We start from the raw sequence: 72,089 nt of genomic DNA, 5'->3' as shown, positions 1-72,089 counted from the left end.
GACAAGTGTTGGCAAAAGTGAGCCATCTCAGACATTTTTGTCATTTTTTGTCTTGCTCTCATGGCTCAAAACTGTAAAATTAAAGCCTGGAGAAAAACAGCATACCATATTTTAGAGGTTACAGCCAGGTAAGGCAGATAAATGGTAGTTGTGCAGGAAATGCAATTAAATAACTTCCACTCGTAAATAACACAGCATGCAGGGTTTGATTTAGTGGTGAATTTAGGGTGGTGTGATTAAAAAATTCTTCATGGGACAAAAGGCAGGTCCGTATTTGTTCTCTTTGTGTTATATAAAAGATGTAACCTAAATGGTTTTGTCTGAAAATAGCTTTGTGTTGAACATACCACAGAAATCTTTTGATTTGCCTCTCACAATTATTACTGACTACTTTCAATCTTTCGGGTTGGCTATTAGTTTCCTAATTAAATGGGCATGTTGTATTAGAAATGGACTTGTATATGAAATCTATACTCTTGACCCAAATTAAAAAGATGACAGGCACTATGGCCCTCTAGCAGCAGGGTTCCCCACCACTGCTTTAGAACATCACAACAAAAAATAATAATAAAACATGAATTTATTGTTAGATGCTACTTTCTACTATTTATAAATCTAAACATGATAGGGTACAACTTCATAAATTGATTTAATTTGGTCTAGCCCCTAGTGTAGTAAAAAAAAAAAAACAAGATGTTGAACAATAAGTAGACCTACAGTTCGTCTTCACCGTAAGAATGTGTAGATTGTTTCTGAGGAGAGTTTAAATATACATTGACCACATACGGACAATATAAGCAACCAACTGCATATTGATTCAGAAACCTCGTCAAGATCTTGTTGCATTCTGAGATGCCTTGCCGGAAGACATGCCTATTAATGTCATCTGCATTGCTCTGCCTTCCTGAGGGTCAAAAGTGTGAACTATCAATTCTGATTTCCATTTTTCACCTCATGAAGTGTGAATACGTGATCAGGAGAGATTGTTCATGTCAGTGTGTTGACAGGTTGGACAGCTTTACTTTTCCTGTTCGCTTATAGACTGACCCCTCAGATTTAGATGAGCTTGAGACACCCAAACTCCACACACCACAGTTTCCTACTATAGGAGCTTGCTTCCCTTACAATTCCCCAAGATTTTTTATGTTCTAATACCAAAAAACACATTTAAATGTTCAGCATATAACTATGGTTCTTGGTTGTTATAGCTTAATATAGATGATCAAATGGATCTGACACATTCATTTGTGTGCAAATTAATAACTCCAATAATAAAGTATAAAATTATGGTTTTATAGGTGATCTGACAAAAATGACTAAAGCACTATAACTGAGGATCTTTTTTCAATGATGAATCTACCAGAAACTGAATGATATGAGTTATATAGGAATGTGTACAATTTTAAATTAAATTAATCATATTTCAGTGATATTGCTAAGTTACAATGGATACGATACATCAGTTATTTTCAAACATATTTGGTATAAATGACACATTTTGCATACAATCATTGTTTTATTAATTTCCAGGATTACTCCCAACCTGGGTTAGAGCTGAAATAAGCGCAGTGATCACATGATTGCTCCAAGTCTATTCTGACATTTTCACTGATGCAGCCGTTAAAAATAGAGAGGATAGTTTTAGTTTTTACCACAAACAAATCTCTCACCTTCAAAGTTGAGATAACTGTTGTGACAGGGTATTAGAACGGAGGAAACCCATTCGTGCTGTACTGCGAAGGAATGTGCTTTTATCATCATCTGTCTTCGTTGTTTGAACTGCAGTTTAACATTTTAATGATAAATGGTGTTTATCCGAATCTCTGGCCCAAGGTAGCGGTAACGGATTATCAATTAATTACAGCCAACGTGCAAGCCCACGATCTGTGTGGGAAGGAGAGGAGGGTGAGCCATTAATATCAAAGCACAGGGCCTTTTCTGAATGACAATGCCAAGCCTAGCATGAGCAAAAACTGGGCAGGTTGATTGCCTTAAAAGAGCCATTCTCTCGCCGAACTCCTGGTGATAATGCAAAGAATTCTCCCTGCCCCGGCTCTTGTCTGAACTAGCCTTTGGCTTTGTGTTTACACGCTCACCAACTCCTACATTCAGAGCCACTCTTTCTACTCACTCCTTTCATTCTTACGGCACTAAACAGCAGGACTTCCTCGTGGCTCAGGGAAGTGGGTGTACCTGTAGGAGTACTGAAAGGGCTTTGCATTAAAATAGATTTCAAGAGCTACAGCACCTATTGCACTACTAGCTTTTATGTGCAAGTTGTAAGGCTTTACTTTTTTTTTTCCATGAGGGCATTGCTTCTATTTCACCTGGCTTTTGGCAAGCTTTGTTGATTTGGCTTTGCTCAAGATGTCCAAGGAAAACAACACACAAAGTACATAACATTAGAGCACAGAGTAGTTAAGACTTTACTAGTCCATATCTGAAGACACCAAATGTTAAGATTTTCCTTTTAATGAAAGAATCGTTCGGCTGATTGGTTTTATAATGCTGGTGGTGGCACGTTGTGTGTACAAGGACGTTGTGTTGAGCCGCACACTGTGATACAATTATACTTTTCAGTTCCTTTCCATGACTCCACAGTACTGCACACATAACACATTTCATAGACTACATACAGTAGCATACTGGCACAGTTTGTTTTCTTGCCTTATCATGAAAATGATAAAGATAACACACACTCTACTGTTTTGTTGTTGTTTTAGTGTTTCAATTAACAATTATTTAAACATATTTTAAAAAAGGTTGAATAGATTTCCTGCACATGTACTCTCTGGAATATGCAGTACCATGCTGACAACACAAACCTATGTAATTACCTTTTATGTTGAAATGTAAACACTCTGATAAAACCCTCTCTGCATACCTCTCCTTTTGTTCAGGGGCCATAAATTGTAAACAGCAGCAACAGACGACAATATCCCCCCAAAACAGTGATGTGGGCGTTTCGATATGAAGACAAGGGAGGTACATTGGTCTTCACATTTTTTATTAACTATCACCTCAAAGAATCCACATTATCTTATCAGAAGCCAAACCACATCCTTAGCCGTACAGAACAGGTATTCTGAGAGGTCGAGATTAATCTTAAAACACAGCTGCTGCAGGAATCTAAACATTGTACAACAATCGATTCCCAAAAGACGGGCATTCTGTCATCCCACAATTCTGTGCCATTTGCAATCCAGGTGAGAAGTCATAATTTACAACTGGCATCATAATAAGTCTAACAATCCTGCTTAAAACTTATTTTTAAACAATATATTCATACTATTAAATTGAAGGATATCAGTAATTTCTGCTTCTGGATATCAGGGAGAAAAAAATAACTATAATATTTCTTTGCTGTTCTCAAGGTAAAATATTATTAATTTAATTAATTGCCCTGATCAATATTTATATTTGCTACAAAGCTCACCATGATAAGCGGGTGAGGAACAAGGACTAGAGAATATTCATATTTACTCAGCAAGAGGAATTCACATTTTTTATTGTTGCAGTAATGATGAGTAACTTAAACTGTTTTGAAGAGAGACATTCATAAAATCATCATCATCATCATAATAGATAAACACAATAAACACTACACTGTTAACACTAAAACATACATTTTATAATCACAATTTAACAATTACCCTCAAAGCTACTTGCAAGTCAGTCAATTTCTCCTTTATTCATGTAAAACAAATAGATTACAATCAAATGGCATCAGCTGTAAGATCCGATTACTAGCGATGGAAGTTGACTTAAAACGATGTTCCACCTATTTTAATGCTAACACGTATCAATGGTGTTTTCAGAGGGCGTTTTCGGTGCAGACCTTTTGCCTTTTGTTTTAACATGCTTGGAAGGAGGGACAGTTTATGCTGTTCGATGAGCCCCACCACCGTGTAATTGTCATCTGTCAATGTCCCTTCATGCCCGTGTCCTACAGAGAATGACAGCCTCAAACATACTCAGCTGCACCATATGGCTTTTCGCAGCAAAATCTATAAACTCCAATCGCTTTTTTTCCCCCCAGTGTTGTCCCTCTTCGTGGGCACAGAGCTGATGCTTGTAAAGAATACCAAACAGCAGTTTATATCACCGCCAACAAAATCACTTCTGCTGCTGGGCCTGCACCTGGCTCAATTCACAACTGCCTCATACTAAACAGCATCAAGCTAAATGTTGGAAAGGAAGGCACAGAACCCTGCTTAGTTAGTGAGTTCTAACTATGCAATATTCACTTATTAATACCCACATTTTAGAATAGCATTTCTTACATCTTATTTATTACAAGCTTCTAAAGAAAGATGTCAATGCAACACAGTACTATGACATTATGTTGCTACTACTGACTTCAACTGACTTAATCACACTGACGCCAATGCATCTTCATTGTAAGAGAATAGGGCTGGATTGGAAAGCAATACAGATTGGGAGAGTAATACTTTTACATATATTTATTTCTGGTGATATCCTGCTGAGTCATGTTCAGTAGATTATATCATTACCATTGTTGTTGTTTTTGCTGCTTCACTTTCTTCTTCAGGATACATTTCAGGTAAACCGAAATTCCAAGAAGCAACGATTTCATATTAGTAAAAGGCAGCCTTGCGTTTGCCTCGGCAGTCATAAATTACTTTAACCCTGATTGGGCTCTGTTGAATCATTAACACTTAGAATACCATTAGTCCAAGAATGCTTCCTGACAAGGACAAAATGATTAGTAAGAAAATTGCCTTCAATCTTTGGGCTGCTTATCATTAATTATAACTCAAACCCCACATCATGTTGTATCAAACACAGATTTCTTTTTTTTTTTCTTTTCTCCATGGCCGGAATGCAAATTATATGTTTAAGAGCTGTGCAAAATGCATACAATTAGCTAGAAAATTACTTTCTTTTTTTTTTTATTTAAAGATTTTTTCGTTACGCCTCTTCCACATTACTTCTACCAGCGGGGTGACTTGAATGACATAGTCTCTGAACAAAAACTGTTGTTCTTTCTCCCTAATGAATCTTTTGTTTCGGCGGAGACAATCAGGAGATGTGGCTGCTCTCTGCTCCGAGCAGCAAATGAGCACCAGCTGGGGCAGAGTTGGGAGCCTTTTTAAATTAGAGTGGCTTTAACCTTTTGTGCAGCGCCTTGCCCAAATCACACAGCCTTGGGGGGCATTCCTCAGAACGGCAGGTCCCTCCCAGGATGGGAAACATTAAATTATTGTCCCACCTCCTGACACTCTCTCAACCTACTCCCATTTATCATTGTAGGTCAGTGATGGCCAGACAAACATCATCTGGAATATGGCCGCCAAGCAAGTTTCTGTTTAATCATTTAGAGCATGCTCTCGCAGAGGCCTCTAAACTGTCAACACATTGGACAAGCCGGCTTGGAAACCTTGTCTCTCTGTCTACGCTGAAGGGAAAGAGACACAATAGGGGCAGCTTTAATATGATAATTTAACAGTGCTGCTAACAGAAAAGAGTACAGTTGTGGACAAAGGCTTCCAGTCCTTTCAATGCAAACTGCTTTCCGTCACGCTGACATCATAACCGCTTTGAAAAATATGCATATGTAGTCAATACGAAAACTCATCTCAACATAAGCAGTTTATACTGACTTTAGAAAATGAAAAAGAAGAAAAAAAAAACAGTTTAATAGTTCAGTTCTTTAAAACAAGAGTAAGAGTATTAGATAATTTCCATCCAAATGCACATTAATTTCCACATTTCCTGAGTGATTGTAATAACAGTGCAAAATGAAAGCATTTTGCCTGCAAACATAATAGGACGTGCCCAACGCAGGGATTGAAAGAACTTGCTATGAGCTACTTATTCACAGCTCCTCTGAATATTAGATTTGACATCGGTAAAACATTAAACGCAGAAGGAGTTCTTTTTGTTAAGTGACGGCCATTAGTTTTTGAATTGCACTTCGAGTTGCAGCATTGCTTAGAAAACGAGGAGCCATTGTTCCACCTATTAAGTGCTTAAAGCCTTAATTCATATTGAAGAGAACCCTGTATTCTTTTGATAGTTAGCCTTCATCTTAAGTGAAGAAAGTATGCATTACATTATTTTACACTCATTATAAAATGTTCTGAACATATGTCAACGGTTGTTATATTATTTTAAAAAAATTACGTCATTTTTCCTCGCGATTGCCTGACAAACACTGACATCAAAGAAGACTTCAACAGTTGAAATAAATTGACAATAAAAAAAGTGACTGTTGTACAACAAAGGGAGAATTCAACAGAATCCCTTTGTGCTGCCCTTTTATTACTCAGAAAAAATCCGTCCATGCTATTTGAAGCTGGTGAACTCTAACAAGTGCAGAGTTTCTCAGAGTCCTGTGAAAGTAACACTTATCGGACTGAACTTTAATATCAGCACGTTACTCTATCTGAATATCCATTTAGTGAGTAGAACGTTTGCCACTGCGATATTGATCTCATTGTGAGGCCCTGGTCTCAAACTATTAGAGAAATTACTTTTGATTTTGTGGAACCAGCAAAAAAACAAAAAGAATATGTGTCGACCAAACGTGGTAAACAAGTAGCAGCCTTTCACAGCAAACAGCTCGTGCAGAGGGGGCTGTTTGAAAGCAAATGCCAAGTGGCTGTATAAACACAGTTGTTCCTCAGGCCTGGCCAGGTGACAGTTTGACACTGAATTTCTCTTCCATCTCTTACTTATGCACCATGTGTACCAACAGTGAGGTGCTCCCTGCAGGATCCTGTTTACCCATCTACTAAGGGTTGATGGAGAGTGTGTGGCTATGACTTACTTCCAAATAAGGCTGAAGCCCTCAGAGCTTCTCCAAGAAACACAAAGCCTGGTGAGCTATACAGAGCCTGCGTTTTTAGTTTAGATTTGTTAAAGATATCTTCAAGCTCTTTAAATCTGAGCGCCACACACATCTGTTTTATTGGAGCTCTCTCCCATACCAATCAATAGTCAATTATCAATCCGGTATTTAATGAGTAAAGGCTTAGCGGTGCAGAGGGATAGTGATTTAGTTATTTATTACTGGCATTTAAAAGGGGGTAAAGCACCCATATTGCATATCTATCTGGACTTAGATAAATAATTGTCAGTATGTGGGTAAATTGAATTTCGCCCCGTTTCCAGCCCAGTGCTTTCTGTTCTCACACCTTGTAAGAGGAAGCGGTTTGGTAAATGCCACAACTTACCATTATTCTGCTGGAACATGTAGATTCCGATCCTTATCTCTCATCCGACATATCCGACTGAGGATTTTATAACCCCTGTTCAGTGGTAATAAAGTACCAGCTACACATGCACAATTAGAGCCAGGCTGACCTTTATCTGCTGCTTCGTAAGCTCTTTCGGACACCTGGCACAAATGGCAGCTCTTCAACACATCCTTCATTCCAGGCTGATATTAATATGATGGATACGCCTTCTATATGTGACTAATTAGCTGGACGGTTTTGTCTCTAGCGAGAGGGGGAAGAAAAGAAAAGAAAAGCAAAGACAACTCTGCCTACACTCTGTACTGAATTAATAACCTGGGTGTTATGTGCACTCACATTGCATTCCACTACCCAGTAATGGCATATTTAAGTCTTTTCAGTGTGTTCGCTGAAGACAGGGCCACAACGGGCTGAGAAAAGCATGATAATGTTGCAACTGTAGCCTTGCTGCCATTCCCTGTCTCATTCTTCAGTTTTTTTTCCCCCCAGTACAATTATACACCTCTACTTCTAAGGATGATAGATGAAGGTCATTTGGGAGCTGTAAACCACTGTGCATTGAATACTGAAGTGTGCTCTTAAACTGATTTACACCTTGTTCTCTTCTGTTCTACAGAGCGGGACAAAGATTGAAAAGCATTTTTTCTTTTTTATTTATACCCAGGTGAAGGGTATGTAATTATCACCTGAATGACAAGGCGGACCATGTTTAAAATGCTGTTCCAAGTTAGAAAAAGATACAAAAAGGACAAGGAAAAATACATCCCATCTGAGACTTCTCAGTGTTGTAGCATTGTGTGTAGTGATATCACAAGCTGCTTTAATTTAATCCATTGTTTATTGAACCTACAAAAAATTACTTACAAAGTAATGAAAATCAGTCCAATTAGTGACAGCTGGCAGCAATCTCTCAGTATTGTAAAACACTATATTGAAAAGGACAGAGTAGTGGAGTATTATGCCACGGCACTCAATAACCACTGCACAATCAAGCTGAACTCATCATTGGGTCATAAAGTTTTATGCCGTATAAGTGACGGCATCTTTAGTCATATAGAATACAAAGCTTTTACAATAATGTCATTGATGGTAAGTATCAGTAATATCAGTGCCGTGAGTGGGTTTAATTGCAGACTACATTAAAATAAAACAAGAATTACAATATCCGCTAATTGTATCTGCTCATTTGTGTTCATCATCTTTGATTACTGGGAGAGTGCCACGTTGCAACACAACATCCATATTGGAAATTGGAAATATTGCAATTGTAAAATGTTATAAAAGCATCATATTATGTGTTTACCCTCTGTGCTTGATATTATACAGGGCATTAGGCTGCAGCCAAGTCTCATTGTATCACTGTATCATTGTATTATGGTTCTTTTTATTAGCTATGTTTAATCGTGCTTTTCCTAGACTTCTATTTTAAAACTTTGTTTTGCATTCAACATTGTTTGCTGACTCACTCTGTGATATCTCACCATTGCACAATTTCAAATAAATATCTATTCATGTTAATAATAGAAATAACCTTGTGAAACTTAAAATGTTAGTTAAAGCGCTATTATATACTCAATGTCACTGAATTACACAAATTTCAAAATAATTATAGATTATTAATTATAGATTCGGGTGTTTTTAAAATACACAATTCCTGCCTTTTTGGACCAAATCCCATCCGTCAAAGATGATGATTAGGTACAGGGTCAAAAAGCACATAAATGAACATATCAGCTTAATTAAAAGCATTTCTGCTTTCCTAATTTGGCAGTTGTATTGACAAACCCATAACTGCTCCTTGCCTTCCATTTGAAATCAATTACAGGTTAACAGGTCCATGTATTATCTGGAAGGTTACTCATGCTTCATGTTAACTGCAGCCCTATCACACAATCTTATGATAATTACTTGTTATCTACTGATTGTAAGTGTCTCCTTGTGAGTCAACTGTTGCCATGATTTTAAAAAAAAAAGAAGCTGAAATGGTATTTAAGATGTGCCTACCAATGTAGCTCTATAAGGTGAATAGACCATGGGTTTATCTGCAGTCCTACATTGAGGAAAATAAATAAAATGCATATAGATTTAAAAAAAAGTATGTATGCCTTTTCATTGCCAGGACTTTTGAAGCTATTCAAAAAGGTTATTCATCTTAGTTTATCCTTAAAAATAAGCATTAAAAAGTATCCGGAGCGAACGAGAGCGGGTGGCACATGCACACTTGTGCTTTCAAGTTTCTTTTATTTTTTTCTTGCATGGCCTGTATAGCGCTGCGGGAAACCCTGTGTGTATATATATATATACATATATATATATAGCGAGTGTAACATTCAAGATCGTAATCCCATGAATCCATGATTGTAAAACAAACATTCAACTTTATAAGCAGTTGCATTTCCTGATTAAAGACCTCACAACTACTCATTTACTAACATCAACACAAATTATTCGATATCAACACAAGACCCACATTCTCCCTCCTCTTCCGAGGTGATTGGCTGCATCAAAACATTGACAGTTACTCCTCCCACATTCCAAACACTCGATACTCACGATACAAGTATTTTGTATTTCGCCCAAAATAATGTATTGAATATATTGAAAAAACTCTCTATATATCATCCAGCCCTACCATCAAGAACACAAACTACAACTCACCACAAAGATACGAAAGCAGAATGCATGGCTCAACATTAAACTATTTATTTGAAAGTGCAAATCTTTGTAAATAATGTAAGTTACATTTGTGTTGTGTATCTGTGCTTAACCACTTTCAATAGGTGACATTCATGCCAAGCACCTCCACGATTGCTTGCCATATATTGTCTGTCTATATTTATTTGCTCTGTTGTATAGTTCTTTGCAGATTATAAGCTTTTCCATCAGTCCATGTCTTCCTCTTATTGGTCAATGTCATTTGTAATGAATGCTTAAACATCAGCGGTGACATAGGGATGCACACACTTGTTTTTTTCTTTTTTTGCGCATGTAAAAATCTGATGCATCATCAGATCCAGTGTGCAAAGGCCTTTACTGTTATTCTGAATTATTAAACTACAACAGCGAATCTATATGAATGGCCAGGTTAAAATAATACATTTAACCCATGGCATCAACAAATTAGAAGTGTATCTTTGGATGACAGCTCTCAGTTCGTCAGATGCTATATATACCTACCTAATTGAAGACTGTCATATGTCCAATCAAAAGTTAATTTCAATCAAAACCACAAACTGGCTACGGGGCAAAGCTCTCATTCCACTTGGAATGAACACGTAAACACTGAAATTGTACTCTGAATTGCTTATTTCTCTGAAAACAAAACATATCTTTAATGTTACTTTAATACATGTGTTCCTTTCAGGCTTCAGTAATACCCACAGTCATTAAACCAAACTTTCTACAGCAGAGGGATACAAACTAATCAACCAATGCAAGAGCAAACAGCCATACTCTCCTGTTAATGTTTGTCGAGCCTCTAATTGAAAACACATACTGCGTCAGCTGAGTCTCTGAGGAAACTTGGCTAAATGCCACAGTAAATCAAGGAAACACAGAAGGTGCTATCTTGTTTGTTTGCATCTGCAGAAAACATCCAGAACTCCATTCTGAGTTGTTTGTGCATGAAAAGGCCCAAAACTTCAATGCTGTTTATGGTATTCAAAACTTAACGCGGAGATAAATGAGGAGAAGCATGCCGCAGCAGAACTGTAGATTTCAAACAACCGACCGTCTGTATGTGATTGAACACCACCCCTCCACCGCCTCCACCTCCACCTTCCGCTCCACAAAACCTTAATTTTACTTCTGATTAGCAAACCTTCAGACTTTAATGCCCTTTCTTTCTTTGAAGTGGTAAATTGTTACCAATGGTTATTGCCCTGATTGGATTCCAGATCTTAGTTGTACCATTATCAATAAAGGGTGTAAAGCATTACTCAGTGTAGGATTCAAATGGCCACTTGGCTTCCTACGTTGGTTATGTTTGTATCCTAAATTTGTATTTGTATTATTTATGTAAATTTCATAGCACTTGATTACTAAGGAGACATTTGTCAGGAAGCTATGAATACAGCCATGATTTTCCCCCTTGTTATCAATGTCATTAACATCTTTACACTTATCAGTACACTTATTCAGACGATGCTTAATCCAGTGTAATTTGGACTGACTAAATTACAACTCAAATTTGTCTACAGATTCAACTTTCATTTTGCACAAGCCATTAGGTAACAGATTGAGCTTTGCTTGTCTTTTTTGTAAATACAGTATTAGGAGATTAAACCAGTGTGAATTGGATTCAGTAGCTTATTTTAGTATCATTCACTTTATCATGGAAACACTGCAGAAATAATACAAAGAAAAATCTACTTATGTTGTTAAGCCAGTACAATACTTTTGCCTGGGCAAATCCTCCTGTAGTTGGATTAAATAAAGTATTACAATTCATCAAAAGTCTTTAATTGAAAGTTGTATGTTTATATACACACACACACACTTTAAATTGAAAGAGTCGCTGCTGTCTATGACCTAATATTTCCTTCTGGGACCGAAGTCAAGCCTCTTAACTCGAGTAATCCATCTTGCTTCCTCTCCGCAGTCATGCCTGCATTAGAAAAGCACAGGGCTACTTATTAACAGGGTTTCTAGCAGTACAGTCGGCGAGATGTCTTAATAAACGCTGCCTGTCAGCCCGGACATGTGGCAGCCACTAATTTGAGCCGAGGCTGTGAGGAGCCAGAAATTGCCCGTGTCCTGTGCTCTGTGCCCTCTCTTAGTGCTGTCAGAGTACAACAGAAATAAAACCTGACGCATCATTTCAAAGTGTAGCTAATGAGTCATTGGAGGAGTTTCCAGTAATGTACTGGTAACAAGCACAGGATGGGGTGGCCTATATTACCCAATCAGCAATGCAACTGGTGTGATCTGCAAGTTTCATTTTTTCTACATACCAAAGAATTGATTTCAAAAGCACTTAAAACACAGAAGCACGGCTCTGACGCAGTACTCGGCCTACGTCTGCCTCTGCCTCTATGTTCCAGACTATGAAAAATACAGATTATCCCGGATCCCTGTGGCTCAAATGATTGCTTATTCTCAGTCCTTCCACCCTTTGTAGCAAAGCGAAGAATTCTATTCCTTTTTTGGGTTCGGAAAAAACCTCAAAAGATTGGTTTACAGGAATTTGGATACTGCCTCATTGCATAGATCAAAGCAGAAACTATTTCATACACATCAGTGTTTCTCCCTCTCTCTCTTTGTGATTTAGTGAAACAGAACAGGAAAGGCATATTAAGTTTAGTTTCCACTCCAGTTCAACGTGCTAATCCCATCCCCAGATATACCTCTTCATCACATCAGAATTCAGGCCCGGGCTGTTCTTGATCACAGTGTAATTCTTAGTAATTTTAGAACTGAATGTAATTTAGTTTGACAGTAAAGGAGATGGAATTTATCATTTAATCTCATGATTCAGTGACCCAGGACTGGAGATAAATGACTCACTGTGAGAGTTGATGAAAATGCATTAGTTCATTTGTCAGAAAATGATCTACAACATTTTCAACCAAGTTTCCCCTGTAATGTGCAAGACAGTGTAATCATACCTGAAATCTCCTTTGACGCCGTCAAATTGAAAAAAACGTATATATATATATATATATATATAAAATCACACAAATACTCATCCACTTGTTTATGTCCAATTTGCAAAGACCTTAATGTGGCAATACTGGGTGATTGCAATAAATTAATTAGTCAGACTTCTGATGCAACAAAAAAGACATACTTTCTTTTCAATTGGTAAAGTCCAGTCATTGATATAAATGAAATTGTCAAAATGCCACTGTTTGTAAAAGGTGCTATTATTATTATTTGAATGATTCACAGATGGCTTTTCTGCTTTTACCATTGTGCTACCTTTTTTTTCTCCTCTTCAGGATAACATTCCTTCAAAATTGTACAAAAGAATTTTAATGGCCCGGCTAATGGAATCTGATTAGAAGACAAGTGGTCTTGGGACTGCAAGGCATATTAAATTTAAACGCTACATATGGGTTTGGATTTCACAGAAAATACATGCCTCAGATAATTTAGATAATTTAAAAGGAACTATTGCTTTTAGTCTATATAAAATATAAATGCTTGGTTTGTTTTGGGAAATTAAGTTAAGATTAGATATTATATATAAAATTGACCTGTATGTTAACTAACACAAAGAGCAGTTAAAAAAAAAAAGAATCTTGTGCGAATCCATGCACATCTTAACTTCTTGAACAATAAATCATGGAATTTAACAATTCTGATACTAAGTGTGTTAAAATCTGTTCGAGAGTTGCCAAAAAGATATCAAATGCCCTTGCTTTTACTCTTGTTGTAATTAACACATCATCAGTGAGATGATCAACTGGGGCATATAATACAATTTATTAGGAATACATTAATAAAGAAATCAGAAGCTTTCTGGAATTGTGCAGCATGGCTCTCACACCATCTGGTTGCAGGGAACACATGGTAGATAGAGTGACAAGGTCTCAATTGCAGTGACTATTTCAGTTGCTCTATAAGACAGACGTTGCTCTATATGATTCTACAGTACTATAGTATTCTAAAGTATATTATTTAAATACAAATGTAAATACAAATGTAAATGTAAATCTAAATACAACAACTATGCTGTCAGGAATTCACATCTATAATAGATTTTGTAACCTGTAAAGTATAATCAGATTTGTTATTCTGAATTGTGATGGAGAGAACTTACAATATACACCACTGTGTCATTTCAGTATCTTACCTGCCCCATTTAAATCCCTAACAGCAGGCTAAACCCCATCCCTAGTCAATATCAACATTTCAGGCCAGGCCCATACAAATCTATACCAGAATCCGTTAAGCTAGTAGAAAAACAATCCTGACCTTAACAAAAGCCTAAGATTACTGAGAACCCTAGCCCGGACCAAAATGTAACCCTAATTGGATGCCATAATTTAATTTGAGTACATAATTGAACTAAATTACTCCAAATATTGCTGTCTAAACAACTTAAATGTAACCATTAGACCATTCTGACCTTCAGATGTGTACCTAAGTGAAACTTAGTTTCTAATTTTTGATTATTTGTATTTTTTTTTTTTCATATTCAGAAGGTTTATTCTGAGTTTGTGACACTGTATTGTCGTGCTGAAATCCATTGTATAATCTCAGTAGGATACCTGCCCCATGTAAAGGCCAAACAACAGCCTGAGCCCCAACCCTACCTAATGCCAAAATGGCAAGCTATGCCCATATAAATCTGTACCTAATTCAGAGAAAAGCAACACTAACCTTAAAACATTGCTACCATGTAGTGGAGGCTCTAACCCTAACCCGAGCCCAGACCAAAATATAACCCTAATTTGAACAATATACTTAAATTGAAAGAAAAATGTAAGTAAACTGTTGTAAACTTCTGTAAAAATAACAGACCATTTATACTGTCACCTGTGTTACTAGATAAAAACAGCTGTCAGTTTTTCTTTCAGTTAATACATACAGGGATGAACTGAATATACTATAGTTATCTGAACTATGATAAACTGTTAGAATAAGTGATTATCCTAGTGAAAACACTGGTCTGCCCTAACCAGGCAATATGGGCCTCCACACTTGAGTGTACCTCATCATTGAACAAGGCCAGTAATTGTGGTCAAATTTATTTTCCTGCCCATCTTTCACCAGCATTAAATCATTTAAGAGCTATGTTTCTTTTATTTTTTTAAACTTTGTGTCACCTTATAAATGTTTAAAAAAATGAAATGTCAGTACACGTGAAATGATTAAAGTAATTTATCGTGAACAATTCTTCTAGTCTATGTGGTCTAAGGTTGCTGATTAATATTTCAGAACTGTGTTAGAGAGTGCAAGGTGTCAACAACTGTTTGTGTGCGCGCTGCTTTGAGCATTCTCTTGATCAATGGTGTGTCGATCTCTGGAGTGTGGGAGTCTGGTTAAACATTAATCAGGGCATGAGATACAGAGGAAAATGGCACCAGCAAATGCCACCACCGTCCATAAAGTGTTATCTCTGACTCAACAGACAGAAATAGGGCAGACATCAAAGAGGATTTTCAAACCCCCAACACAGATACAGCTGATAGGACAATCTTGCTTGAAGACAGCAATTGCAATATATAAACCCTTTCAGGCAAAAACAAAGCCTAGTTTAAAAGAAGACATGAAATTTGAGGTGTCTATATTTTACTTAAAAAATAATAATACAAGTCTTCAGCCGATTATGTGTCTTAAAATAAGATTGTAACATAATACACTGAGATTTCTTTATATCTCTGTGAAAAATACTGCAGAATATTGCACTGGTATCTCAATATAAAGAACATCAAAACACAGTAATATGTTATTGGTCTGATTTTGTAGATAACAAAATTGGAAAATGTTCATGTCTAACAAAGGTATTTATTATCTATATTTACATTTCCCTAACAATTTGCTTTAAATTAAATACAATTCATACTTATATGTAATTTCCCCCCCCCCCCCCCCCGTAATACTGATACTGCCAAATTCATTAATTTTAAAAACTAATATATCATAAAAGTACATTTTCCTTGACACAGTTCAAGTGCAAAAGAACAAGTATGCTCCCATGCATTTGACGCAGTGGAACAATATGTAAAACGTGTTCTACAGCATTGCATTTTTAAAATTGCGCAGCTTGATGAAGTATGCTGAGTGTAAAGTCTGCTGCTCTTTCTCTCTCCAGCATACCATGAAATTACATATAATATTGAGGTGGCCAGAGCCTGTGCTTTAAATATCAGCATTTCAACCTTGAATGGCGATTTACCCTGTAAAACCAACATTATATGTGCTTCTTTCTAGAACGGTTACTTTGCCTTAAGGTCTTACATTTAGCAGGCTTTTTTTTGCATTTGGAAGTTGTGGGGTAGGATTTGTTGATAAATGAAGATTTTGTTTTTAAGGCATTTTAATTACAGGCTATATTGCAACAAAAGGTTAAAAATGTGAAAGGCGGTGTGGACTTTCTATAACCACTATACACACACACACACACACACACACACACACACACACACACACACTTATAATTCTGTTTTTCCAAGAGCTCTTTCATTCATATGTTCAAAAACAAAAACAAAAAATAGGCCAGGAATGTAAAAACAAATACAGATTTGTTCTGATCAATATTCCCAATAGTGTTTCCCCATATGCTTAAACTACAGAAATCTGTCCCTACTCACTATAATTCATTAATTTCTGCCAGAGTTAACCCTATAATTAGCAGATTCTAACCACATCCTCACTGTTCCACAGGTGAAAGCGAGGAAATTGCCTATCAGTTCCACTTTGCCTTGGCTAACACACATGTTTGCATTTGCCCCCTTGTCTAATTAGTTGCATGAGCCTTAATAAACCAATAACATTCCTTTTCAGACAAAACCACACTTTAATCTACACTTTGCTCTGGGTTTTCAGTTTGGAGCTTTGCTGTTAGTTCTAGCACATCTCTGCTCATAAGCACTTTATATAACTGTGTGCAGTGTGAGGTAGGAGTTAAAGCACTGCACCGACTTCCTACAGTCTGCTGCCAAATGTATGTTCAAACAGTTTCCTCTTGATACTTTGTTGCTAACTGGAGCAGCTCATCAGTAACAGGGAATATCCTTAGCCCCAAGACAATAGCTTTCAAGTAGCAATCATAGCTTATCAGTCACTCGCTGATATATATTTTTAAATGTGCCAGCTACACCAATCTCTTTTCTCCCCACCAAGACTGGAGAGTCATTTGTGAAGGTTTTGTAAAAGCATCTTCATGGAAAATTGCTTTCACAATCCATTCTCTCCTGTCTCCTTTTCAAATCTGAATATATAGAGTGCCACAGAAAGGTTAACATAAAACCTTTCTTTATCCATTAATTTTTACATTACAGCAAACCTTGTAAATTACTCTATGGTTGCCTGCTTTAACATGGCATGTAAATTCTCAAATGTGTCAATATCCAACAAATAAAATGATTCCACCCGCCGACATATTTGAAAAACAAACAAACAAAAATAATGTTGAATTCAACTGATAGAGAATAATATTCCCATTCAATGAGGACCTGAGCTAATATGGTATTAAAAAACATAATAACACGCTGTTACTCAAAACGCAACCAAATGTTGTTCCGTGGAATTAGAAATTGTTTTTACCTGCATGCCTTTTGAGGCGGCTTTTGTTTTCATTTGTTCTAAATCAAACAAGCAAACAAATACCCAGGACCCAATCTTTGTTTAATTTGCAGCACAGACAACAAATGCTGCTGTTGTTTTTTTTCCCCCTTTGGTTTTTTTTTGTTTCTCGGAAAGAGAATAGGATTTGCAACCAAATCTTCACCTTTGTCAGGGCTGAGCAGGGGAGAAAAGATTGCAGATACGGCAACAGATGCTTGTGCGAAATGGAGAAATTGCCTCTGTGACACAACAGAGCAGTTTACCGATAGAGCTCTCTTCCACTGTACAGTTGCGTTCAATAAGTCTTGACAGCTGTCAAGGAGCTTGGGGACACTTTGCTATGCCTTCAACATTTTAATCACTTCACTATTTAAAGACGCAGCTCACATATTCGAGTTACATACCTTTTCCCCTAACCAGAAATCCTTCCATTTCTGTCTTTTCCTGGCCCACATCTTCGTTGCATGTTTGACTCATTGGTGGTGATCCAAGTCTTTTTTTATTTTTTATCTTTGACTTGTGGTCAAATTACATGTCAAGCCCTTGTGATAACAGAGTTTACATATGTAAAATGAGCATCAAAGCAGATTTAATTTTTCCCTTAATGGTATGTATGCAGAATAAGAATGTTCCCAAGTAGAACATTGTAGGCGTGTTAATTGAAGGTTCAGTATAAACCTTCTGCTCCAATCACTCAACTCACTTGCACTGTGTCGGTTAATCACCTGGCTTTAGGGGAGCTGCTGATACAATTTCTAAATCTGCTCAAACCATGAGAACTAGAATTGTAATCTGTGATTTGAGTCATTGATATTGTGTATTCACACCAATATATATATTTTTATGCCCTTTGAGGAAGATATTTGTTGTACATAAGGAATTGGCAAATATACCATGAAACAGTCTAAGGGAGTTTTTAAAAATTATTTGTATAAGTTATTCATGTACATTGTGCTGCATACTGGTTTAATTATTATTATATCCAACTTCAGTGTGTGTTCTTCTGCTGTTATGTGACCTTCAAGTACACCTTTTAAGAAGTAAAACAATTTAACATGAAATGGAAAATGAAGATAGTAAACTTGCTTTTTTTTTTTGTGTGTGAGCTTATCTCCCAGTTTTGTTTTCCAATTTACCACGTTTTAATGACTGCTCTTAGGTTGTTAATCTGAATTTGCTAGTGGTTCAATTCTCATACAACATAGGCAGCAATCTGTTCTGTCATCCTTTCTTAGGTCTTACAATAGTTTATTTTCTTTAGTTTGCTATCTTAAAAGCACTGTAACATGAGGTCACACTTACAAGACTCTTCGATGACATATAAACTTTATAGCTGTGAATCCTTGTTCCATTAAACCCCAGCCCTGTTTGAACATGCAGTGGGGGCCTGACCTGTACACTGCAAAGAGCTTGACATTTAAAAACGCCATTGCTTTGTCTAGAGTTTTCTCCACATCGCTCCTATAGGTTAATATCATGAATGAAAGGCTGCTGGGAACCTGTTTACATCTGAAACCCCTTACAGTTCGATTGATCTGTCAGTTGCGGGCAGAAGACACTGGGAGATGTACATGAATGCTCCGTGCACCAGGTGGTATTGAACTACTGGCATAAAAAGAATACAAAACGACACTGATTTGATGAGTGGATTAATAATATGATCCTATTTAACCTGAGAGATGCATTAGCTTAACCTTTGGAGGATCATAGGGTGCAAAATGCAGATAATTTGCTTTTGTTTTCAGCCCCCTGAATTTGCAAACAAAAAAATGTTATTATCACAGTTGCTTTACACAAAGACTGCTCTTTGACATTCTTACAGGCATCTCTCTGTATTTATGTAAAGCAAGACTGAGCAGGAATAAACTGGTAGTGGGAAATCAATTTAAATGTTTTATAATTATTTTAAAATTTTGCTGAAAACCCAGAGTAGTCAAAAGTTAGAACATGGGCTATGTTAACAAGAAACTCTGGATATTGGGGCATGTCTAAAACGTAATTATGATTTTTTTTTTATTTTTTTTTTTTAAATTCCAGATATGCAAGGACTTAACCATAATTAGAGTCATAATCTGATACTTCAACAATCACCACAGCTACCATTCATGTTATTGTTGGGTCAATGGAGGGGTCAGGTCTCTGCAGCAAAACAAAAAGAAAGATACATCAAAACCATGCGTGCATTTCTATTAATTACATACAGGGACAAAACCAATATCAGCAGGACATCACTTTTGTGCAGGAATTCATAGTTTTCTTCTATATGGAAAATCATTCCCTCACTTACAGGATTCAAAACATGGTGTTACAGCAAATGCTTTTAAGCAGTGCTTACATTATTGCTTCATACCCATTGCATGTTTCTTCAACAATATTTTTCCAACACCATCCTTCCATCATCAGTTAATTTGATAGCAGGAAAATGTCCAAGAAACAATTGTAACCCAACCAAACGATATGATGAGTTCAGATTTTGTCATAAGTTCCAGAGCTGCACATTGGTGTTTGTGTAGTGTGTACTCCACAGCATCACAAAGATTTAATGAAATGAAATATGCTTGCACTCCAGACTGCTGGATATGACTAGGATTAATATGAGAGCCTGGTTGTCCTTGATGAGGAGATATTACGCCACATTTTCACTGGCACTGTTTTGAGGGCTTCTTTGAAGTCCTATCGCTGCACGCTGGAGATGAGAACATTAATTTAAGGATGCAGTCTTGATTTTATTATGTAAAAAAAGCCACATTGTTGCACAGAATACATGTCTTATCTTGGACACTGGCAGAACTTTTGGGTTGTGGGGATAGAATTGTTTCTTCATCTTGCATTTGTATTGTTTTTTTAAAATGTAATAACCACTATCCATGATTCACTCAAGAAAGTGAAAATAGTCAAAGACGTCTCTTGGCCTCCACCCCCTAAGACACTACCAAACTTCAAAGAACTTGAATAATTTACCTCAGGCTACTGGAAGAAACTAAATCCTTCACAGTAGTGACTTAAGGGCTGAAGACCCTTTTCCTTTATAAAGAAAGCATGCAGACTTATGAATTATTTTAACGGTTGGGTTAATGCCATCGCCAATCCTCAATATCGAAGATTGTGTTGCAATGGCCGAAAATAAATAAATTAACCTCAAGCAATGTTACTCTTTGTTCCCATCTCACACCCACACAGGGTCAATGCAGCAGTTCGGTGATTCTGTTTTCATGCCATTGTTATTTTAAGTTGCCCATCTTATATGGCTTGGTTGGACATAACTGTCACTGGCAGAGGTCCTGACTGGCGGACAGTGAAGAAAAGCCAAAAGCTGATAAAGCAGCCGGAGCTTGATGGGAGCTTTTGAGCTGGCAAATCGAACGCCGCCGACACATCCAGGAGAACGCCCATCCCCACAGACAGAGATGGCCTCTGTTCACGCCACACAATGCAGATGTGTGGGTAGATGCCATCTGCGCCTGGGGCTTGGGGAAACAAAAAAGATGTTGGAAGTAAATAGAATTTCCAAGATATATCACAGAATGGGAATTATCTAAAAGTAATCAATCAAAATGTTGACGCAAATAACCAAAAACAACAGCCTTAATGCGGCCGGCGCCCCCTGTGTCACCACCGCCCGCAGCGTGTCACTCCCGATGGCACTTTCGCTTAATAGGCCCTGCCATCGATATTCTACCACAACTTGGCTCCCATTGGCCTGGCACACCAAAGCCAGAAGGCCGCCACCTCTTTCACTAATGTGTGCTTTATAATTGCGCAACCTATCGTAGCTTTTAAAAGCATTCATTCTTTCACTTCGCCTGACAATCAATTGTACGTTAACAGTCCGGAATCGCCAGATGCTCCGTGATCTCATTATTCCGTATGGATTTTTTCGCTGGAGCAACCGTACGGCAACAATACAACGAAAGCACATCCATGGAGACAAAACGATAAAGAGTCACTTGCTCCTAAATCTAATTTTATACTTTTATTTATTTTCTTAGTTTTCCTTCCTTAGATCTTAATTTTAACAAATACAGGTCACCAAGAATAAATTCAACTCCACAACAGTCACACAATCAGTGGTCTAATTATATTTTATAACTTCCATTTTCCCCCATGCTCTTGGTTTATAAATCAACTCTATACTGTAGTTTACCACCACACATGCATTTCTAATACACATTTATATGTTATTACACAAAAAATGGAAATGAAAAGTTTCTTAATGCAAAGTGCTAAATTTGTTTTAACAAACTTTCTAGTTTTTTAATATCAATGTAATTTATCTGTAATTTTAGACTGTATTGCACTATAATGCTCTTATGTCTTGTAATCACCCTGGATAATGGCATCTGCTAATAAATACATACATACATAAATAAATAATAAAATTAAATTGACTATTTGCTATATTGAGGTAGAAATGTCTTTATTTCAGAACACATTTGGTAGGTACATCACCCACTGAAATTAAATGCATTAAAAATGCTTCTTCTTACTGACTTTACAAGGAATGAATTTGATTTGAGCTCTAATTGATGTAAATGCAGATCAAAGCATTAACATGTCATTTAACAACTATATTCCTTAATGATGCAAATCCTCTACATTTTATGTACCTCCCTACAATCAAAACTAAAATAGCAATTTAACAAATGGTAGATTGAAAGCTGCTGATTTAAAGAAAAATAATAATAAGCAAACCTAATAAAACATTACTTTTAATGATTCATACTCATCAAAATGGGACACCAAGTATTATGTATTAACATTATGCCAAAAATCAGGCTTACTACTATATTACCATTCAAAATTATGGTAGCTTGTTTTACATTACGTTTTATGAAAATGCATTTGAGAAAGTTGGAAAACCTGCTGTATAATTAAAATAATTTAAATTAATGTAATTATGTCAATGGCTTCAGGTTCGATCAGGAATACCATATATACAAGGCTCTCCTTACAATACATATAGAAGAAGCAGCATTTTTAATTCTTGTCATCCTGTTAAAAAATCTTTATAGTTATAATAATTTTGAAAAAAGAAAATTATATAGTAATAATAATACATAATGTAATTCCACTAGCTTTAATACTTGTCATAAATTGTTTTCAGAAAGTAAATAATATATGTAAAAATTGTTTTTCTATTCCCATTACTAAGAAAATCCCCCATTATGTGGAACTTGCATTATTTAATTATATCACTGTCTAATATCAAATAATGTACAGTGTTCCATTTTCTACACATGTATGATAATTGCTAGTGTAAGGTGTAAATAAGAACTTTTATAACTGAAATGAAGTGTTGAAAACATGCTTTGCTGAAGGATTTAGGCACTTGAGTTTGCAATAACTGTTCAACACCATTCAGGACAAGATTGTTTTCTATATTGAAAGGATTTATATAATGCATTTGAAGATCTCTTTTACTGTACCAGTGCAGAAGTTCAAAACTATCAAAAAGCTTATTAACTTAATTACATTGCTATTGGATATAGGCCCTACACACACAGCAGACTCTACACAACACACATTTCTTACGAAATACAGCTTTCTGCTCCTGCTTCAGCCCGTCAATAACTGAGCTGTCTCAAATGAAGTGTATTCAGAAACACGCACCACGCCCAACACTTTAATTTCCTTGTGGGTTATATACAGGAACAGAACAGTAAAACACCTTGTTGTGCAGTTGGTGCTGAAGTACATGAAGCAGGACTCCTCTGACAGCAGGACTGACTGAATATGCTGGATCAGGGCGCATGTCTTGAAGGATGAAGGCTGGATGGCGTGGGACACGGGCGCGTCTGGGTGGGCGGCTGCGATCTCACTTTGTCAACGCATCTATTGTCAGGGCGCCTCTGGTCGATGTTTATAACCTTTTGATAAGAGCAAAACAAATCCCACATTATTATTATTATTATTATTATTATTATTATTATTATTTTAGCCCAAACATTTGGTGTTATGAAAAACATATGCGTCTTTCTAGACATGCATTACGCCCCTTTCTCCAGTCGGGTTTATGTTTTCCACATGCCGTTCAAATGAAAACGACATCTATATTTTTCCTGCCAACCTCTGAAATTAATCGTTTGGAAAAAATGGCCTGGGTAACCCTTTGTGCATTATTATTATAGTCTATAGTATCTCCAATACTACTACTACTACTACTACTACTACTAATAATAATAATAATAATAATAATTCAATTTGAAAACATACATATGCAATACTTTATGATGTGTATACCTTAAAGTTGTGCAACAGTATTTTATCAAGAAAAAATAACACAAAAAACATTAAGAATGCAATTCATATTCCTATATTGACATTACAACACAAACAAACAAACAGAAGTAAATAATTATTCCGTATATTTACCGTCTGGGCTATAGGCTCCAACAGACAAGGGAAGCTATAGATCCCGCTAGGTGGCGTCATTGGTTCAAATCTTTGTAAGGCTCTGAAGCCTATATCATCCGCCGTCTGATGCATAGACAGGACGAAAGGGTATTTGCTTATATATAGAATTGGACACCAGCAGTATTCAGCTACTGGAGAGTGTCTATTATATTGAGTTGGACACTTCTGCCATCAATTGCCTAGATTCATTTATACTGAAAAGGCAAATCAGGGAAGCCCACATCCATTGCAACCTGCTGAGTCTGAGTTGAGTTTGTGACAGTTGTATAGCCTACTTAATAATAAATAAAACAATAATCACCACCACCACCACCATCATCATCATCATCATAGACCCCAACAATAATAATATGAAAAGACAGTTTATTGTGATTGCTATATTATCATTGTGGTCGCTGCTGCTGCTGTTGCTAACTACTGCAATATAGTTCAATTAGTTCAGTGATTTGTAATAGTATTAGTATTAGGAATGCAAAGATAGGTTATGTGTTTGTTTTTGCTAAAGAAAACGGTCTTATATTCTTCAGTCCAAGCTATTGGTCATGTTAATCTGCTTTTGCACCAGATAAGAAACTAAATAAATCCATTGCATCTTGTCTATATTTATCATCAATTGCAGAGCACCACAGACTAGTCCCAATAAAAGTAAAGATATTACAAAGATTTACCGAGCTCTGCCTCAGTGCAATGGAAGAGATGGCACTATATATGCTCTATGGGTGACTACGCTTTAGGTTAATCTTTAAATTAAGGGCTCATAATGATAGTTGGCAAACACACGCGTCCCTAAGAAATACACTACAATCTTCCTGCGCTTAATGGTGATTACAGACGATTTGCAGTGCAATGCGCAGATAATGTTTATTGCTTCTGATCGCATTGATAGGCAAGGGGAGGGCGGCGGGTAATGATTATTTGGACATTATTGCGAGATTGACAGCTGCGTCAGCGCGCTAGGCCCGCCCCTTGGCAATGTCTACTGCCTGCTGCACTCCAGACTCAATCACTTATTCCACAGGGATAGACGGAGTTGGACCCGTGTAGCAGAAGCAAGGCACACCGAAACACAGACCAATGGCTTGGATTTTATACACTGCGACTTCTCTTCTGTTTGGGATTTGTACATTTGCATCCTCCGCACGGATCTATCCCCCGAATGAAGGTAAGACCCCCGTTTTCGAGGAGCTGGTGGACCTGCGAGCCGAGCTCCGGTGTCCTGCGCGGTAGCTGGACAAAGTGGTCAAGGGGAAAGTTCAGCCTTGCACCGGGCGATCACTGTAGCAAGTCCAAAGTGCAAGCAGTGTAACAGTAACAGTTTCCTGGGGTCGGCTGGGGTTTCATTCCCCTTTTTCGTGGGGTCGGGGGGGCTCTCTTAAACCTGGATTATTCCCACGCATCTCCCGCGGCAGGCTGTGGACAGCGCAATGAAGATTAGCGTGAAATAAGCCCGGACACTTTCGCGCACAGTTGTTACTTTGGGGTTTCGTTAGTTTCCTTATTGTATCACGACTTGATGTGCAGTCCTGATTGTGCCCAAATCCCGCTTTTATAATTGCACCTGGCTTGGTTGGGTTTTGCGAAAGGGATCATGAACTGGGCTTTGGGCAAACGGCAAAACTTGTCTCCTCAGAAACTCAGACTTGGCCATCGCAACACTGCGTTGTACAGAGATATCTTTAAAATAAAGTGTTTCCCTGCTTTCTGCCCAGGGCGCTATATAGGCGAATCGATTAACTTCCATTTCACACGACACAGAGCACCGTAACCGCAATCTATTAATCCTGTGAGATTAAGATAACCCGCATAAAACGATTATGCGCAATTAATTATACATCGAATCAACAAGAATGACTTTTAAGAAGCAATAAGAAATGCGGACTGCAGCTGGTTTAGTTTCATTGATAAATACACGTCAATACGCAATCCCTATACAACAAGCCCAACTAATAACCGATGACATGCAGATACAAACTCTGCTGTATTTCTACAGCACTGCATTTTGACAATTTCCAGTTCTGTATTTATATAGCGCGGGTATTATCATGGCATGGCCACAGTGTATACAGCACTTTACACATTCAAGCCCCGTTTTCTTTTCAATTGTGCACTGATTGGATTTACACAACACACATCTGTTTAATCCGTATTACACGAATCGACGTGGATAGGCTATATTTATTTTCTTCAAGAGGCAGATCTATACAGCAAATCTAAATTGCAACTATCTGCATGGGATCAAAACCAGCCACCTAAAACACTGTCCCGTAACTAGACCCCCTGACTAGCTATTTATTATTATTATTATTATTATTATTATTATTATTATTATTATTGATATAATCTCTAACTAACACCGAGAGCCATCACATAGAAGATTAATTACACAGTCTTGATACTCTGCTATTTTCTCCCTTTCTCCCCTATTAAAAGATAATTGTTTGACAACTTATTGTATTAACCCGATGTTCGCAATTGCGGCGGTATTGCATTGTAAAACTGAAAAAAAAGCAAAAACTAACCAGATAAATACATATTGACACGTTTACATCTAATATCGACACGATGTAAGATACTTGTTTACTGTTAATGGACAATTTGAGGAGCATCTGTTACCTTGACGTGAAATTAAACTGCGAATTTGCATCTTATATTAAATAACTAGGTATATGATCATAAAATGTTTAAAATGGGTTGGTCGAAAACGAAAAAAACGGGTGGATAGACTAGGTAAGGGTGTGGATATACTGTACTTTGACATATTTCATTTAAAGAGTATCAGGCCTATATAAAGAATGCGTTTATGACGCATACACGTTTGTCTATGATCTGTAATAACAAAATATGTCTTTTTCCTTCTTTCTTTTACAGTGACTTTGCTGGATTCCAGATCAGTACAAGGGGAACTGGGATGGGTAGCAAGTCCTACCGAAGGAGGGGTAAGTGTTTTCTACCCCAAAAAAGTAATTTCTGCTCTCTCGGTGACTCTCAGATTTGAGGTGGATACCGCCGAGGGCGTCGGGTTTCCTGAATAGACGGTGAATTGAATCGCTCTTTGTGGGAAACTTTATCCCCTCCGCAGAAAGGGCCAAGGAAAGGAGCTGGGAAATCACAACTACCCAGCGGTGGAAAGAAGGGAAGGAGGGTTTTGTTATGGCCGTGAGGAGTGATTAAAAAAATGATAGGGAATGTGATCTGGGTGAAAGGAGAGGTATTGGGCCGTCTAATGAGGATATCTATGGAAGTCCAGATAAGGCAACAGTGTGCAACTGTTCTGTGTGCAGATTAAACCCCCCAAAAATGTCTAAATAGGGCCCTGAGGTGCGCAATGATTGAACACAGGTTTAACTGTTAGTCTCCCAAATTAATCAACTGTGAAGAGCCACATTTTCCATAAAAGTTAGTGAATAATAATAATAATAATAACACATATGAAAAATAGTCTATTTAAAATTAAACGTAATTTCCATAAGTATACAAAATATGAAACGTGTGCAAGTGCGCCTGTTTGTGGGCCATTCGGATCTTTGCGCAAATCTCCGCATCGAGCCGAGACGCAGAGTCCGGGGCGACTGAGACGGGCTTTATCCGATTTCTATCTCTGCGGCGTTTTGTGCTGCTGCCTGAATTGGCCGTAAAGTAGAAAACGGACTATTGTCTTGGTCTTTTGTTGGCTTTCCGTGCACTTGGCTGTAGCTCCAGTTTGCGCTGTGTCTGTGCGCACTATGCCGTCCCCGAGGCTTCTTTATCCCTGGCCCACATGACTGACAGGCCGCTGGCAGCGCGGACTGCACACATTCAGCGCTGATTGCATGCAGTTGCCCTTATTCACTGACAATCGGGAAAGGTACGGCTTTATTGCAGTGAAAGCTCGGTTTCCTGCAAGCTATCAAAAAGGGACCTTGATAAAAGCTATATTTGAATTTGCTCCTACTCTCACTGCCCCACGACGACTATCCTGGTGCGTATGATCACAGACTATAAGTGAAAGATCAGCAAATAAGCAAATGCTGCAAGAATATCCCCCTTTTGCGGTGCAGAGCTGTCTCTCTAGCAGCTTCATTTAAACTCGGGGAAAGTCTGTGACTTGGCTGGTTTCATTAAAAACACAGTGAATATGAAAGCTATTTTTAAACCCATTGTAAAAAATGTAAGAGTACATGGTATGCCTATGATGCAGGTCTTAAAGATTTTATTTCACTCTCTCTAATGCGCAGCAGTTGTTTTTCACGTTAGTTTAAAAATATAATACAAATTAGACACGCATATATTTATATAAAAATTATTTATATGCATACATCATCAAAATCCATATATATATATTTTATATTACATACAAATAATGTCGTTTAATCAAGAAGAAGAACAATGATGCTTCAATTGCAGTGCCATGAATTAAAATCTCTTCCATTCAGAAAAGCGTTCAACTAATATATGCCATTTCTCAAGAGCCTTTACTTTCATTAATCTGTGCATGGTTTCTTTCAAGGGTGCTTTGAAGTGGAAGTGACAGATAGTGGCTGTAGGTTCTGCTCCACCAGAAAATCTCTCTGTAGACAGCTTTAAATTAGATGGCTTTTTCTCACTACTAACAAGATGTTGTGCTCTACTCTGATAGATGAGTAACCCGAGTTTAGACTCCCTGAAATATAGGATGGCATGGAGATTATTGATTTTTACATTCCCTAGTATCACAAAGCAATCACCAAGATGTTGCCTTTTTGACGCCACAATTCAACGGAGCTAACTAGCCCGGAATTAATAATAGGTTGTATCTATTCTAGTTCAGTTTTTTGTATAATATTTATTTTAACCAGCTTTACTGCAGAATTAGTACGGTTGCAGCTGTTAGAAGAAGGCCCATTCAATTTCCCTGCTATACAAGCTAACTCTTCTGTAATTAATTGAAGGCATCAGGTTTGTGCTTCTGCTGAAAGAATAAACGTCAAGCTGTTATGTGTACTTTTCACTGTTCCACTTAGGTGACACATTATGTATGTATGTTGTTTTCAGTGGGAGGAAGTAAGCATCATGGATGAAAAGAACACCCCTATCCGCACGTACCAGGTGTGCAATGTAATGGAGCCCAGTCAAAACAACTGGCTACGAACTGACTGGATTCCCAGAGGCGGGGCCCAGCGGGTCTATATAGAAATCAAGTTCACGTTAAGGGACTGCAACAGTCTGCCTGGCGTCATGGGGACTTGCAAAGAGACCTTTAACCTGTACTACTACGAGTCCAACAACGACAAGGAAAGGTACATCCGAGAGAACCAGTTTGGGAAAATCGACACCATCGCTGCGGACGAGAGCTTCACACAGGTGGACATCGGGGACCGCATCATGAAGCTGAACACGGAGGTGCGGGGCGTGGGGGCTCTGACCCGGAAAGGTTTTTACTTAGCCTTCCAGGATGTCGGGGCCTGCATCGCTCTGGTATCGGTGCGCGTGTTTTACAAGAAGTGCCCTCTAACCGTCCGCAACCTGGCCCAGTTCCCCGACACCATCACTGGCGCCGACACCTCGTCCCTGGTGGAGGTACAGGGCTCCTGTGTCAACAACTCTGAAGAGAAAGACGTGCCAAAAATGTACTGTGGTGCAGATGGGGAATGGCTGGTGCCCATCGGTAACTGCCTCTGCAACCCCGGCTACGAGGAGCGCAATGGAGAGTGCCAAGGTAGGTGCAATTTTATTTTTTTGTTGTTTTTTATTCTGTGGCCAATTTTGCGTTTCATATAATTGAATCTGTGATGAGGCTAAATTGACTAAAGCCCAGTAATTAGAAGCCCCTTTGGGGATGAAAAATAGGCCAGCAGAGTCTAATGAACAGTCTTGGAAGCTCCAGGTGGCTTGTGTAATGCCTGCCTAATCCTAACAGAACAAACACTAAATTACAAACAGCAACAGTGGGTTGACACCAATTGCCTGGCCTTATTTAATTATAATAAAGCTCATGTAAAGCTATTCAATGAAAAAGTCTTGTACCTGCCATTCTTTCTCCATAGAGGTCCTTGGAATGTATTATTGTGTGCTCAAGTATTTACCAGAGTTAGGGAGAGTTTTTAAAAAGGAAAAATACTTAAAAGTATGAATTATTATATACATATATTATATAATTTGTATTCAGTAAATTACAAGTTAGCTGCTTTGTATTTCTCAGTAATATGCTTGGGTTTTAAAGATGATCTTTTGATATAATAATTATAAAACCCAGGTGCCTTTTTAAGTATTAATTTTGAAATACAATTTAAAAACATAGATTCATTTTACCTGTCAAGGAAACTAACACAATTCCTGATCTAAGAAGCTATATCATTTATAGGTTTTAAACACACACTCATGCATATTAGAACATGTGAGATTTGAGATTAAATTGTTTAGATTCCTGTTTGATTTATCAGTAAAAACAAAAAAGAAACACCACTTGATCTTGCACCTAAAATTCAATTCAGCCTTCTTTTTATGAACGAAGGTACGTTTTTATTTGGAGTTTGATTTTTATCAGTTCAGGGGTGAAAGCTTTTTCAAGAGGGGCTGTAATTGTTTCCAAGATGGGTAAACACAGGCAAAGGTTTACACAGCTACGGAGCGTTTGCCGCGAGTGCATAAAGAAGTATTTTTCCCTGTCAAGTTCTCAAGCATGTGCTTGTTGCTAATGGCCCTTAATATTTAACGGTGCTGTAGTGAGATTCACAGGGTGTTTAGGGTATTGTGGCATCGGGGCAAAAGCTCGCAATGAGTCTGTTTTATGGCGCTGAGGGGTTTCTCCATTAAAGAGTGGGCAGTTCTCCATGGGGGTCAGTGCTTGGCCAGTTTGATTTATGGGAACCTCCGTGCTGCTCTCTCCTTTTTTAGTGGCATCCTATCTCAGTGAGCTAATTACATGACAAATACCTTGTTATTTTGAACTGCTCGTTTGTGAAGAGTTTTTTTGCTGGTGGGTTATCACAGATTGCAAGGCAGCTTCAGTGCGAGTCTCAAGAATGTGTTCTTGATCATCACCAACCAATCCCAGTGGGTGGCAGAATTCAGGTTGCCCATCTTTTTTTTTTTATAGCTTTCTGTCGCAGGGGACTGGGAGGGAGGCTGTAACTCAGGGTTCTTTTCAAATGGAGACTGAAAAGGAATCTTAAATTAAATGTAATAATAAAAAAGGTCATTTGGTGAATCATGGGAATTTAGCAAATACATTTTGGTTTTGACCCTTTTGAACACAATAGGTATTCAGGAAAATATTCATTGTGCCTTGGCCATGGTAGATTGATAATCAAATTAGATTGATAATCAGTGTTTCGTTCATTTATGTGTTTCTAAAAGAAAGAAAAAACGAATTTGCCAGAGTTTTTTTTTTTTTAATTATGTGTAGACAAAAGGTTTACCTTTGATCCTAAAATCAAGAACAAGTATAAACCTTTACGAGCTGTAGTTCATTTTGCAGCTGGAGATGTGGCAAATAGTTTTCTTTTCCAATTAAAATAATACATTTATTATAATAAATAATGTTATTTTCCCCCATCTGTTTATACATGTCTGTGTATACATTTAATCCTTCCAGAACGCATCCATTACGATTAATATATTTATATTTTCACACGGTATGTTTGTATTAGAAGCATGTAATGTTGTTAAAGTATAATTTATTATTTGACCATTTCTTATCCTTGTGCTCACTTATCATTTTAAGGAAATGAATTACTACAATTCTCTTTCTTTTATTTATTTTTACTCTGCTTTTGTTGAGGGCTGCTCGACTGGGATGAGCATGTGGATTATTATGTCTGTCTATCTGAAAGGCGGCCAGCTGAATGTAACCTCTCTCACATAGCACTGTGGTAAATTAAACCATCGTCAGCATAGTTGGCCTTGTCTTCTCCAGGGGTTAAAAGGTTGTTTTCTATCCCAGCCTGAAAAGCAATGATTATCTATTTAATATTTCCATATGCAACCAGTTGAGAGTCTCGACAAATAGAGAGGTCCACCTTCAATACGAGAAAAGTGACAAGGCGTCACAACGGGGAGCCCCGGCCCTTGCAAAACCCATTGATACAACAGTGGCCCGAGCTGCAGCGGTTATGAATAGGTCCCGCCTCTATTGTTTGGGTCTTGGAGGACTGTGGCGGGACAAATACAGGAGAAGGTCAAAGGTGTCCCACTTCCTCATCCATCTTCCTCCTGTCAGCGGAGGTCAGAGTGAAGATTGATTAAGACCTCAGAGTCTGACAAAGGCTGGGCAGGTTGGAGAGACGGGGGCAGCGCAGGGCGGCCTCTCTGTTGTTGCAGCCACTAGCGCTGGTCATCTGCCGGAGTCCGTGGAGCCACAAGGAAACAGGGCTGGACGTCCTTGCTCAGTTGTCACTTCCAGCAGGATGTGTTAATGGCCGCAAAGAAGTGGACAGCATGTCATCTTGTTGTTGGTGGCAGACGCCATTGTCACAGGCAGATGCAAGTTTACAGGCAGATCCATTGCTCCCAAAGTGTAATCTCTCTTCAGATCCAAGATAGAGAATGTGGTGCAGGTTGTAAAAACACGAATTGTCATTGTTAAAGTCTCGATCCATATATGCTTTTTAAAATTTTAATCAGATCTGATCACCGGTGTACAGTAGCTGTACAAGTTTCAGTGCAGAGGTGGTTAATAATGTTTGAACAGACCTAGGTGGAGTTTCTCCCTACCTTTGATAACAGCCTCCCTGAGAAATAATCACTTGAATGATGTGATTGCTTTTATCTTCCTTGCTTTGAAGCATGGCTATGATCACCGAGAAGAGCAATTCATTTTTATCAGAAGAGAACAGAGTTTAATTATGGTTCCCTGCTATTATAAATTTTTTATGGCCGGAGTTTCATAGAAACTGCGGAGCTGATGGCCCTTTGAGCTTGAAAAGCAAATCCAGAGTAATTAACCATTGACAGGCAAGTGGGTCCTGTATTCCTTGAAGATATACAAGAGAAATACATTATTATTTTAAAATTCCATAAATAAATATATATATATAGGACTGTCAATAGTAAATCCACAGAGAAGGATATGGAAATTGAGTTAGCTGAGATGTAAAATCGGAATTATAATTACGGTGGTATTAATAGTTCACTGAATTTTGGAAAGCAACAGCACTGTGTAAAAGCTGGATTCTCAAATTTCAACTTTTCTTTTTCTCCAAGTCACTATTCAGATCTCTCTCTCTCTCTGTTGGAATGAGGAGGGCAAAAAAACAAAACTAACTAAATTTCATTACGAAGAGAGATTTGAAACGGTACAGAAAGAAACATTTGGGTAATTAGTGTATGAAAATAAGCTGGATACCACAATAAAATAGTTTAATAAGCATGACCAAATTGCTTCGGCTTCCCCCTTGGTTTCATGTTGTGTGTGGTTGGGAGACCGATATCTTTTTGCAGCCTGGATTTGGCTAATTTCTGCCTTGACTTTGTTTTTTAATTGTTAGCAGGTGAAGTCTCATCATTTTCTTCTTCTTTTCACCCTTAAACAATGGATGCCCCTTGCCAATATGTGTCTTGTTATGAATATTCAAGCCTTGTTTTCGCTCCATGGGAACTGAGAGTGTTGATTCCTGTCACGACTCCCTCTGTTGCTGGTTATGAGTCCTCTCCCGATGAAAGGGGATTGTCAGCTGTCTGGAAAAGTTTTGCCCTTCGATGCGAGCAGATTCCTCATTTGCATATGTTGTATATGCCTGCATGCAAACCATCACGCCCATATCCACTTTCACAATGGAGATAAGAGCTTCCTTTGGAAACGGCAGCCCCCCGGTCCTCCTCTTCTGATTTATGCAGAGTCTGACGATTTGGATTTCATGCAAATTAATTCTGTTCTGATTGAGCTCCTTTTGTTTAAGAGATGCATATTCCTGGCTGCATCTCATTCCCAGCCCCTCACCCGGTCCCTGCAGTGGAGTTCGAAATGGGATGTTCACGTGGCACCTCGCGTCTCCACACCTGTTTGTCTGCCTCCCACCAGATGCATCCCGAGCGGCGCTGACATGGCGCTGACAGCGTGAATCCCTGTCAGGTTGTAATGGATGGATATGTTTGACAGAATTGGCAGGGTGGCTATGCTCTCTGTCTTCCTGCAGCCTGCCAGGCAGTAGAGGACAAACGGAGCAACTACGACTTCAGGTGTTCCTGGCATGTCCAAGTGCATGTCATTGAAGCCTCCAACACACTGGAGTACATGCAATCAACACACTTCCCACCCCCACTGCTATTTACTGCTTTAGCCTTCTTTGTCTGTTGAATATGCACAGGGGATATAGGAGCTGTTTATTTAAATTCACCATATAATCCCATTTGTCTTTGTGCCTTATAATTCACACTCTTCTGTATCCCCACATTAGGCTGCCCTGTTAGCTGCTGGGTTTCATTCAAGGCCAGTGGTATGCTTTGCAATAATTATAGCCACAGAAAAACAGCCATTATATCCAATGGAAAGCTAAGAGCCACACAGGTCTAGAAGGTGACCCTTATACTGGGGGAAAACAGATTTAAATTGGCATAATTACTACTACTGCTGATCTGTAACACTTTATTATTAATGTCTTGGGGGAGTATTGGTATTTTTTTAGGGGGAAACTGGGCCTCTTGCTTTATTTGCTCCTATTTCCAAACTTGATTTTTGACCATAGCCTTTTAAGCTGCAGTTGGCTCTTATTCCCTAGTAGCTGTCCAGTCTAGTGGCAAATGTTCATTTGATGGGCGTCCTCCCTGCTGTTTAGTAGTTGACTTCGCTCTCATGTGGTTGCATATTAGTTCTCGGTCCGGCTCACTTTTAGAAGGTCGACAAGTTAACCTAAGACCAAGTGCTTTTCTTTTTTTTTTTTTTTTCTTTTTTTTTTTGACGATCATGGTAGCTGTTGCCTGCTGGTCCTGCACAGAAAATCAGCTGGGAGCAGCAACACGGCCTGGATTTTATAAGTAGCCAGAGATTTTTTTTTTTTTATCTAACGGGCTGCTGTGAGAACCAGACAAGCTGCCACTTGCGTGCTCGGTGTGAATGCTACAGCAGCACTTTCAATATAAATGGCGAGACTGTTGTTGGTTGGCAAAAGTGTCTATGAAAATGAAACTGAATAATCAGATTATTACTATAGTGCCAATTTGATAATGAGCATTAATGTTGGGTAATTGGTTGTAATTAAGTTTATCTCAAGTCAACAAAAAGGAATTCACTGAAAATGTTACATATACACACAGACCTGAAAAAAATAACCACTGCTTGAGGAACAGAAAGGAAACTCTTAAAACAATTAAGAAAACAATTTCCCCTTCATATGTATTCACAGTAGTATTGTCTAGGTCTGGATTTTATCATGGTAGTAAAGCTCCTGAGTTAAAACACTTTGAAAAGCTTTAAAATGAAAATGATATCCTGCTAGTTTCCTGTTTTTTGGGGGGATGTTCTGAACCCTGTAAACTTTGTAATTCAGATATCATTACCTTTGTGCCAACACAAGACCTCCATTGAATTACAGCCTCCCAATCAATCATGGTATTCCACGCTTTTCCCATTAAACATTAACCCTAGCTTTAATTAATCACATTAAGACACTTGTTTTGAAGTGTGACCAAAATGCGTTTCTGTGCATGTTCCGCTTTTAACCGTTTGCCAGGAAAACAGACAGGAGCATTACTCACTCATTCTACTGGATGTTGTTGCCGAATCATTTCTTTTTCTTCACTTAATAAATGTCTTTTCTTTTGATGCAACAAAATAAATATTTTAAAACTCTGCCCGAAGTTGGTTTGACCTTGGCTCGGTATTTAATGAGCTACACTCAAATCTATAACTACCGAACTTAATCTTTGGCCACAGTGAAATGTTAGTTTTGCTTCACATCTAAGATTGTTTTTTCATTCCTTTTTTAACCAAGAGTCTTCTTCCCAGACTGGTGAAACTGCGATTAGAGCTCAGGCTATTTAGTAAATCAGAGCACTCTCCAGTCACAAACTACATTCCCACTTTGAAAACGGCCCTCCCTTTGAAGCCAATCTGGGAGAGTGATTAAAGCAGTCACTAAGCAAATTAGCATGTCAAAAGCTCTGAATCAATACCATTTTTCTATTCCCCCCTCTCTGGCTCTGTGTTGGTTTCACTGGGCTCTGGGTCTCCAGGAAGCCCCTGACAGCTGGGCCAATGGGGAGAAAGAGGTTGTCAATAGCGGCCTGCTACACAGACAGCTTGATCTAGCTGCAGAGTGCTAATCCAAAGATGGCAGGAGTAGTTCATTTGAAAAACTGCTTAAAAGGAAAGGACCTGCTACAAAAGCACAGGGTCATCCTTGTGCTCATGGAGAGGAGTGAACAGAGAAAATATATATACCAATTCTATGCAATTGTAGGGAATAGGGCCTAGAAGGCTTTTACATTGTCTGTCATACTGCTTTTTTAGAAGCAATTCTTTTCGGTTTTTGCTTAGAGTGATTTTATTTCAGGTGTACCCTGTAGAGAGTATAAAGTAATGCCTTGCATAGAACTCAAACATTTTAAGTATATTGAAAAACTACACAAGGTTTGGTATTCTGTAGGTCTGCTGTTATAATTGGTAAAAACCCTGCAGGGCATTCTGTCCACAAGTTGCTTGTTGGTGTCACTTCCAATCTTCCTTTCCTCAGTCAGTTTTGTTTGTACTTCTGCCTTTGTAGAACACATGTTTCCTGACACATTGTGTTGCATTGCACATTGATGTTGAACTGGGTTAAAGTCAGGATACTGGGGAGGCCAGTTAAGAAAGGTAGCTTAGTTACTTCCAAACCATCTCTAGCTAGCATGTGACAAATTGTGTACATTACTTGCTGACTAAAAAACACGCTGCCCCTTTCTTTGCAGATGCACTAAGACAATTATGTATTTTTCTGGCTTCACAACTCTCTATACTATCTATGCATCTCTTCAAAACATTGCTCAAGGTCTTTGTTTTTAATAAATACATAAATAAATACATTATATATATAAATGCAATAGCTTTCTATCTATGTTATTAAGACAAGTATGTTTGTAGTTAATGAACATCTTACATGTTCACATATTTCAAATACATAATTGATGTGTATTTAATACCAGATTGGCATCATTCATTTCCACCTTTGAGGATTTTGTACACATTGCACAAATCAGATATTCGAATGATAAGCATATCAACAGTGCAGGCCATTTTCTATTTACAATCGAGATTGATTGCAAACAACTTAACAAGTGTTTCTCCATTTCATCTTTCACGATTTTGATCTAAGCTGACTAAACCCTTCAAGGCTGTAGGTGGTCTTTTTACACGACAAAATCCCTCAGGAATCAAAGGCTTTGCTGTTAATCAGACTCCGATTTATGAAAAAAAGAGAAAAAAAGGACCTAATCTGATCGGCTAACGTTTCAACTGGATGCACATTTTAATAAGAAAAGACTTTAATCAGAGGGACCTTGCTCAGACAGGCTGCATAACTTACTTCAGTAAATATGATATACAGACAATTATCTCTGGCTTATTCAGTTGAACTTTAGCTAGTGGGGTAAAGGAATTATGTAAATATTTGCATGGTGCTAAATATTATACACATTTGCAGGCTTTGTTTCTAGTGAATTGAGCTGCAGACATGTGGAGATGTCAATATGGAATTTCTTTTGTAGAGACACATTTGAAGGATTAAACCGGAAAATATGTTGATCGAGATCTTTGTGCTTCCCTCAGGAAGAAGTATATGCAGGGTGTAGATATTAACACAAATGCCTTATCGTTGATTTCACTGAGTATTGCATGATTTTATTGACTTAAAATTATCATATAAACCTGACACAGTATCTCCTGAGCATATGCCACCAGCATATACTGCTTACAATTAAAACAAAACGGGAATAGTTTTTAATTGGGTACGATTTACGAGTTTGTTTCATACACTACTGCTGATGTGAAAGGTTAGTTGAGGGCATTTCCTCTGGCTGTTTTATATCACTATTGCCTTGTAAGTCACAACCCCTGTTAAGAGAAATCAATATTATTGTGTTTTCCAGAGGGCAATGAGTCCTAGAAGTCATCTGCATTGCAGTCAAGTTGAAAGTACAAATTGCACAGTATATTTCGTTATTCATTTGAACCCATAATGTGTACTGTATGCACGTGCAGTCATTTGAATGACAAAAGCATTATTTTTATGCTATGAATTTTATTGAATAAAAGTTCTATAAGTATAACTATCATATTAGTGTGTGCATTACGAATAGTAGTATTATAACAAGATGCATTAACTTTGTAACCTTCTTCAACCGAAATCCATTAACCCTGATATCATGTTGCACCAAAGCAGTTAGGTTCAAGCAGGGTGGAGCACGGGTTAATTATGGCAGTTTGACAAAGCAGCTGACACTGTTTCAACAGGGTATCATTTCCATTGAAATAATGACCTAATTAATTTAAAAAGTTCTATAATGCAAAGTACAGTGCACATATACAGTATAGGTCAAAAGCACTGGCATCAAAACGGAAAACTGCCACCTAACTAGAAAACTGATACACAAAATTACTTTGGGGGGGGGGGGGGTTGCAGAAACATGATTTACGGTTGTCATAAACCTATGAATTGTAGTAACTGTGTTCACAATAACCTTAACATATCATATACACACTGATCATAATTAAATTATCTAAAACTAAAAACAATGTATCATTATTATTAAAATATTAGTACATTCAATTCCCACAATATTGTCTTGTCATTCTGCAGAGATAGGCTGCCTCTGATAAGCACAGGCTTGTAACTAAGCTTGCAAGATAAACTATGCATAATAAATACCCTTGAAAGCACCTATTATCTTGAATCTGGAAGGAAACGGAGTTGCATAACACAGCAACAACATTTGGCATGAGACCTATATTACAGTTCTTGGTCTGGGTGGGGGCTTCCATTCATATCTAAGCTCCTGGACGTTGCCCTTCCGCCCTGCATAGTTTCCATATTGCTCTTGGCACCGGAAACTCCAACTACAGGTTATCCTTTAACTGCGACCAGAGGAAGAGAAGTCACTCAGTCAATGACAAGACATCGATAGTTTGAAATGCACTTATAACAGTGTTGGTATGGTGAGTGCCTGTGAATCTGAGGAGGTTAGCAGTTGTTTGAGATGCAAATCATTTTTCGTCAAGGGGTGTCAGACAGGGCAATTGCCTCTCCAGGATGTTTCGCATTGCTGTCACACCAGTCAAACAATCCACATCAACCGAGTATTGTGGGGGAAACACAGTGCCAATCTTCAGCACATTGCTTCGTAATTATTACTGTTTTTTCTGACACTTTGGTGTAATAGCCCACTTATCGTCAGCTGGGTAGTGAGACTTATTCAGAGCAGCTACTGACTTCCTATACGTTGTAAACCCAAGGAGTTATATCAGTATGTAAGCAGCTATTATAGAATGTTTTTAAGGCAAACAAAGACTCTCCCTCTGTTTGACTATGCATCCACATACCCAATTTGCATTTTAAAATGTAATTTAAATGGAACTGGTAACACGGTATCAGAAAAATGTGAGTTATGCCCCTCTCTGCTTCCTCAATGGACCTCAGGAGGTTCACGAAAGTTAAGACGACAATAGCCTTTCTTAGTTTGTTTACTTCCAAATTCCTGAAGCAATCACTGTATGATGGACCAGCCCCCTTTAGCCCCAGTCAGCTCTCTAGCACAAAGCCATCAGTAGGGGAGGGGGGTGCAGCAAGCTTTGTAACCTGCAGGGCTGTATCAGTGATCTGCAGGGGATCACTGGACTACAGGTTTTGATCGTCTGTGTCAAATTGATGGCCAGGCCTTATCATCCCCGTTTTTTCCTCTCTAATGCTTAACAATAATAAGAGACAACAAGAGGCCTCAGCCTGAATTTTTTGAATACTGTGTTCAGGGCATATATCTCTTTCTCTGCTTTGCATGTTGAGAATTGATACCAGTGCTGTCACTTGTATTTATGCATTATATGGATTGCTATTAACAATCCACAGTCTTGCAAAAAATGTGTTAACCATAGATAATATCATATGAATAACCTTGAGATCAAGTTTTACAGTACTGGAGTCGTTTGTGTTTTTCTTTTTTGCCGCCCTTATGTGATGTCCAGCATTCACCCATCATCTTTACCCCGATTACAAAAGGTGATGAAAGTGCTGCCTGCGGGGCTTTTCAGCTGAGAGCAGGTGAGGGGTACCACCCTGTGAATCTGGCACTGGCAGGAGGCTGGAATCTGCTTTCCCCCCCTCGAGCGACAACTTGGCCGCACAAAGATGATTCTGTGTGTTTTGTGGCGATGTAAGTTTAACCCTGCCACTGATACAGGAAACCCACCTGGTGCCAACCTTTCAGAGAGACAATAGCAATCTTTGTGGTACCATTGTGCAAATAGTTGCAGTAAATTAAATGTAAATATTTCCCATTCAGGGGGAAAGCGCTGAATACGTGTGAACGGGGACATGATATCTCGGCCAGTACCATTGAAAACTGAACACGATAAATAGAAACACCGTCTAGCTGGTGTGTCGGAGCAGAGTTGTATGCAGATAGATAGACTTGGAGCAATCTAATAAAGTACGTTTCATAGCACTCATCTCCAAACTGTAACAACACCTGCATAAAGTGCAACAGATTCCTTAAGAACACGCTGTAGTGTACAAATTTGACTGAAGCAGTTTCTACTTACGGATCGTAAAAGAGAGAAGTGTTTCTTTGTCTCTATACCATTTGCAGGCAGCCTTTCTCTTCAAGCTATGAGGGCTGTCCTGTATATAACCAAGTCATTATAAATCACTAATTGTATTTCAGAGAAAGCAGGAACCATTAGCTCCCCTTAAGAGGCAGTACTTGACAGATAAGATGTCTCCTCATGGTGACAGTCTCTGTATTCCGATTGGTCGAGGACGGGACTTTGTCAAGTGATGCCTATTTAATATCTCTCCAAGAGCACCATGCTAATCAGCTATCCTGCTCATGATTGAAGACTTAGATCACTTTTGAAAAACTGTCCTTGAAATACTTTCAGAGAGGTCACACCTCGCAGTCTTACAGATGTTGTGCACTGCAGACATTTAAGTAAAGTTTTTTTCGTACATGTTCCTGACAACTAATTAACAAAGAAGTGCAATTTCCATAAAACCCACACAAATGGACATTCAAAGGCTCTCTGTGTCATTAGAAACACAGAACATAACTCTGTGTGGTGGGCTTCATAAAATAAAGATAGATATCATCAAAAAGAACACTTGTAGCTTAAGTTTAAGGGGGGGGAAATCTGTTCATTTTTTGTGGTATCTTCATGTCAGAAAAGGAAGTTGCTTTTAAACGAGGTTTCAACAAGTGAACTGTGAAAGCTCAGATCACTTCAAACCTCTTCTTACCACGACCTTAAATGTAAAACCCAACAAATTCACAGTTCCACACTTAGTTATGTACACTGTATATTATAAATCAGTCTGAATTTCATCCAATGGGAAAACTGTTTCCTTTAAAAAAAAAAAATCTCATGTTACAAAATTGTAATCAGTCAAGAGAATGTCATTGATGTGTACGATGACCTCACTGATTCTGACATCAGTCCCCTCAAAAAACCTGGGAACTACATGACTTTCAGCCTCAACTATGAATTAATCCGCACAATGAAATGTATATATATATATATATATATATATATATATATATATGTTTAAAGAAAATCTGTCAGGAAGGAATGTTAATGCCTTCACTTGGGTTTATAATTTACCCCAAATGATTTGATGAAATCTATGATTAATACAGCGGGAGGATGTTCGCAGCCCTCATTAATAATCCACACAACACAAAGATAAATCGGCTTACACCTCATCAGTGTAAATCAGCTGAACTTGAAAGAACTCAGGAATGTACCTGCAAGCAGTTCTGGCAGCCAGCCTTTTCTCAAGAAACCAGTTCGCTGGGGAAAGGTAGAGAGGAACAGAAAGAGAGGATACAGGCCGTGCAAAAGCCATTTGCTACGCAGCCTACCTCACCCCGAGGTAGGAAAACCGATCGCTCTTTTGTCAGCAGTGAGATGTAACAGGAACCCTAAGCCCACCCTAAGCTTAGAATTAACTAGTTTGAGGGAAATAAGCTCGCTGACAACTGTATCATAAAAATATAGATGTTGTTTTTGTAATAGTGCAGCCTGCTTCCATTTCAATCGCTCGCATTGTGCAGTGCTGAAGTGTGGAAAGACAGTCGTCTAATGTAGGAGAATGCCCCCTATTGAAATGCTAGAGTTTCATTGCTTGGCCCCCTTTCAGTCTTGTAGTATGCAGGTGAACTCTCTCTTTCTTTCTGACTCCTGATGAACTGGGATGCATTTAACCTTGTATTTCACACGCAGCCACGCAAGGCCCAGGCCTTTCAAGCCCAGGATTAACGCAACTGCGCAGCCTTCATTAACCTTGACAAGGCCCTCCAAAATGTGTTCTTCACAGGAAGAAAAGAAAGAAAGCGAGAAAGAAAGAATGAGAGAAAGCCCAGGGAAAAGAAAGAACAAATTAACAAATGAAAAAAAAAACAAAAAAAAAACAGAACCCATTCTAAGCAATGCCATTTGGCAGAGACACATGAGCGCAGTAAAGTCATTTATACTTCTGACTGACTTTGATGTCACTTCGCTGGCCTGGCACATGAGGTGTCTTTTTTGTCCTGAGAGATGTGCAGTAAAATCTGAGAGCTGACACTGGATTCCCTACAGCCTTGTGGCACCGCTGTCAGAACAGACTTGAGAAATAAATCTGCCACAGCCACATGCGAGAGAAAGACAGGTTTTTCCAGTAAGGTACTTTACTGCCCAGACCTCCCACCTCTACCTTCAGACATCCATTAACCATGGCACCAACAGCAATGTTTTGGAAGCTATACTGAAACTGCATGTAGACTGCCATTTTTTCTTTGTCTAGCAGGGCTGTGTAGCGGGCTATTTCCAGGAGAAAAATACTTCTGAATCAGTACAGTGCCAGTCTTTGTTTAACTGGGGCCTGCATCTTAAGTCTGTAGATACATTTTTTTTTTTGGTCTGTTAATTTTTGGAAGATTGAAATGAATCTCATTTCGGCTTACTATGGTGTGAGATACGGATTTCATTGTTTTATTTTTACAGTCATGTGGTTGGTGGTACACACTTAGACCAGTAGTCAAGCAAACTGTGGACTGCTTAAGTAAACTAAAATAATAATTTCCAGTCATTGCACTGGGCCATTGCACAAAACCCTTTTGGAAGAAGTTTAACTTTTTTATTATTATTATAACCATTTGAAATACAATGATTATTTTTTTCCAACCTCCTGAGAGAAAGAACCACAAAACGTGAATTTAAATACATTTTTTAAAATGAAATAATTCTTGTGGGGAAAAAAAGAAAAAGGAAAATAAGTATTTCATTTAAGAAACCGTGTAAAGAAAAAGCTTTTTTTTTTTTTTTAATGGTTTATCCCTGTGGATGACATAGAAAATAATTGAATGAATAAATCAGTAAATGGTTTCCAAGCTTTTAAAGATACATTGTTCCTTTTGTTGGAAGGAGGATGGATTAATTGCCCTGAATAACACGAGAGACTAAAGTAATTACACCAGGGCAGAATGGCTTTATTTTCAAAAGGAACTCATCAGTTCAATCCAGTATCAGCCCCTTCCCTCGGACTACCAATAAAAAGCATTTGTTCCCCCCACTGCCAAGCAGCTCATGAAAGCTTTGTCCTCAGGTATTAGGGTGGCTACTGGTGTGCCTGTTGTATTCTTGACAACAGGGACTAGAGAGAATGATGTCCTGGTCAAAAGTACTTGCTTCTGGGACAGCTGGACAATTATTAAGCCTGGGTGAACATTTAGGCCCAAGAACAGCTGTACAATCAAATAACCCCGGTGAAGGGCTCATACTGTGGGGCAGAAAGATATTCAAAGAGTAATGCCTGGACAGCCACGGCCTTCAATTAACTCACGCAGAAATCTCCTGGTAAACGAAATTATCGAAACAGTTGGGAGTTTTGCCGCACAATGAGGTGAGCCTCACAGAGGTCACAACCCAGCATATGGAGAAGAAAAGACGAGGCTTATAATGTAGGTGAAAAGAAGAAAAATAATCTCTTTTTTATCTTTTCTTGAAAGACGGGGCTACCATTATCATCAAAGAAAGTTAACTTCGCTTAATCGGTAGCAAACATGCTAGTAATCTTGAATTGAGAGGGTCATTGAGGAAACTAAACTGAGGTATACATTGGGGATAATCTGTATAGCAGCTATATTAGAATAGAATAATAATTATGTTTTTTGGGCCATAAAAGGATAGGTTATATTGTTTGTAGTAAGCTTCTATTTTGATGATTGTGGTAAACCATTTCTTTTTTCATTTATCTATATGATCTATATAAAATGTTTATATAAGAAACAAATTAAATCAGCCTATACATGTTTTTATTAATTAAGTTGTGTATTTTGTGTACTGTAAGAGCTTTTGTTTGGACTACCACACAATCCTTGACCACCTCCAGTGTGTTTGTTATGTAGTCTCTAAATTGATATCTTCTCTAAAATGTATGGAAAACCCCCCAAGGCTGAATAAGGTTTCAACACCAATTGCGACGTCTTCATTTGAAAAATCTGAAGCAACTATTGATGTAGTTTAAAGTTTCTGAGAATGAACTGAAAGCATTTTCCTTTATAAACATTCTTTGCCTTGCTTTTCGGGTGCTAAATATCTCTTTGGCAAACTGTAGTGTTTGGCTTGACAGACAGGCCTCACTCTCCAGGCGTGCGGCTTTGTTCTCGGTCTCCAGCTCAGTTTATGTGCATTCTTTAGTTCAGTTCATCTGTTTTTTTGGTTCATTTTTCGTTCTTTTTTTAAGTCAGATTTGTAAGGGTGAAACAAAAAACCCATGTGCTTTGGTACTATAGCCAAAAGGCACCTTGAAAACTGAACCTAATGTGATTACATTAACTCCAAAGCTCTGCAGTCGTAAATTTTTCATCCAGGTTATGACTTTGAAACTAGGCATGTCCAAAGAGATCATATCACTGAGGGAATTGTACGCAGGATTGAAGATTAAGTTGATAGGGATGCTATTAAAAAGAAAAGATGCAATTTTGCTGTTTCATGTTGGAGTGAAGTCTTGTCAGAGCGACTAAGACTGCATTAAAACATTTTATCCTGCGAATGACTGCGAATTACTGTTGTGCTAAGGAACGGCAGAGGGATGGTTTGTGCTTCCTGATAAGGGCATGCCACAGTCCAGAGATATCAAAGCCAGAGAGAATGAGGGCAATAAAGAATCCAATACCATCTTAATCAAATATGCTTTATACTTCTACAGCCAGTGTTTGATTTTACAGATTTCCTGATGTCAATTAAGTCTGTTGCAGGGAAAAGTTCAACAACTATATAAAGAAAGTAAGAAAATGGGAGAAGTGAGGGACAGGGGACGAAACAACAAAGCCAAAGCCAAAAAAAATTAAAGATGTTCAGAGTGTCTGGATTGACAGCAGTCTGCCTACACAAGATTCTGTTTGCTTAGAGAGTTCAGAAAACATGTCTATCATTTCAAGCTGTAAAAATATCATCACTCTTTTCTTTTTTGCCTCCTCTCTCTTGAAGCCTGTAAGATCGGATACTACAGGGCCCTGTCGAAAGATGTTGGCTGCTCCAAGTGTCCCCTACACAGCTACTCTGTCCGGGAAGGATCGACCTCTTGCACCTGCGACAAGGGCTACTACAGGGCCGAGACCGACCCCGCCTCCATGCCGTGCACCAGTGAGTCATTCGCCTGAGATGAGCTCAGCTACTGTAATATTTATCTTGCATTATTTTTAAAGTAAACCCACGTGGGAACCAGTCAAGGTGTTTTCAGTCTTTTTTTAAAAATAGATTTGAGAAAAGCCTGCTTGGGGCCCTTCAGTGTTCAAATATTCAGATGCTCAAGGGCAGGTGCTACAACCAATTCCTCAATGGCGCCAAATGTTCAAATTCAACCATGCTAAAGAAGTCATTAGCAGCACCCACATCCCATCCTTTCACACTAAGCCCCGTGGTAAATAAATGCTGGTACTGTTGAGATATAGTACCTTGATGTTTTTCGCAGTTGACAAACTTGTGTAATTTTGCCGTTCGCAACGATGATAATCAGGTGTGGGTTCCTGCTCATTATCCCCTCTTTAACTGCTAAATTCTTATTCTAGGTTGCATTTAGTAATCAGTCAGTGTGACAGCACACTAATGAAGAAATAAAACACTGCATCAAAGATTCATTCCTTTGACCAAAGATAGACTATGCTTCACTGGGTTGAAAAATCAAGTTTTTATGCTCTGGAATTTGTAAGCCAGACTGCACCAAATTAGTGCCGTTGAAAGCAAAGAAGAGAGTTTGCATGTTGAGAGAGTGAGGGAGGGAATGCGTCTATTGTATTTAAGTATATATTTATATATATATTGGATTAAAGATAAAAACACAAGTTCAGAATTGAGTGTACCCATCTTCAGTTGCATTATTGAAATACGCCTCTGCTTTCAGAAGCCAACATGGATGTCGGGTTAGCTTTGTCTGCAGGTTGACCTCAAGGTGGTTTTCCTGGAACCTCGAGTTTCTAAAGCTTCCTTCCTCATCAGTGTAATGAGCTGAAATGACACCAGGGTTAATCGTGCAAAGTAGAGAGAGGGGATCCCAGTTTCTCTGGGCCAGACAAAAAAATCCTGAGCAGATTTCCGAGTGCTGAGTCCTTCGCATGTTTCAAGGTCAAATATGAAAGTTGTCTCCGTAATTAAAAATGTTGTCTCCCACTGTTCTGATTTTACTCAGGTCACCGATTAGAACATGATGAAAGAATAATTCTTGCGGTGCCTTCCTAAGCCTTTCCTTCAATTGCCATTTAATGTATTCCATGCTCGGCTAAGCCCCCCTGCACAATAATTTCCAGGTATTATAGTTGCTATTTAAAGAAAAAAAGAAAAAGAAAGCACAGGAATGAATTAGAAAACGTTTTTTTTCTCTCCTTATTGGAGATAATGAATCCACATTCAAAATCAAGCATAAACATACTGAGGGGTCTTATTTTTGGGGGTTGTGTTGTTGGAATGAATTCTGCTAATGGGTCCATTTGGTGTAGAACGAGTGAATAAATAGGAGTGCCAGTGCAACTCTACAATTAATAACTGTTTCGACCGTAATAGCAGGATTCATGTTGGTCTACTGAGTAAAGTCAGCAATTAGTGTCAGAAAGAACGTACCCTCTTGTTAAAAACGGGAAAAGCTTGCTGTTCCTATGCTATGTTCACATGCTTGAAAAAAGCTCAACTCAATCTTTAGAAGCTAATAGTGATCACTGGTCATTGGGACAGTCCCTCTGCAGTCTTACTTTTCAGAGTCCAAACTAAGCATGAAGGTGTTGGCTAAAGCAGCGAAACTGGAATGTGAGAGTAAAGCTTTTGGAATGTGCGCAACGCTATTAACTGTGCTGTAAAACGAGCCCTGAAAGCTTGCTTAAACAAGGCAGACTGGGAACAGATCAGAGCATTCTTATTCGTATATATATTGTGGCCTAAAGTTACATGAATACCCTAGTGATATTACTCTATGTCCCATTGCTATAAAAAAGAATCCCTGCCCACTAATTACATTTAAAATCTTGTAGCCTGATTGCTCAATAAGGTTTTAAAGCATGGGAGATTTATTATGAAAAGGAAAAAATACATCCAGGCCTTAAATTAGGAACCCTATTCATAACAAGACAGTCATTTAGGGACAGTCTGCATAAGAGCATAAAAGTGATGGTTTCTTCATTATACATCATGGGCTTAATGACCCAAGATAATGAATGTTTCAGGAGAGGAAATGAAGGTGCTGTCTCTGGTCATCTCGCCTCTTTCCTCCATTAGGTGACTCCTTTTCTGGTCGCAACCCTGAGCCAGACTCAGCGTGGCTGTTTATGTCTCCCCCAATCCCACCTGCTTCTACTCCATTTTCCGCTTCGCTAAGCTCTTGTTTTGACACAGGCATGCCCTGTCCCACATACTAATTACTGACTTTTGCTTCCTAAGAGAAGGGACTTTGTTTGTAGGCTTTTTTTCCCCTTCTCCCCCCATGTGAACAAAGTGGACACACAGCCTGTGAATGTCGATTAAAAGCCCCTCCGCAACCTTTTAACACTTAGAAAAACGTTTTTAGAAAAAGAAAATAAATCATGCCAGTGTCAGGGTTAGCATCCTTCAATGTTTGTACTGCGTCATGAAGGCGTAGCCTATGGGAGTACTTCTGAAATATTCAAACGTCTCCTCTCGCAGTGAATATTTTAAATACTTTATTGCAAAACCAACCAACAAACAACCAAACTAACAAACAAACAAAAAACAACACAGACAGGAATACAGAATCATGTCACCACCATCATTGTGGTTTTTCTAGTTTCAACATCAAGATGCATGCCACTCTGCCAGTTGCCTAAATGCCATTTCCCCCCCCACCACCTAAATCCTGCTCTGTTTCTCCAGGGCCTCCCTCTGCCCCTCAGAGCCTGATCTCCAACGTGAACGAGACCTCGGTGAATCTGGAGTGGAGCTCCCCGCAGTACACAGGGGGCCGGCAGGATGTCACCTACAACGTTGTGTGCAAGCGCTGCGGGGCGGACCTGGCGCGGTGCCGGCCCTGTGGCAACGGAGTGCACTTCGCTCCCCAGCAGCTCAGCCTGCAGGGCACCAAGGTGTCCATCAACGACCTGCAGGCTCACACCAACTACACCTTCGAGATCTGGGCCGTCAACGGGGTCTCCAAGCAGAGCCCCAGCCCAGACCAGTCTGTGTCCGTCACTGTGACCACCAACCAAGCAGGTGAGTCACACAGCCGCCTCTCCGTTTTCTTCCTGCATTCCTCAGCACCACTGACATACAAATTCTCTTCACTTAGCTGTTCTAGATTAAAACAAACACAACAAATAAAAAGAAAAGCAGATGACCTTCTAACCTTTTTGAAAATTATACAACTGTGTCATACTGTGAAGTATTATTATTATTTAAAAAATAAAAATCCCCTAGCAATGGCAATTTGTACAGACTACAAGGAAACCCAAGCGCTTTTGTGAATTTGTTGATTAAAAAGCTTTGGTTTTAATGACTGGGGCTGGGGCTGAAAAGATGCAATAAAAGAAAGGGCAGAGCCACATTCTTAACAGCTCAATTGTCATACAACCATTCAGGTTTCCATTTGTTGTGCAACATTTTATAACCTAAGTTTTTACGATAGACTTTTATTATCCTTTTTAAAATAATTTATAGCCATGGACGTTTGTTATTATTTATTTATTTGTTTTAAATATCGCTGATAAAGCAGGTCCTAAGGCAGCGCAAGCATCTTGATTTATTTTGTGAGAAACAGAATTGAAGTCTCTGTAGACTAAAGCAAAAATGTATATTATTAATTATGGTAAGGGTAGATTTGTAAATTGTTACCTGATGGAAATTGCCTGCTGTGAGTGTACTGGAGTGGCATAACCAGTTCCAGAAGGCTTGCAAAATAATTGCAGTGACATTAACTATTCTAATGGCAATCAGTTTTTAATTACAAAGGGTGGGCAACCTAATCATAGCATTACAAGCCCTAAGTTTGTTTAGCAGTGGCCAGCCAGTCCCAGGGTGGAGACAGGGTCTGGAGGAATCCCATTGACCGCCGGGCCGTGGTCAGGAGTTTTAACACTGCTCTGCTCATTTGTATTGCCAGGGTCAGCCCATTGTTTGCACTTGTGTGGCCGAGTATAAATAAGGGGGCCCAAAGGTACAAAAACAAATACAATTCTAAATAAATAAAAGATTATTATGTCAGGGACCAGGGATTAGGACAAAGACAGGGCCTTGTTCATGAATCCCTCCATCGCATCCCCCCTTTCTGCCCGAGAATCCAAAAGTCCCTTTCATAAGTAACTACTCCACACTGAAATCGGAGTACACTCACTTTTCTTGCATGAAGCGGACCATCAAAAGCAGTAAGGACACCAGGATGTGAGCAGTTACAGCGGAGTATATGGAAACCATATACGTCTGGAAATCTAAATATATATTTCTTTTTGCTTTTTTCTCTTCATCTCAGACAATATGATTGCTCTCTTAAAATGCTTATCACAGTGGACTGAATTTTCATCTCTTCTTACCTCATCATCATTTCAAAAGGCATGCTAGCCACTCTCCTAGGTTTTTACCCCTTTTTCATGAAAAAAAAAAAAAAATCCTTGATCGGGGGATAAGGTTACAGCTTTGGGGAACTAGCAAAGCCTGTTGGGGAGATTCTGAATTTCACCATGAACAATCTGCTTCATAAATCACACATTCCCTGCCAAACTCCTGCCCCATTAAAATTATAGTGAAATGGGATTTCTGCTTTGAAATGCGACAGGCTGTAAATGTGTTTTTTGTTATGTTTATGAGCCATAGCCTGGAGGTACAAGCTTTGCTTACACTTTAAACAGTGTAGCTGCCCATTCCCTGACCTGAATTCCTTCTGGGGACAAACGATGCAAGCAAATCGTGCCAATTGTCACCCTGTTCTATCTCCAGCTCACCCACAGGCAAACGTTTCATTTACGATGTTTTATATTTAATCCTCAGAGGTTGATACGTGCTACGAAAAATATGTGATAGACTACATTTTGGATTTAGAGTTGAAATAAAACACCTATTTAAAACCACTTCGGCAGAGTGTCCAAAACCACAATGCCTCGTGAATGGCTTGCGCTAAAGTAGCTCAATCCCAGAGTCTTTTGAAGAGAAATTTGATTGAGTCTACCATCTGTTTATCCGCTTTGTGAACTTGTCCTGCCACATGAAATCATATTATGTTTGCCTCCTTTGTTAACACACTTTCTGCATATTGTATACATCATTCTAGATCTACTGGGTGAATTGTCAGCTTAAAAAACATTGCAATAGTCTATTTTCACTCTTATATATTTTATCCTGCATGTAATGCCTTGTGTTAAGCACAAACAGGTGCATGCTGCAACTTCCTCATAACTGTCCATCTTATAGTCTTTAATTAAAATGACTTTTTCTGGGCATTTGCATGAACTGTTAATCAAAGCACCGATCCATAATCCAAAGGCTTCATCAAATCCCTTTGCCAAACTACTGAGATAATGTTTAGGCATTTTCCCCCACTTGTGCTCTTAAATCCCAGGCCTTGATGCCTCTCCAATAAAAAAGGCAGAGCTTAGCCTCACAAAGGACAGACACCAAAGACTGTGGCCCAGGTTGTGCTTCGCTGCTTTCCTTGGGTTCTGTCCAAAACTAGGGGGGGAAAAAAGATTTTCTGCCTTACTGTTCTCCAGGGACACATTCCTATGTGAACAATTTTATCACACACTCATTTGGTAACTGAACCTGCTTCAAGGGGTAATGCTACACAGGCCTTGATAAAGCACTTTGAAATGCTTCCTGGATGAAAATGAAACAAATTATACACCACCCCCCTTACCTTTATTTTATTTTTATTCTTTTTCAATATAGTTTCCATTTTCCACCTCAATCTGTTGGTAATTGTTGGGCGGTGTCAGTCACACTGTAGCTTTTTTTGTTCAGTGCTCATATTACAGCACTGGTTTATTACAAAAAGAAATAGTTGGATTACATGAAAATTGGCTCAATTCAGTTCGTCTGGTTTCAAAAGTAGCCAGGAGCCTGTTGGTATTTTGTTTTACCAAGAGAAATGTGTATATTTCACCCCCCTTCATGTGTTGTATTTTATTAATCTGTATAGAATTGAACACCTCTGACTACTTCTTCAGACTTTAATCTTCAAACTGTTCCTCTTCATTAACGGAGAATATTTTCACAGCTCTTGTAATCCATTCAGCACTGTGACCATGATAGAAATTAGTAGGCCGTAGTATACCAGCAGTAATGGAAGCACACTGCAGCAATTGTCCGCTTTTTGAATAACCGGAACAAAGCACTTAAAGGATTTGAGTTTTCAGTTTCCCTGCATCTCATATCTCGGAGTTGGCATTGTAGGTGCAAATTTATGCAAGACACCATTAGTCTTGCTGTGTGGGTAGCAGTTTACTCAGCAGTGATGGTCAAAGTGTTTCTCGTTTCCCTCACTAATTTAGGGGAGTTTAAGTTGTTTCTTTTTCAGAAGGTATTTTAAACATGTGGTTCTATCCAAAGTAATAAATAAAACTGAAAGGAAAAAAATCCACATGATCATTAGGAAGCAATGCGCTGTTTACACTACAGCCTTTGTATTCATTGTTATACAAAGAATCTGAAGGCTTAGTTCTATCTCCACATGTAAATATGGGAAAATGAGGGGATATCAAAAAACACTTGCAGTCGCAAATCTTTAACCGTTCCTTCTCAAACGAAAGGAGAGCAGAGCCCAATTCCAATTTCACCCTGATAATGATAAATGTGTACATCACTCAAAAACAAATCCTACATTATTTTATCATCCTCAATCCCCTGGAGCTTCTCAAATTCATTTTGTTGCTGGATTTGTTATGACATGATTGATTTGTGGAACCCAAATGGTGCGGCCTAATTGTTTAACATAGCCGTAACACATTAGACACAGAGATGACATAGCTTGGCTAAATCTATTTACTGACACACACACAAGTTGTTTCCTGCAAAATGATCAATGATGCATTCCACACAAGTAAAGGATGCTTTAACGCAATAGTTACTTAAAAGCTTTGATGTGGTAGCGTACGTTTCAAAGTATGTAAAAAAATGTATTCTATTATGTTTTATATAATAAATGAGCCATTAATCCTCTGCATCATTTATGACAAGACCACATTTTACGTTATAGACAGCATTAAGATTCATGTCGTTTAAACAGCACTACTTGCAAGAAAGCAGGGTAAATTAGGACATTGCAGCTTGCTTTTCTGAAAGCAATAATTTATCCTGCAGTGCCTCTAATTCAAGGTTTTCTTGCTTGAAACATTTAGCACACCTTTGTGGGCTCTGGTTATGAAAGTCATGTGTGTGTTTTACCTGTCACACTGGGGCAACCCTCTAATTGAAACAGGCTTGTTTTCCTGTTTATCTAAAGTCACTGATCTTAATCTCAAGGAAACGTGTGCTGCAGACTGGCATGTTTCTGTTGGCAGGTCTGGAGGTATCTTTATATAAACTTATAGGAAAACGCTGGTATTAGATGAACTTCCTAGCAAGCAGGCCGAAACAAAACAGGCAGTGTTTAGGTTAAATAGAGTGCAGGGTGGCTGAGGAATGCAAAAGCTACACTTTGTATCAGAACACTCACTAACATCTGACAAACCCTGCTTTCTCAAGCTGTGTTTCACCTAACAGTTGACATACTCCATAGGTTAGCGGCATAAGTAGAGAATTCTGTTATACTGAAACTATGTGAGGAAGCAGAACGTCTGATTGTGATTATAATTGGCATGGTTTAACACATTTTCAATATACCTGAACAAATTGATGTAATTGTGAACAAAAACAAAACATTTTAAAAATCAAAAGGAAGGGAACTTCTTTCCAGGAAACTGTAATCATACATACACGTTTTCTAATGGCTCATCATCTTAAAAAACTGTCAGCTGTTGAGATTATTTTGGTTTACCTGCAGTTGTCTCCTATGTCCTCCAGACAAGACACAAGCACACTAGCTGGGCTGTTCAGAACAAATGATTACCTAGAGTCAATCATCTGAAGGGGCCAAGTGTGGCACTAAAACAGTGTGGGGGAGAAAGTCCGGCCATATGTCGGGGTCTCTCATTGTCTCAGAACACATTTCACTCATGGTCGCCTCTAATGGTGTCCGTCCATTTCCTGTTTGTATCCCCGTTTGAGCTGACTTAATGAAACTCGTGTCACTGTCCACTTTGCTTGTCAGGGGCCCTTTGAACACGGTTCTGACTCAGTGCTTAGTGCAGTTAGGAAGGGGGGTGGGGGCTGGTATTGTAGTGGATAATACAGACTCAAGAGGGAGGGAGAGAGGGGGCAATCAATTTTTAGAAGGTGTTTAATTTCAGGTTGTTCAGGAAGTGAAAGACAGGAAAGGGCTTTGTACGTAACTGCAGGGAGCATGGTCCTCAATCCACACAAGAGCAGAAACAGATTTCAACAGAGGAGCAGTTTTGGATTACTGTCTCTTTGAAACTCAGTTCAGCCTTTTCAGTTGCAGGCTGTGTTTGTAAAATGGCACCCTCCCTCTTGTGTTGTTATGTATCAAACCTTGGAAATAGCTGTGGTAATAAGTTATAAAAGATATTGGGATGGATTTTATTGGAGTCTTTACAGAATTGCTGAAGGGCCTCTTTAATCCTAGATATCCTCAGCCTATGAGATAGTGAGAAAGAGATCGATTACCACATGCCAGCTTCCTTGATATGTGGAGATGTTAAATGAGTTTAGATAACATTTTCAGTTAAATGGGGCTGCCGTAAAAGTTTCATAACAGAACAGGTCCTTGTTCTCATGTACATCAAATGTGTTTAGAACTGAGACAGAGTTTGTGTCTGATAGTAGTAGGTAGTAGGAATGGTGGTTTGTGACCGAGGGTCAGTCAGTTGACGCAGAAAACAATTAAACTCTTTCTTCACTAGGGTAGATCATTTTACAAAAGCCAACAAGTTGGTGAGAACTACAACAAATGGTGGGGAGAGAGGGGGGGGGGCGCATGTGAACTACCCATTTATTTTAGCTGTCTTTCAGAAACACAGCTTTCAAAATATTGGTTAACCATTGTGAAGTTAACTTGATTGATGTTCAACCTTCTCTTGGTTCTTTGCTTAGAAGATAACAAGAACAAACTGAAGCCTCCAACATAAGAGACAAATGTTATTAAAAACAGCACTAATCATTGCATTTTTCTTATTTTTATCATGATCATTTCTAGCTCCCTCTACTGTTACATCCATTCAAGCTAAAGACATAACACGGCATACAGTCTCCCTGGTGTGGCAAGAGCCCGAGAGGCCGAACGGGGTCATCTTAGAGTACGAAGTCAAGTATTACGAGAAGGTAAGGTGACAGCGTAGTTCTTTGGTAAACCTTTAGCAAATAAAAATATTCTCACGAGTAAAATAGTGAAGAAAACAAATCAAGGAAACAAGATAGTGTTTCTGTTTGGAGACTTTTGAGCATTGCACGTTTAATTCAGTAAACTCCCACTAATCACCAATGTCATCCCATGTCTTCATATTTGTAGTACAGACAAAAAGAAAAGTCTGATGGGACATATTTTAATGACCTATTAAAGCCAAATATTTTTTGTCTACAATATTATATTATATATGATCTGTGTATAAAAGAAGTTGATCTGTTTAAGGCTAGTTTGAACAAATAATCCTCCAACAAAATGAAACGATGAAAAAATGGTTGACTTTTTTCCCCCCAATCCCACCAGGATCAGAACGAGCGAAGCTACCGCATTGTGAAGACTTCTTCACGAAACACGGATATCAAAGGCCTCAACCCTCTGACATCGTACGTGTTTCATGTGCGCGCCCGGACAGCGGCGGGATACGGAGATTTCAGCGCTCCATTCGAATTCATGACCAACTCCGGTAAATATCGCCAATGCATGCACTCTGTTTATAGCTTAATCATCCTCAGCACCATTTTGAAATAATCTGCCTTGGGTAAATGGTGCGTTTCAGACAAATCAGTTATTTATGTATATTTTTATGAGACTCCCTCAGTGTTGCTGAACTGACTGAGAAATTCTCTCTGAACTCCAGTTCTTAAGTTCCACGTAATTAAAAACAATATTGAGCTTATAGTGACCATATGCAACTAGGAGGATTTGCCTTAGTAACCCCGAATGGTCAGGTTAGGACTTGAGCACAGCGGGGAGGTGAACCTAACAGGCGACGGGTTTGTTTTGCAGTTCCCTCAGCTATCATCGGTGAAGGAGCCAACCCCACGGTGCTGCTGGTCTCAGTGGCTGGGAGTGCGGTCCTCCTCATCATTCTCATTGCAGCTTTTGTCATCAGCAGGAGGTAGGTCCCTGAGCTCCACTTTATGAGTTTATATGCTGCTCTGTTTCCTTCATTGCAGGCGAGGAAAGAAGTGGGGGGCGGGGTGGGGGAAAACCCCAAAACAAAACAAAAAATCCTTCTCCCGAGTAAATCGTCGATTTGCATGAAAAAGACCCTAGCATCAAAAAGACCCTTTCTCTCCTTGATGGAATTCTTCCTGCATTCGAGGCAGCATCCTCCCGAGGCAAGGAATGACAGCTCCTCTGTTCCCCGACTTCTCGTGGAATGTAAACAAGGCGATGTGATTAATTGTCAGCACCATTAGCGATCCCAGAGACGAGAGTGGTGTGTGTTGGTTGTGTCTTCCACAGGAATCGTTCTTTTCTGAACACGCCTGAAACAAGTAGAAACAGGAGAGCCTGCAGAACTGGCCTGCAGAGTGCAGCTATGTAGATATGTCAGTGGTATGGATTCTGTGGTCGGCGTTAGGTTGTGAACGATATGCGCTAAGAAGGCTGCTTCCCACATTTGTTTTGTCTGTCTTCAACGGCAAACAGAAAGACATGTTCGATATTGATCAGATACATAAAATACAATGTTTTTTTTCTCCATTTAAAGTTTGGCTATGCTCACACAAGACTTCAAAGGCTTAGAGCAGAGGACTTTTCTTGCAGTTGTGAATGGAAGCATCTGAATGCTGTCTTTCTGGTTGTTTTATCATATTCCAGATTCACAGGTGTGCCCGATCATTGTGACAGTTTGCAAGCACAATTGATTTCACATAAAGGTTCTGGCGTACATTTCCCATCACATTAATTGCTTCAGGAATCTGCTTCCCAACCTAATTGAAATACATGTGACTAGAATACAAGACCGCGAAGGTGAAATTCATTGTCAGACCTGATGACTTAACGCCTGTCCATTCCTGCTGATGGCTTTATTATAGGGGGCGAGATTGATAGCGTGATACATTGGAATTTTAATTATGGCCCCTTGCCTGAGAAAATCAGCCCAGTCACCCGCCTCCCCTCCCCTGTACGGAAATCGTTTCAGGGGGGACGCTGAGCACAGCCTGCTGATTGGACCTCTACGAATCACTTTTTAGAAAATGAAATGTCAGATTCGTGGCCCAGTATTGATTTTTCTTAACTATCAGCCATAAAGCTGTCGGAATGAAGCCAGGTAGAGGGTATTCGGTGGATATGAGCTCTTCCACCACAGAGACTGGGATGGTTGTGCTGTTGTCACGTGCTGTCCTTTAGCTCTCGGACTCCGAAAGAGAATTCCTGTTTAAATTGCATTAGGCAAGCACTGAGCACACAGAGCCGGTGCTGAAAGGGCTGACAGGAGCGCTGGCTTCAGAGAAGATAAAGTCTATTAAGGAGTGCTCTCGGCAACCATTCAGAAAAGCCTTCCCTCTTTAGTATTGAGTGGCATCATTCAGTGACAGGTTGTTGTGTAGAATTGCACCGTTAAAGTAATCACACGTCTACCCTGCTTCACCCTGTGGGAATTAGTCTGTTAGTTTACAGACAACTGGATTTAAAAATAGGATTTTACAGGAAAATATCAGGTCCAGTTACAGGAATGGAACGGCTACTTAGTGCAGAAATCGCCAGCATTAGTCTGCTCTAATTAAAGTGGGGTGGCTGATACGGGGCAGGCACAGTGTAGACTTTACAAGGCCGTGGTTATCTCTGTAAAGTATGCCTTGTTCAATCATAATTATGCCGGTCTTTGAAGATTTTATGATTCTTTTTATTATTATTACTGTTTACACTGCTTCTTTCCCCCACTTCCGCTGAGTTCCACCCACAAATGCATTATGCATTATGTCCGTCTGTTTTTTTCACAGATATGCTGCTGTGCATGCCTTTAGTGTGCTCTTTATCATTACTATTTTTACTGTTTTACTATAATAAAAAAGTTTGGGCAGGGAACGCATTCTTGACCTAAGATAATAAATTATACAGGGACAGCTTTATCTAAGGATACCTCCTACAGGGAGAAATAAAGACCCGAATTAGATCGGCGCTGTATTCATAGGGCAGACTTGCATTTTGAGGTATTGTGCAAGGTGTTATTGAACTGTAAACGCCCTCTTCAGTAGATGTGTCGTGCTCAGGGAGCTCGTTTAAAACGGCATCTTATATTGTGCTGAAGTATTTCAAACCTCCATGACTTTGTATTTGCTGGAACACGACATAATGGCTTTTGGGTTTACAAACAAGTAACTTGTTACAAAGACCCTCAGCGTCCTTTATAATTCAGAGTGGTCTTAGAATAACTTGAGCCTCAAACAACAAAGCAGGCCCTGAAAACTCAGCTCCCTGTCATCATTACCTGCTGATGTCCCCTTTGTGCATCCCAGCAGCACGTTAAAACCAGGAGGCTCTCTGGGCCTCCTTCTGTGGTCCCTCAGGCATTTCAACTATCCCACACATTTCTCAGGTTCTTACCTGGGACCCCCTCCCTACCCCCTCCTGCCCCCTTCTACATCTTTAATTACCACCAGTTCATACAACTGCTTTCTAAAAGCTTCCTCAGGTTTTTTTTTTTAGCCAGGTAAACTGCCTTCTGGAAGTCTACCCCCTTCCCAGCACCCCCTGCCACCTCTTTCAATGGGCTTCTGTGTGCTCTTAGTTTTCCTTTGTGTGTCTATCCCACAAAATGGTGCTCTGTGGTCCCCGCTGCCTCAGGCCTCTTGGAGGTCAGCAGGTGACAGTGGGAAAGGTGGGGAGGGCGGGAGCCGGGACGGTGCTGGGGCCGTAATTAAAAGGTGGCATTGAGCACAATGGCCATGTTTAAACAGTAATCTTGTGTGTTGCGTTTCCTCAAAGCAGGTGGTCCTGCCTGATTTTATTTTCTTCACACTCCCATACTGTTTTGTTCTTTCCTTGTTTTAAATCCTCTGTGTTTCCATTTTACACATGGCAGAAGAATGCCACATCATGCATTCTCTGCATTCATTCAGATGTTCTCAAGAGATGTTTCCCAGCGGTTTATGACCCAAAACAGATGGGATCTCACTTTAAAAATACACCCCTATGTATCTCTTGCTGGGTGGCATACACACTTTTGAAATGTACTTTTTGTTTATTACTATTTCTAGGAGAAGCAAGTACAGTAAAGCGAAACAAGATGCAGATGAGGAAAAACACTTGCACCAAGGTAAGATTCACTGTAACTATAACTAGGCTATATTAATCAATAGAACTGACCTAAACAGATACTGAAACCATAAGAGGCCAAGGGACAAAAACCTATATATCTCCTATGCATGAATCAAATTTTCTTTCCTTGTCAGGTGTTCGAATATACGTCGACCCCTTCACTTACGAGGACCCCAACCAGGCTGTGCGAGAGTTTGCCAAAGAAATCGACGCGTCCTGCATCAAGATAGAAAAAGTAATCGGAATTGGTAAGTGAGGTTCTATTGGCCAACAAAATGAGTCTGCATATTCTTAAAAAGCCTGTCCAGCCAAGTCTCGCTCTGACAGTGATTGGCGTTTATTTTCCCCGCAGGAGAATTTGGAGAGGTGTGCAGCGGACGCCTAAAAATGCCCGGGAAAAGAGAAATCTGTGTGGCCATCAAGACCTTGAAGGCGGGCTACACCGACAAGCAGAGGCGGGACTTTCTGAGTGAAGCAAGCATCATGGGACAGTTTGACCACCCCAATATCATCCACCTGGAGGGAGTCGTCACCAAATGTAAGTGGAAATCTGGCCGCTTGACCAAACCCACAAAGATGCCAACGCGAGCTGAAATCTGCACCCGCTTCCCTGGGAAAAGAACAGATGGAGCCTATCTTGTCATAGCTAATATGTTAAAATCTGTGTGTTGCACCGGTCATTAATCTTGTTGTCAGCTTTAAATGAGTTTACGGTTTAGAGTGATATCTTATCTGCAAGGCAGCTTGTGTCTGATTTTTGTTTCCCCCGAACTGAATACCCGATATGCATGCGCGTATGCATTTATGCGCGTGCATGGTTTACAAAGCCGTCTTTTAGGTGTGTGTAAGACGAGGAACATTGTCAAAGGGTGCAGGGAGACAGATGGATGGACTGGTGCAATGTATCGTGACAGAAACTGCCTTTATCTTCCCCGGAAGATAAGCTTGAGCTGTCTTTCAAACGCATGTCGGCAAGGGAGGTTCCACAATTGTGATCCTTATCTACATTGTGACATAACAAAAAAAAAGGATGCAGTTACCAGAGAACCTAAAAAGACATTCTCGGCAGCCAGTGCTGTGCGTGGGCTAATGCAGACTTACCTTTTGTGTGGCAGAGCGATGTGCAGAATAAGAGCGATCTTATTCTGAGGCAAGGCCACAGTCCAGTCATAATAATGATTCACTGAAGATAATGTCAACAGATATTATAGGGATAAAAAGGAAGACACTGAAGAAAAGCCCGAGCTGGAAGAACTGTTGATATCCTCTCTTATGCTCAGTTGCTTTCCGTTTTTTTGGTTTTTTAGATTCCAGTAAACAAATTAGCCTCTCAAAGACAAGTGTGTTGGTGAAATCTGTTAAGAATCCATTATTTTAATTACAAAAATTTCACACTTTATAAAAAGTGGCCTACTCACATGCTTTTAATGCAATATCCAGCAGGGGCAATTAAATATTTTTAAATTTTTAATCATTTTAACACACTCCTTAAATAAAATGTCCAAGGAAGTGGTTGAGCTCTTTTTTTTTTAAGTCCCCAAGAAGCATTAAAAACCCACAATTGTTAAATGCTATTTGAGTTGGAGGTGATAAATGGATTGGGTCATTTGCATAATGTAGCTGCTGCTAAATTAAAATTATCATTCCAATTTCCAATAAGAGGGAGCTGACCTATTGTGTGCCATTGTGTGCCTCTCAGCAGGCAGTTCTCTCGTATAATAGGCCTGGTCTTGTGAAGCTTTGCCGTCTCCCCATCACTGCCAGGTAATAAGGCATTCATCTCCTTCGCTCCGCCTGATGCGCGATAGCAAGGATAAATTGACGTATTCAGTAAACAAAAAATTAAAATGCAAATAAGATGTGAGGGGCACAGGGCATGCATTTGGAAACTTGCTTCTGAACTGTCGCTTCAGCAACTTTGCACTATTGAGACTGCATACAAAGCTGGTTCATGGCGAAGCTGGTTTTTAAGACTACAGAAGATTTACTGCTCAATGCACTGATTTTATTCCCACCAAGACAGTCCCGCTTTAATTAAGCCGGGTTCCTAGCTAGTGGAAGCTGGAAAACTAGTGTTGTCCCCGAAAAATAAAAGGAACGATTCTGCATATTCTCTCCATTGCCCTATGGTGCCAGATTTACAGAGCATAAGGAGAAACCTTACGTTTTGTCACAAATAACATCTCTGAGGCAAGAGAGGCCATGATTTTCAAATGAAGATGTTTCTCAAGCTTTTCCTTAGGCCTCTATTATTCTTTCTTGTTTTAAAATATCTTGTCATGCCATGTGAAGTAAATGGGTTGTGAATGTGGCATGGTTTATGTGAAATGTATTCACAGCCACACAATTGGTCTTGCTAGCTTTTGAAAGTCATGGCTTTCAGCTTGCATGAGTGCTGAGACAAATCACGAAGCCCGCTGGGATTTACTTTTTCTCAAATTAGATATATTCTCCTTTCAGCAAAACCAGCAAAGGGTTAATGTGGCAGATGGAAGCCAACTCGTTGTTAAATAATTCATCCGACAGAGGCACAAATTTGGCATTTTTAATTAAATTAGACTGTACAAGACTGATGTACAGACAGTGCTTCTATGTGCTGATTTTTTTTTTTTTTTTTTAATCTCATTAGATGAACTGTTTGCTACATAATAATGTCTCCTTACTCCCATTTCAGGTAAACCTGTAATGATCATCACAGAATACATGGAGAATGGGTCCTTGGATACATTCCTTAGGGTAAGTCATCCATCAAGATGCTGACAGATTCAAATATTTTACAAACAGCCGTTCCGTTCCCAGAGAGCCAGTTAATAATTCTACTACTTACAGTTTTCTATATTTACACCTGTTTCTTTGATAAAAAAAGACACAAAAAGAAGGAAAACATTAAGAACCATGCAAAGTCTACACTTGAAAAGACAACAAAACTAACCGTAAGTCCTTCTTGCTGCATTATAGAAAAATGATGGGAGATTCACAGTCATACAGCTGGTTGGTATCCTGCGTGGAATAGCCTCAGGGATGAAGTACCTCTCCGACATGAGCTATGTGCATCGTGACCTGGCAGCAAGGAATATTCTGGTGAACAGCAACCTGGTCTGCAAAGTGTCCGACTTCGGGATGTCCCGAGTGCTGGAAGACGACCCAGAGGCAGCCTACACTACCCGGGTAAGCCTCTTGGGTTATGATACTAAAAAAAAAAAATTACTAGAGGACAAATAGATCAGCTCTGGACAAATATTGGTGGTTGTTGTTGTTGTCATCTCTTTGCACATATGTGGTGGAGGATATTGTAAATAATTCTGAATGTTTCTCACAGGGTGGCAAAATACCAATTCGCTGGACGGCCCCGGAAGCGATCGCATACCGGAAGTTCACGTCAGCCAGCGATGTGTGGAGCTACGGCATTGTCATGTGGGAAGTGATGTCATACGGAGAGAGGCCCTACTGGGACATGTCTAACCAGGATGTGAGTCTGATTTTCTCAGAAACCTAGCCGTAGTCTGTAGGCTCATTGATCGTGCTTTCCGTGACATAAGGAATCAATGTGGTTTATTTTGCTGTAAACAACAGGGGCCTTTATATTTTGTAAATTAGAATAGAATGGGATTTTGCATTTGTTTTAATTAACTTGAGATCCAGAAAAGAGACATTAAACCAAACAAACAAGCAAACCAAAAAAATATGGGATATAAAGGAGAACATCAGTGGGATTTTAGTTTAAGTTCTGCCTTTTTATATATTTCTTTGTACACCGAAATGGTTGCCTGTGCTATTTCAGTATCAGCATGTTTTCAGCCGGACAGCATGAGCTTTTCTCATCAGGCGTGCGCTGCCGTTCCAGAGAATTAGTTGACTGTGCTGTTTGAGTTAGCTGTCATGCGCTTGGAATGTGGACTCATGCCTCGCTTGTGCCTTGCCTTGCTCTGCAGGTAATTAAAGCCATTGAGGAGGGTTACCGTTTGCCACCCCCCATGGATTGCCCTGTTGCCCTCCACCAGCTGATGCTTGACTGCTGGCAGAAGGAGCGCAGCGACAGGCCTAAGTTCGGACAGATCGTCAACATGCTGGACAAACTGATACGCAACCCTAACAGCCTGAAGAGAACGGGCGCAGAGAACACAAGGTCAGTATCGGGACACGTTTACTAACCGTGATGTATTAGAGGCGAGATTGAATGTGACAAGCAAGCTGGAACAGCCATATATTGCTGTGTTTACAAAATCATACGCCTCAGTCCGTACCATATTGGGAAGTAGTGGCCAATTCCACTTCACAAACTAGCACTGAATTCAGATGAGCCCCCTCAGGCTACTGTCTAAAATCAGAAATGTACATTTTATTTTTATTTTTAACCTTACCTGTTGGAGGATATATATATATATTTTAATAAAGATGCAACCATTAATGCTCATTATTACAGTGTTTGATGTGAAAATTTGATACTGGCCACAGCCTTTTAAAAAGTGGGAAGATTTTTACTGTTTACTTTGAAAGAACTAATTTAACTTTTTCAGTTATTATGTAGCCAATAAAGACACTTTTGTTGTGCACATTCATGGTAATGCAGTACACGTATGCCATTTTAAGTACAAATTACTAAATGGCACATAATGGAGGACAGGAAACAAAAACTAATTATGAGCACACATTAAACTAAACAGAAAATGCGAAAGTGGATTTCCTTTGCAGTCGTGACATTAGCTGTTTTACACTGTTTTACAAGTCGTCAAATTACAAAGGCCCCAGTGTGACAATTTGCGCTGTAGACTTGTAAATTTAACTACAGACAGACAGCCTGCACCTCCTCCAGAGTGCCGTTTGAATTGTGGCAGAAATACAGACTGGCACAAAAAAATGAAAATCCATAGTTCTTTAAATAATTTAGAACGTCATATACTTTAACCCAAGCATGGCTGTCCACATTGCACCTAGATGTTCCAAGTTTAAATGTTTAATGAGAAGCTGTATTACGTGTGGTAAAGGGCTTTTAGGTCAGTTTTCGGGAAATGTTACTTTATGATCAGAATCCCATCAGTAAGTCATGAATTTCCAATCTGTGGTGATTTTAGAAGATTAAGCAATCACTGACTGTGTTATACCTGCAAATCCACTGACAGCAGCAAATTCGTTTCTATATGTTTCTGCTTAGTGCTGTTGCAATAATTGTATCAAATGGTTATTAGATTAAAATTAACTTTTTTTTTTTTTGACATAAACTTAGATCTTTTTAATGTGATCTGTGAATTTGTGAACTGTGAAAACGCCTTCGATTGAACAGTCCCAATTTGTTTCCACAGGCCCAACACTACTCTCCTGGACCCCAGCAGTCCCGAGTTCTCCTCATTAGGGTCAGTGGGCGACTGGCTTCAAGCCATCAAGATGGAAAGATATAAAGATAACTTCACTGCTGCTGGGTACACCACTCTGGAAGCCGTGGTACACATGAATCAGGAGTGAGTACAGTTTCACAACCTCACTGTTTAGTCTACCTTATGATTGCCGAAACCGGAATTCTGCTGTGTTTATTATTACAGGGTGCCCAGCAGAAAATGGGCAACATTAGGGGTTGGTCTTACCAGAAACACACAACGGGACCATACAGAGAAATGTTTCTTTGATACACTTAAATATTCCACAGCTTAAACAAATTTCCATCTAATTTTCCATTTTTGTTTGTTTCCATGTAAACAGGGACATGGGCAGAATTGGAATTACTTCAGCAGCACACCAGAACAAGATCTTGACTAGCGTCCAAGGAATGCGGACCCAAATGCAACAGATACAAGGCAGAATGGTTCCTGTCTGAGGCTAAAACGAATAAACTCAAAACTTTTTTAAGGAAAAAAAAAAAAATTAGTTTACCTCATCCATGCACTTTAATTGAAATAAAAAAAGAAACGAAGAAAAAAAACCCTGCACTTTTATAACTCCATCCCTTGCCCTTCGATATTAGGATATTTTGTTGTCTGCACCATTGTCTGATGACAGCGTACTGAGCAGAAGGGCCTTACTGGTGTGCCTACAGCGTAATAGTGGAAGTTGGAAGACCATTCTTTCTTGTCAAACTGTTGTTGTAGTTTAGTGAAGATCCATGGATTTTATTTTGTAAATTGTTTTATCTGATTTGCTGCCATACTTCGTCTTCAGCGGAATCGATGAACTTCAAACACTGTTATGTCTGTTGGGTGAACCTTGCAAAAAGCAGCTTTGGTTTTGTTTTTTTATGTTTTTATTTTTTTCTGGAGTAATGCATTTCCTCAGGACATTCCAAAAAGTCTTACACACGATCAGAAATAGTTGCCATGTCAATACAAGCGATGCTCTTCCGAGTGGCAGCTGCGTTCTCAATGGACCCGCCTGTGGGACCCGCCTACGTTCTCAGTGCTCCGTCACCTTTGCTGGACATAAACATGGACAACTGGTTAGAAAACCATTCTCTGGATCTCAATAATGGACAAAAAGAACCCGTCTTTGTGCGTCTACATTGCAGCCTTCGACTCTCTCCGGTTTTTAACTCTGCTTCAAAGTCTCCACTAGACATTCATGCAAAACTGAGTTGTTGCAAGTTGGTCTAAAAAAAAAAAATCTTGCCTTACTTCATTTGGAAGTGACCTCTTTCTTGCATTAAGGTGAGCATCTAACAAATTATGTGTGTAATATTTTCAAACTACTTGTTTTTCTATACCTAGCAAACAATATTATTCATAGATTTATTTTTTGGGGGAAGTAAATACAGCCCAACAAATATGTTTTAATGTCCCTTGCATTACAATATGGTAAAAGTAGTCAGATATAAAGCAACTAACCATAAAAACATCAAAGCACTGCAATGTTATGGCAGTATTAACCCTAGGGGAGCTATTTGATAGATTGAATGCATCTCAGAATCAACATAAAGTAACCGCAGTTTGAAGTGTAGTCTTTGACCATTGCTGTTCTTATGCCTCAATGCCTCATGATGACTTTGATTATTTTTATTATAAACATTGTAATAACATATATATATATATATATATATATCAACTAAAATAACTGTGATGAAGGATGTTGGTTGTAATATACTAAACATGACAATTTGCTGCGGGTGGATATAGTATACAACTTAAGAGCTTCTCTTCTGTGCAGACATTCGTTGTGCGCTGCTTGTGGCTTTGTGGCGTTGAGTTTGTGTAGTTGTACACATGAAAAGCCCCAACTGAAAACCCATTGGGATTAATGTGAAGGCATTTTAAGCCTCACAGATCCATCAATGTACACACTTGAGGAGTAACAAAAAAGAACTAGCTTAAAAACTCTGGAGGTAATTTGAGGAAACAACTATCAACAGAAAAGCCCCCCCCCCCCCCCATTATCTCAGACTTAGTTTAGTTTTAGCTGTTTTGTGTTGTTATTTTTGTAAGGACTATGTTATCATTACTATATGCAGATGGCAGTAACACCTGAAAAAAATACTGATCACTTATCAGCTAAAGCCGAATGCTCAGGACACAAACTACAGATTCAACATCCAAAGCCTAATTTTCCTCACTTTTAGCACTTGAGATCTGTTGTGGGAAAACAGAAGGAAAGCATGTTAAGCTGTGTGATGGTGCAATATCCCGAGAACTGGTTAAATAACAAGGGGAGATTCGCTTACGCTTGGTGACATGGCTAGAAAGCCGTTAGTCATTTAAGCCTACAAATGTAACACATATATGGAAGAATACAAATATTGATGTAATGAAGTAATGATTAATGCAATATTATTGAAAAACTGTATATTACTTAAACCAACTGTCAGAAAAATAGGTACAAATTTGTGAATTTAACACAGCAAAATTAATATAATTGCTGAAGTGCTTTATAATATGCCAAAAAGTTGGTAGACAACCCCCTAATGGATGTTTTTTCTTCTTCTTTTTTTCTTAGATTTTTCTAACAGGCGAACTAAACCAACCGCCCACGACGATCAACGTCACAGCCCTCTCTCAAAACAGGAAATATATATAAAAATTCTGCAGTGAAGTAAAAAGCATTTCCAGTCCCTTTGGACTCTGCTCCACTTTACTCCGCATCCCAGGACAGAGCAGGCTAGTGAGTAAGCTTGCAGCTAGACTTCCCAAGAGGCCTGAATTCAGATTTTTTTTTTTTTTTTTTTTAAGTATTTAAAGTTCAGCAACTGTTTCTAGATAACCATCAGAGGAATGTAATATAAAAGGAAGCCAATCTTTCAGACGTTTCATTTAAAAAAAAAATATATATATATATATACTTTTTTTGGGGCGATGCATTTTTTTCTTTGCATGTCATGGCTGCATTTGTGTGTGACGGATATCTTCAAAGCGCTTTAGGTAATTCTAGATGTGTCTGAACTATTTTTAAAAACAAACAAAAAACAACCTGGATCTTTGTCACTCGAAGATGTGTTACAGTACTCTGCATTATCAGTATGTCAATGTGTCAAAAAGAGACAAAACAACAAAAAAGTGTGATGTACTGATAGTGTCATTGTACAGATCATTGGCCTTCAGATGACTTTACTTTCAATGAACCTAAAGCTTGACTTGCTCTGCTTTCATGAATCACTGTACAAAAGACCAGATGAAAAGGAGAAGAGACATTTTTATTTGTATTCAGACTGACAGTGGAACTAATATGTATTTTAAACTTACTGCAGGAATGTCTTTAAAAAGGGAAAACTAATGGACAGTGTGTTTGTCTTTGTTTTTGTTCTTCCATACGCACCAAATGTCTGTTACCTTCAAGATTTTATTTTTTTTACCTTACCAATGTTCACACTCTTCAAAAGCCTGTACCTTCAAAGCCAATTCATATGAATGAGAGTTGCATCTATTTTTGTTTGTTTGTTTTTATCCTTTCAAGGACCCGTTTGGAATATGCAAGGACTGTGGGGGGAGGAAAATAGAATGTACTGTATGATGCATTTTAATTTAGTTTATGAAAATCCTAACTAAACATCTTTTTTTGTTGTTTGCATTCAAATGGCATATGAGCTAGACATATAGATGAACTATTTTTTTGTCTTTGTTTTTTTTTTTTTTTGTTTTGTTTTGATGAATTTTAGGTACATGTAACTTATGTCATTTATTTATGGTCTTTTATACCTAGTTTGTAAATTGTAAAATATTAGCAAAATGAAAAGAGTGCAAAATGCATTCTTATTAAAGTAGATACGGTATAAAACTCTTTGTCTCCATCTTAACTTGATCTGAAGGAATTAAAATGAGTGGCTGGGACATTTTCTCCCTTTTTATCCAAAATTTCAAAGTAGGGTTTGATATATATATATATATATATTTAAATGATTTAGTTTTGTCTGAGTCTCTAATATTTCCAGCTAATGTTACAAACAAGTGAACACATTTCAGCTGCTACCATTTTGTAGCAGTGCTTTGTGCAGCACCAAAGATGTTTCTCATTTCCTTTAAACATGCTCCTGTTATACCTTTTATACAGACACCATCAACTGTAACTTGTTCAGGTTTAGTTTACATCTGTAACAATTCAGACCAAACATAGCTGGCTTTTATTTATGCATATTTTCAACATAACCTATAAACATGCATAATGGGGTCTGAAGCAAATTCCAGTTATCTAGTGCTTTTTTAAATTTTAAAACATATTGCTCTTAATGTGGGCCTTGATCTAAGGTTCATGTGTACATTGTTGCTGATTGCACTGTCCATAAAGGACTTTGGCACCAGGAACAGATATGTATACTCGACAATCAAGAAGTGTTTATCTCTGCTCTGTATAATCCACTGAAACGTCGTTCATGGCTTGGCTGGCAGCTGCTGCTTTTGATCACGTTTCGTTTATAATGAATGGAACACATTTTAGTTTTAGATTTCTAAGTCCTTGTACTCAGAATCTGATACTTGTGTCGCCCAGTCGCTGTTTATAGGACACTCAATTCAATGAATCTCCAGTCGTTCCCCTTTGCAGAACCAATGGAAAAGTATACTTACAGAACTACTTATTAGGATCTTGTAAGGATTTTTAGCAAACAAAACATTTTCTTTGTACTTGCAACCCCAATGTACATAACAATTTTCTCAATTAAATATATTACACACTTGGCCTGCACCTCACCAGTTGAAATGTATCATAAATAAATCATAAGTAAAATCCATATATGAAGCAGCAGAAATATTCACAATATAGAAGTTTTATTGAGAAGGCATTGAGCCCTTCCCCTACAGTATCCTGCAACTTGGTAGTGTTTTTCCTTTTTCTGTTTTTTCTAGATTGCATTGAGAACAGAAATTTGATTGACACCATACAGTATGATTAAAATAAGAAAGTAAATAAATAAACATCAACCACACAATCTTACAATTCAAAAAGCTGTTCCAATTAGAGAACCATTGTTACAAAGCAAATAAATGTGGCCATATTGGCACCATTTATAAATTTAATCAACAAACATCTGTTTCCTGCAGTTATTTCCACACAGATAAACACTGATTGTTGACGTCTTTGATAAAATGCAATTCTATAATAACAGCAACCTTCCCTGTAGCCAAGAAAGGTTTTAATTAGGTTTTTAACATATAGTATACCAATCGCCAATTATTAGTATACATTATAAGCTAATAAAAAATACAAACAGTAATACATTAACTTTCTTGACTACTGTAAAAAAAACACAGCTTCACAATTTTTAAATAATAAATCGAAATCAGTGGTATGGCTTTTAGACACTTTCCTGTACAGTAATGTCTTGACTACAGAATCTCAAATGTGCCGTCCACAAATAGCTTATTTCAGTAAAGTAGCTTTAATTTCCTAGTATAAAACCTCATCATCTGTGTTACCCAAGAAGGGATAAAGAAGATTAAGAAACACAACCATGTGGATCAGGCATAGAAATATATTTAAAATGCACTATTCTGCCTTTGTCAGAATTGTTTCTATAATGTGATGGTCGGTACTGAATCCCTTGACTTTTATTCGTCTGCCTCTGCTCTGAGAGCCCACGGGCCTAATGGTCTGTATGATGGAAGTGCCTGGCTGGAGACAGAAGGGAGAGCTGGAAATGGTTCTAGTGGAGAGGCCTTGACAGGTCACAATGGAAGACACTGACACACAGCAAGGCAATATCTGTCTTGGGATATCTTGGCATTGGCCTAGAAATTAAATGTTTCATGCTCTAGCACTTTCTCACACAGGTACTTAAAGGAAAGAAACGAGTAAGTGCCAATCTCGTGACAAACGCATGTCCAGGGCTGGATTCACTGGTTTAACGGTAGACAGACCCCTACATGGGCTCTCTCATTACACAGGAAGGGAAATTGCTTTTGTCATCAGAATTTGAAGGTCTGGAGCCATATTTGTGCTTTGCAAGATCTTCGAGACAAGGTTTCAAATGAATCACCCCGTTTTTCTCTCCTCCTGGAAATAAATCCTGGTGTCACAAAAAAAGTAAAACACAATTGCAGAACAAAGTGTAGCACTCGGCTCTTCTCACCCTTATTATTATTATTTTAATTCTCCCCGTCAATAGGAAGACAGATGCTGAGTGAAGACAGGTTTATGTGCTGATCTTTCTAGATTAAGGATAATTAGCAGTGAAGGGAAAAATCTGCTATGCGGCAGAAATGCATAACATGATTAAAACTACGCATCCAGCACATCTCTGAATAACTGTTAAAACATGTCCCAGTGTTCACTAGCTGATGGCACACAAAGAAACAACACCCTGTAAGGTTTCTGCAGTATAATTAAAGTACTGTTTAAAGTTACCAGCTTTTCTTTTACAAGAGCCAATTTAAACTGCATATGACATATACCACTTCAAATCACAGTAATCCTACAACTGTAGAACCAGAGAATGTTTGTTACCTTTTGTTCGAAGCGTAGATCCTTCTAAAAGCTACATTCCGATGTTTCAGCTTGCCTAGAAAGAGGATTTGCAATTTTCTAGCCAAGATTGTCATAATACCCTCAGATTGACGGCTGCATTCACTGTTTTTGTTAGGTAACTTAACCAGCACATTTCTGAGTTCATAATCCGCATGCTTAAATATAGCCCCTTCCTGAATATTTTATAACTAAGGGAAAGGGAGCACTGGTCTACTAATTACTGTCGCAGGTGGCTTAATGCATTAGTCTGTTATGGGAATTGATAAGGAGAAGTTACAAGGGAGTTGGCAACAATGTATTTTTAGGCCACCACAACCTCAGGGCTTGGATTTGAATGGTGCTGCATTAAACAGGCACCCGCACATTGAAAGCTAAGATTTGACAGGGTTGGAAGGATAACCGAATACGTCTCACAACTACTGCCAAAGCTCCACCTCACAGAGGTAGTTTATTGCACCGCGTGTCCAATAACTGTAACATGCAATCAGCAGACAGTCAATAGACTGATTCATCTTAATTGCGATTGTCTGATTAATAGGTAAAGCGCTTTGGAAACTCCTAAAGGAAAAGCCACCTGTGTTCTCTTTAATCAACAACATTAGCCATTTCATTCCGGACTCGCTTTCAAAGTACTTCAAAATCAGGTTTACTGGGAAACGTAAGACATGCCAATCACAAATAGAAGTATAAGACTATGCTCGCTAAAAATACTACACTGCAGGAAAAAATGACACACTTTATTATAATTTGTGTTTTTCAGAACTTCCAGAACTGACCGATTTAATTGATACATCAAATGTCAGACACAATCCTGTAAAAGGAGTAGTTTCTCACCATACTTAATTGAACTACAATGCCAGTCTTTTTTTTTATGTTCTGTTGCCAAGACTATACCACAGTAATTTCATATATCCTGGGGACTATTGGGGACTATTGGGGACTGCTGCTCTCTGTAGATTCAATGAATGACCATTTAGGCTGACCAAGTACTTAGTGCATCGTGCAGAAAGTGTGGCTCTTGGTTGAGTAGATAAGAAAATAGTATGAAAATAGCCGTAGACGTACAAGTGTGAATTTGGGTAGAAAAAAAACAAAACACTGCTGAGTTTTCTGAGCTTGTGCTGTTTTCAGATAAACACACAGTGGCAGAAAGCTGAGCTTCAGTTTACAGTAGTGAAGCAGGAACAAGGAAACATTTAGAGACATAAATACTTACATGAGAAGGCTAATTAAA

At 38.8% G+C, this 72,089-nt stretch overlaps 1 protein-coding gene across 1 annotated transcript; it reads left to right on the top strand.

Moving 5' to 3' along the window:
* Positions 1 to 24,881: 24,881 nt before the first annotated feature.
* On the top strand, positions 24,882 to 68,173 carry epha4l (eph receptor A4, like). The gene is made up of 18 exons (XM_066709300.1): positions 24,882 to 25,035; positions 26,742 to 26,809; positions 28,884 to 29,547; positions 45,481 to 45,636; positions 48,367 to 48,702; positions 54,731 to 54,855; positions 55,241 to 55,400; positions 55,724 to 55,835; positions 58,927 to 58,985; positions 59,122 to 59,235; positions 59,340 to 59,525; positions 61,662 to 61,723; positions 61,946 to 62,155; positions 62,307 to 62,456; positions 62,920 to 63,113; positions 64,288 to 64,443; positions 64,682 to 65,619; positions 66,899 to 68,173. Exons 1-17 carry the CDS (start codon positions 24,948 to 24,950, stop codon positions 64,794 to 64,796), a joined length of 2,955 nt encoding a protein of 984 aa, XP_066565397.1. The 5' UTR covers positions 24,882 to 24,947; the 3' UTR covers positions 64,797 to 65,619; positions 66,899 to 68,173.
* Positions 68,174 to 72,089: the final 3,916 nt, after the last annotated feature.

Source organism: Amia ocellicauda, chromosome 7 (assembly GCF_036373705.1).
Source record: "Amia ocellicauda isolate fAmiCal2 chromosome 7, fAmiCal2.hap1, whole genome shotgun sequence".
Taxonomy (NCBI): Eukaryota; Metazoa; Chordata; class Actinopteri; order Amiiformes; family Amiidae; genus Amia; species Amia ocellicauda.
This window is presented reverse-complemented; position numbering and strand designations above follow the sequence as displayed.

Excerpts from the sequence above, each read along its gene's own strand:
- epha4l (XM_066709300.1), top strand. The coding sequence starts at position 24,948 with ATGGCTTGGATTTTATACACTGCGACTTCTCTTCTGTTTGGGATTTGT. Across the intron at positions 55,836-58,926 it reads GCTTTTGTCATCAGCAGGAG|GAGAAGCAAGTACAGTAAAG; the intron begins GTAGGTCCCTGA and ends TACTATTTCTAG. Across the intron at positions 61,724-61,945 it reads CCTTGGATACATTCCTTAGG|AAAAATGATGGGAGATTCAC; the intron begins GTAAGTCATCCA and ends GCTGCATTATAG.